General features: G+C 50.1%; 4 protein-coding genes across 12 annotated transcripts; 2 read left to right on the plus strand and 2 right to left on the minus strand.

Annotated features, from left to right (window-relative positions):
* Positions 1-6,633: 6,633 nt before the first annotated feature.
* Positions 6,634-16,904, minus strand: LOC122379059 (protein ERGIC-53-like). The gene is made up of 8 exons (XM_043360940.1): positions 16,654-16,904; positions 13,537-13,691; positions 11,973-12,142; positions 11,276-11,647; positions 10,753-11,082; positions 10,169-10,283; positions 9,600-9,787; positions 6,634-7,377 (listed from the first exon to the last, which is right to left on the minus strand). Exons 1-8 carry the CDS (start codon positions 16,796-16,798, stop codon positions 7,341-7,343), a joined length of 1,512 nt encoding a protein of 503 aa, XP_043216875.1. The 5' UTR covers positions 16,799-16,904; the 3' UTR covers positions 6,634-7,340.
* Positions 16,905-17,531: 627 nt separating this feature from the next.
* LOC122379060 (DDB1- and CUL4-associated factor 1-like) lies at positions 17,532-39,469 on the plus strand. Of its 4 annotated transcripts, none has more exons than XM_043360941.1 (25): positions 17,532-17,553; positions 20,823-20,972; positions 21,234-21,384; positions 21,621-21,758; positions 22,156-22,280; positions 22,501-22,688; positions 23,000-23,053; positions 23,439-23,677; positions 24,157-24,324; positions 24,731-24,864; positions 25,146-25,284; positions 25,669-25,869; positions 29,015-29,183; positions 29,449-29,669; positions 30,005-30,272; positions 30,554-30,783; positions 33,639-33,773; positions 34,175-34,362; positions 34,715-35,371; positions 36,237-36,760; positions 37,224-37,384; positions 37,926-37,995; positions 38,240-38,293; positions 38,777-38,980; positions 39,285-39,469. In XM_043360941.1, the coding sequence occupies exons 2-25, from the start codon at positions 20,851-20,853 to the stop codon at positions 39,299-39,301; spliced, it is 4,557 nt and encodes a 1,518-aa protein (XP_043216876.1). In that variant the 5' UTR covers positions 17,532-17,553; positions 20,823-20,850; the 3' UTR covers positions 39,302-39,469. The 4 variants fall into 4 exon arrangements, with proteins under 4 accessions (XP_043216876.1, XP_043216878.1, XP_043216879.1 ...); XM_043360943.1 differs by having other exon boundaries at positions 23,439-23,653; XM_043360944.1 differs by having other exon boundaries at positions 23,439-23,653; positions 29,015-29,177.
* A 210-nt stretch (positions 39,470-39,679) lies between these two features.
* On the minus strand, positions 39,680-41,868 carry LOC122379062 (NADH dehydrogenase [ubiquinone] 1 alpha subcomplex subunit 5-like). Of its 6 annotated transcripts, none has more exons than XM_043360950.1 (4): positions 41,809-41,868; positions 41,090-41,153; positions 40,591-40,752; positions 39,680-39,950 (listed from the first exon to the last, which is right to left on the minus strand). In XM_043360950.1, the coding sequence occupies exons 2-4, from the start codon at positions 41,120-41,122 to the stop codon at positions 39,783-39,785; spliced, it is 363 nt and encodes a 120-aa protein (XP_043216885.1). In that variant the 5' UTR covers positions 41,123-41,153; positions 41,809-41,868; the 3' UTR covers positions 39,680-39,782. The 6 variants fall into 6 exon arrangements, with proteins under 6 accessions (XP_043216885.1, XP_043216886.1, XP_043216884.1 ...); XM_043360951.1 differs by having other exon boundaries at positions 41,824-41,854; XM_043360949.1 differs by having other exon boundaries at positions 41,791-41,854.
* A 4,896-nt stretch (positions 41,869-46,764) lies between these two features.
* Positions 46,765-48,966, plus strand: LOC122379061 (calphotin-like). Its single transcript, XM_043360945.1, has 2 exons — positions 46,765-47,176; positions 47,544-48,966. Exons 1-2 carry the CDS (start codon positions 47,165-47,167, stop codon positions 48,528-48,530), a joined length of 999 nt encoding a protein of 332 aa, XP_043216880.1. The 5' UTR covers positions 46,765-47,164; the 3' UTR covers positions 48,531-48,966.
* Positions 48,967-70,547: the final 21,581 nt, after the last annotated feature.

The raw sequence follows: 70,547 nt of genomic DNA on the forward strand, positions 1-70,547 counted from the left end.
CAAAAGTTCAACTTTTTCACAAGACGGATGGCTATAAACCTATTCAACGTGTGACAACTCAGCCCGTATATCGTCGCCTACAGCCCAGCTTTCCCTAGTGACCGATAGAGGCGCTGCTATCGATGTCCGCCCGTGCCGCCTAACGCAGCCTCACGCGGAGATTAACCCACGAGCCGCTGGGGGCGGGGGGCATAAAGTTGCCCCCCTTTACGTTCTGTGGAATATCTCCGAAACTTGATGAGCTACGAACGTGAAACTTGGCATAGCTTCAAATGAATACCTAGGCAATATTTGAGGAAAGATTGGTTGTTGTAGCAGTTAGGATGACGTCACAGTGACGTCATAAAGTTTGGTCGTTTTCCGATATGGACCGTTTCTGATGTCGCTGAGCATGAAACTCAACTGTAAATGAACTAGTTAGACAGCACCTGCTGTCATCCTACGAGGGGCGTTCAAAAAGTTCTCGGTCCGACCATGAAGGAGCAGAGATACGACGTAGAGTTATTAGACCAAAAATGTTCATTTAGTCAAATAATCAGCGTTAAGACAAAAATATTTCGCGCAGCGCTTCGCGAGAGGCCACTGGGTCCCCATAGCCAAGTGGGTTTTGGACGCATCTGGCACGTCCAAGACGGCTGCTTTTGTCTCCTTGCTGTCAGCGAAGTTGCCACTGCTAAGCAATTTCCTTATGTTGGGGAAGAGGTTGCAACCTGAGGGTGCAAGGTACGGAGAAAAAAGTGGCTGTGACAACAACTCGAAGCCACAGCTTACTGCTTCGCTGATCGTCACCCTGCTCATGTGTGCTGGTGCGTGGTCCTGGATCAGGCGCACATTTTTAATTAGCTTCCCTAGTCTCTCCTTGATATCTGCTGCTCGCTACTGTTATCAAAGGGAGGTGTAGCATTCATCATTAACCCTATTCCTGGCGGGCTCCGCCGGGACAAGAAACTGGCGGGGGGGGGGGGCCGATTCGGCCCCCCCTGAGATCTCGAGAACGAAGCAAGATAGCGACAAGCGGTAAACGGCATCGGATACGCACGGCCAAGATCTACAATTTTTACTAAGGTCATTTTCAGGTCAGGTCAAAGATGACGTCACAGGGTTCGAAAAAGTCAAAATGGCGGCGCTAGATATGGAGAGAGTTTTTCTCGAATAACTTTCGAATTAGTCAAGATAGGAACAAACTAAGGGCATCATCGTGATCCTCTCGTCAATCCGCATCGAATGATATATATGTTGACCTCGAAAGGTCAAGGTCAAAGGTTGACCTCAGGTCACGTGACCTCGAGGTCATCATGTATATCATTCGATGCGTCTTGACGAGCTGAACACAATGAGACCATCCACGCGTCTGTATCTTGTTCCTGTACGGAGTTATTGGCCAAAAACCTTTGGTGACCTTTGATGACGTCACATGACCTCACTTCATTTCATTTCATTTATTCACAGTATCACCCACGGGAAAAGCCCATTTACGGGTAAAGTCACATAGGCATAGGCACACTGATCATACAAACACGTAATAAAGGTATACAATAAATGATACAAAACAGACCGCAATCTTGCGACACACGGCAACATCATTGGTCTGTGGGAAAGGCGCGGGAGGATAGCTGAGCAGCGTAAGACTTAGCTGTTTTCCTCACTGTGGCTAAGGAGTCCGTAAACAGGTCTAGCTGGTTGTTTTCACGCAGAAATTCATTTGCGAGCCTCGGCACCCTACAATAGAGCCCATTCTTGATGGTTTCGACTCTGGCGAACGGCACGGCGAGCAGATCACGGCGGCGAACTGATCGAGGCGGGACGGCGAGGCCAAAATGAGATCGCAGGGAACTGGAGTCAATTTTGTGCTTGAAAAGACGAGCTACATAAACCAAGTCATGTTGCACCCGTCGTGCTGCCAGAGAAGTGAAAGAATGTGCCGAAAGAAGATTTTCGTAAGAGAGAGAATCCGAGTTGGTGACAGAGTTAACTGTAAGCCAAATAAGGAATTTATGCTGGATTCGTTCTATGCGATCCGTATGTGTTCTCGCCGCTCCGCCCCACACAACACTGCAGTTCTCGAGAACCGAACGTACATTGGCGAAGTATGCTGAGGTGATAGCGCCAGTGTCATACCTAATTCTCGCTCCGGCTTGGAGTGACCGAATCAACAAGCCGAGTGCTCTGCCCAACACAGCTGCCCAACAGCAAAACAGACCTCAAGGTAGTGAAGGTTGATCGTAAGTCATGTATGGTATATGGGGCCATTCCGACCCGTTTTAGTGGTAAAAACAGGGAGTTGATTTTTCCCCCATTGACTTATAATGGGGAGGTCGCGAAATTGACCTGACCTTAGGTCACCGATATCAAAATTCCGAGATATACAAATTGCACATACTGGTACCCTAACTAAACCCTGAAGAGAAGAAACTGATCGGTCAAAAACTCTAGCTCTGGCGTGATTGCAAACTTTTCTGAGGTAGGGTCACCAAACCGCCTCTGGTGACCTGACCTGAGGTCAGATCAACTCAAAATTTTCAGACATGTTGCGTAGAAGCCTTTTAGGAAAAGTCAGAAAATTTGAGCTTCCTAGCTCAACGCGTTTGGGAGAAATAACCAAAAAACCTCAGGCGGGGGGGGCTCCTGAGGCCCCCCCCCCCCCGCCAGGAATAGGGTTAACTGTGCGCCCCTGTTTTAGAAAGTTGACGAGCAGAGCCCCGCCAGCATCCCAAAATGCAACCAATGTCACCTTGCCGTCTGACTTAAACACCTCACACACATTTGGTGGCCTTTACTTAGTGTGCTTCCACTTGTGCAACTCGGTCACGCCCTTAGGGTCAACGTGGGACCCCCACAATCCCTCCACGGTAACAAGTAGTTCAATGAACTCTTTTGGATCTTCGATATAGGGGCCAAAATTTTCGCGTTACGCCTCCTTTCGAGTTTGCCTTTCCTCTGGTCTGGAGTCAGCAAACGGGGGATGCATCTTGCAGAGCTCTTAAACATATTAATACGCTGTTGAAGAATGGCTTTGAGGAACCTGATAGACACCTCTGCTTCTGGTGCGTTGTTCCAGACCAGAACATTTGCCATTTTTCACAAAGAAGTGCTTACAAATGTTACAAAGAAGTGTATTTTTCATATTTTCTTGAGTCAATGCTGTTGATGGCTGGCCACTGCGGGGGTGATCATTAATGATCTGTTGACCAAAATTGAACAGAGATGCCCACTTTTTGACGCTACTGTAAGAAAGACAAACTTCAGCATGTGTTGGCACTAGCTTTTCGTGAATAACGTTTGGTGCATTTTTCTGCAATACATGAACCAAATCACTGTTCTATTCTGGGCGTTTCCCATTCTGACCGGGAATGGCAAACTATGTTACGATTAATTAGCAGCCTGAACCAATCACAGGTCAGATTGGTTAATGGCTACGTAAGTGGACATCCCAATAACACATCATTGAACACACCGCGCTGCAGGTCGAAATTCCAACTCCTCCATGGTTGGGCAGGGAACTTTTTGAACGCCCCTCGTAAACAATCTAAGTACACTTACATCTAGTTCCTGACCAATAATCGGCCCTTTATATTTGGTCCCATGTAGGTATCTGATATATCGTGAGGAAACTGAGAGTTGCAAATCTATAATTTGACTTATGACATCACTGTGACGTCATTTCAAGTGAGATCGACACCAAATTTAGACACAACCTCGGCTAGGTATTCAGGAAGATGTGTGATAAGTTTTGCTTCTCTAGCTCTTCGCGTTGCGACGATATCGTCGCAGAAGTAAAGGGGGGGGGGGCAACTATATGCCCCCCCAGCGGCCGGCGGGTGGCGCGGAGGCCCAGCGTGCACATTGCATACTTAAGTTGACACTTAAACCTACTCGTAGAATGATCAATCAAAGATAAATATGTACTGGATACGCTGTTCTCCAATTGAATGTAGCGTCACACCGTTTTCACTCACACAAAACAAGCTATCACTTTAGAGCTAATGGCCAAGAAGATGCTCTTGTTGTTATTCCTCGACGACAGTCGACATCCTTCTAATAAACCTATCGTTACCCACGCATTGGCGGCCGCAGGAGGGGCTAGGCACGTCTCAGCTTTAGATCGCATTTGACTGAGCATGGCACCTGCGTGAACCACGGAAGCACACCGACAGAAAATAAGTGAACACCCAGCCCTCTATTTTGTTGTTTGCTCTTCCCCTTCATTCCTAGCTGGGTTGAACATGCGGAGGCTACAGTCCAACAAACGTAGGTATTCCTGCTTTATCCGGCATACAAAATTGAAATTTCTGTCCCATGCAGAAGCAGGCCCTCGCAGGTCGAGGGTGATACTCTCGCCACTCTTCCAGCTGGCTTATTATGCCGCGAGTCAAACGACGGAATGCCTCGACTCGATGCCGGCGAGTTAATGAGAGACGGGCACATCACAATTTTATCGAAAGTACACAGTAAGTAGGTACACATGGCACAATAGTAAGGTATAGTTTGACAAATTGACTTCAACAGGACATATAACTTGCCTCTGAAACAATGCGACAACGCAAGTTGTATGAAACCATACGAGCGCGCTCGCTCCACACATGTGTTCTCTCCAGCCATTTGTAACAGTGTCAGCCCGTCTGGCGGCCCCCCCTCTCTCTCTCTCTCTCTCTCTCTCCCGACCCGGCGCCTCCACCACCCGAGGCCCGGGGCCGGCGTGCTCAGAGAAACTCCGGAAAGTCAGCAAGTCGAGCGCCCCCTCCCTTCCATCGAGGGGCTCCCCGGCGCGGCGGCACCCCGGTTCCGCTCCTACTTTCCTGATTGTCCGAGCACCCTCCTCGTCGTACCGTCCTTCCCCGCGCCGCCGCCGCAGATAATTAATTCATATGACGTATTATGATATGAATAAAACATGACTTTGCCGAGATGCGTGCGCGGCCCACGAGTGAGCCAGTCTTCCGGGGGTGTTGGTTGGCAGCCGAGTCGCAGGGACAAGCTTGCTGACTGCGTTAACGACCTCACGGGTCATTTGGCGAGCCACCGAGCTGGCAGCGACGGCGGCGTGAGGCGAGGGACGTGGTCCCACCAACCACGGCGCGGCGGCTCGGCGGTCTATTTAGGACGTGGTGTTGAAGCCCCGGGTCAAGTTATAAAATTCAATGAACCACACGCTTCTCTTTTGAGAAGTAAGTATGTGGGAGTTTGCCATTTGAAATGACAATCAACAGATAAAAGACACAAATGTGAAATGATTGATCGTTTTCAAAATCAAATTGCCACAGCTGATGATCGCATGCCAAATATTGCATCACAAACGACTAGCCAGTTATTGTTGTGCTTGTACGGGGTGATCATTGCCCAGCCAGTAATTTGGTTCGGCTTAAAGGGACCCTCCCACCTTCAAAAAAGTTAATGAATTGGCATGAAAGTGATGTCGCTCGGTTCAGAAAGAGCAAAAACGAATATGTACCAAATTTCATCGAAAAATATTCACCGGTTTTCAAGATATTAGACTTTTACTTTTGTTTACTTTTTGGGATCTCCGCTGTTCCTAGCGACTTTATTTGAAAGTGCGGCATTTGTTGCGCGCAAAGCGGCATATACCACCGCGTGCTACAAAACGTTTTAGTCAAACATTTAACGGACGTTCGAAAGCCTGATGACGTCATCAGATTCCCGTAATGGTTAAGAGATAGGGACCACGCTGGTCCCACCCTGCAAGTAAAGGGAAGAAATTTCTTGAACACCATAAAGCTGCGGGGGTTGCGACCAGGATAAATGGTGGTTTCTGAGCCTGGCCGCAAACTTGGCTATCTCAACTCAAAACTAATGTTAAGGTGGGAGGGTCCCTTTAAGTCCGCTTTGCCTCGGCAACTCCGACATGCCAGACTTTGGCCGGTGTAAACGGAACGCCGTCAGGGACGGGGTTTGGGTCGATGTGGCTCTATTCCGGTAAGCCAGCCTTTGTCGTAGCGTTCCCGAGTTGGTATGGCTTCGGACCGCCAAGTCTGGCTCAAGTCCGGCTCCCTGACATGGCTCAAGTCCGGCTCCCTATAACGGCCAGGTCCGGCTGCCTCGTAGCTGCTCTGGCTTACTGTGTCTGAAGTACGATTGGGGTACGGCACGGCTCATGCGGCGTAAGTCCGGCTGTGGTGCGGGCGAGATCCGGGATCGTGTGTCAGCTCCAGTAGAGGCCCAGACCTTGCCCGTACTTTAGCCGGAGAAAATGCCGGAGCTAGTCAGGGTAAAACCAGTTACGGCCCAGACCAAGTTTGCTAGCTGGTTGTCTGCCTTTAGGATCGACAGAGATGCAATTTGAGACCTTACGTAAGGCTTCTGCGGAACGTTTTCGCGACTCTGCGGTACGTTTTCATCAGCAAGCTGAAACAGTGCCGAATTGTCAATTCAATGATTCGGAATGAACATGCTTCCTAAATGTTAAATGATCTTGAAGTAGGCACCCAGCGATTTATTCGCTACCAATTTTCACAAGCCATTAAGCTCCCGTTCAGTTGAGTCACCATCCAGTTGATAAGCCGTAGCTCACGAACTGTGAAAAGGAAATAGTATGGAATCCTTTACAAGAATATGAATGAATGATTGTACTGTCACGGTAACGATATATTTGCTTTCTATGTTACCCTAAACGAATAATCGATATAGCACATTTATTGTCTGATATTCATTTCCATGCATTGTACAGTCTTGTTCCCAGTATAGTAGCTTGATTCAGTCATTACTCATTGCTGGAATCTAGGAAACCTTTATTAACGATAATAAACACATTTTCCAAAAAAGCAAACCTGAAGCTCAGTGGAAGCATTTGATTTCGTACATCCTCTGTCACCATTCTCCATAACGTTAAAATAAACCTCTGACAGCGGCGTGGCAGTTCACCGGCCGCTTACAACAAACCCCGACCAACACACGGCGACACGCGGACCCACAAGTAAAAAGTACCAAACCAAGCGTGCACAGTAAAACGGCCGGCCGACGGCGCCGACTGCCTCCATCGCCGCGGGGACACAGACCGGACCGGGGAGCGACCCAGACTGGCTGCAGCTGCTCCATCACTGGGCGGACCCGTGACAGTCCGGTCCAGACTGGTCCACACTCCCCGAACAGTCCGCGGTCCGGTCGGTGGTCCGCGGTCCCTCGCGGACCGTCGGCGGTCGACGCACACCCGTCGGATTGCTCAGAGAGGACGCCGGCTGCGGTGGCGCTCCTCAGGCGACCCTCCACTGATTCACACGCATCTCCTGATAGTCGATTGGGCCTCGCCCACGCATGGACACAACAGCAAGGGCGCTCGTACAAAAATAGTCGGTCGAGCCCGGCCAGCCGACGGACCGGCCGGCTCTCTAATAGAACTTCTTTGCGGCGGCTTGCTTGTTGTCTCTGAAAACAGGACGGGGAGTGAGTGACGCTAGACGAGTGCCGTTCGGCGGGCGGCAGGGGCTCGTCGTTTGGCAGATCCCGGCCAACGACGGGCCGGATACGCGACTCCCCAGGAAACGGGCAAATACGTCAGACGCAAATGGCTCCGCCGAGTGCACGTCAATTCGAAAAGATAAATGATAGACATTTGATTTAAACTCAGGATGTCCTATCTTCACAATGGTCGCGGGAATAGGCAAAGGAAAAGGAATTTCTTTATGAATTACGCAATACTTTGATAATGAAGGGCAATTGACAATGGCGCTTGCTTATAAACCGGTAGCACGATCAGCATCCGCCAATGACGTAGTGGAAAAGGAAAAACATTGGGATAATCTCTGAACGTCCAACGGTGCCCATCTGACACCGAAGACAAATGACAAAATGACCACATCGATCTGATATAATCTGGACGGAGAACAATTAAAATCCCATCTCAGTACCACAACTGACAACACCATTTATCTCTCCTTTAGATTGGTGTGGTGCTGCGCTAACTCTTATAAAAATGTCTATCTTATTCTCGTGAAAAAAACATCGCGTTATCTCTACAGGTAAAATGACTAACAAAGGGACGACTACAGTAAGGTGAACACTGAACATAGGAGATACCTCGATGCAAAACTTTTTCAAACGTTTGGCGATCTGCGTAGAACTATGTTACCCAAGTCTCAACGATAAATTCAGCCCAGAAAATCTACTGCTACAAGTTTTTCAAAGACACATTTTTTTCTAGACACCGTTGACCGTGGTTGCTTGGTTTAAACAAACCTCAGCGCACGGTTTATTTATGACGCCAGTAACCGTAACGCACCCCACACCAAACCAAACGCATCCCCTAATGAGTTGGCGGCCGAGTGCGCCCCCCCCCCCCCCGTTTACTCCGGGCGTGCTGTTTCCATTGTATCAGACGAGGGCCGCCCTCCGGTTCCCGGCCCGCTGACGCTTTAATCACAGGCGGCCAACTTTGAAAACTTTGCGAGATCTCGTCGGAACCAGTCGGGCCGAGGGGAGTGTTTTGTTGTTGGCGGCGAGCCGACGGCGCTCGACCGAACCGCAGACGAGCAGCTCACGCATCAGAGGAGCGGGTCCACAGACTGGGGAAACTGGTTGAAACACCGCATGGCACTGCGCATGCTCACAGATAGTCCAACAATTATGCTGCAATGAGGTTGAAGGAGGCTGTTTAATTTTAAAATCGTAACTTTAAAAGCCACATATAAGCTCACCCATATACACGATTAAAAAAAATCGTGAAGCCATTGCATTTGCTCTGATGTCTGTACTTACTTCAACCCCATATTCGCGTTACACCCAATTTGAACATATATTGAGCGTTGTTATTTGATACATTAGTGATCCTAGTGTGTAACTAGCTTGGTAACGCTAAAACTTTATTGTTCCAGTAATTAGCTTCTATTACAATTACTGATTACATTTTCCTTCGCAACATAACCTGTATCATCCCAGCCCACAATAAAATAAGAACCAATTTCCGATTCCATAGTTACCACGTAAGTAAACAGGAAAATGCGATTTTCGCAGAACTGAAGATAATGAAGTAAATTGATCGGTTGAGCTATCACAGAAATGGAGCTCTGACCGGCGAGATATGACGGGTTTTACGACCCTTCGATGTATTTCTGGCATTTTCATTAAATACATAAATCCTTAATCCTGTTTCAGCAGACTAACGACCAGTGATGAATCAATGTCATTTCACAATAACAAACACGATAACAGTACACATCGGTTTTGTAATCGTTTAGTCCTTGCTAACTAGGCTTTTCTGTCATATGACACGACGTTTAGCCCTCCCTGGGGAGCTTCTTTGAAACCAACAGACATATTTCAACGTTAACTGCTGTTTCATAGTTTACATTTGGGCCCAATCGTGCTCGTGGTCGGAATATGGACCGTCTGGACAGTCCGTTACGGAGGAAGCCCAGTATGCCGATCCAGACTCACCTATACGAGCCCAGTATGGATGGTTAGCACTCACTTATACTAGAGGAAGACCAGTACGACACGGGCTCACCTGTACCAGATGAAGCCCAGTATGGAGTGGCTAGAGTGCTCGGAAGGCCTATACGAGAGGAACTGAAGTAAGTAGTGTCTGACTCAAGACTTACCTATACGAGAGGAAGCCCTTAGCCCAGTGTAGTGTCTAACTCTGGACTCACCTATAGGAGAGGAAGCCCAGTATGATGACCATCTGGAGGGCGCACACGCCCAGGAACACGGCCAGTGTGAGACAGCCGCCCGTCTGCGGACACGACGGCACGCCCTGCGGCACGTTCTGCAGCCGCTGAGCAGTGATACTCATGTCGCGCTTCACCATGTTCAGACCGTCACGCAGCTCGTTCAGCAACTGGTGGGGAAGAGACGATGGGTCAGTTACAGCGAGACAGAGACGGCGAGATAGAGACGGCGAGACAGAGACGGCGAGACAGAGACGGCGAGACAGAGAAGGCGAGACAGAGAAGGCGAGACAGAGAAGGCGAGACAGAGAAGGCGAGACAGAGAATGCGAGACACAGCCAGCGAGACAGAGAAGGCGAGACAGAGAAGGCGAGACAGAGAATGCGAGACACAGCCAGCGAGACAGAGTCAGAGACAGACACGGCGGGACAGACATCAGCGATCAGTCACAGCGATACAGATATACAGGGTCAGTTACAGTAAGGCATGAGTAAGGGCGCATTTACCCATCCTAATCTCTTTGCAAGTCTCTGCATAATCGGCTCGCTCACCTTCTGCTGTTCGAACACGCCGCCGGCGCCGCCCGTCTGCTGCACAGAGCCCACCGGCCGCTGCTGGTGCTCCAGAATCGTGTGCGTCCGCTGGTTTATCTCACCGACGAATGACCTGCGGGGGCGCCACAGACGGTCGTTAGAAGGGCAGAGGGAGCCTCCAGTCACACATGAGGCCATCAGGGGAGACACCAGCGACACATAGGGTCGTTAGAAAGGCAGAGGGAGACACCGCCGAGGTTGTCAGATAAGCTGCAGTGGGAGCCTACGGTGGCACACAGAGATCGTCAGGGAACATGGGGCGAAACTGGCATAAGGGCGGCGGCAGCCGTGGCAGTCTGACGGTCACGGCTTCCACTGTAGAAGCCGATATGATGCAATGTCGATAGATGGATTGACTGTTGGCAAGTGACATCTGGACATTGTGTGGGTGTAAGTAAATGTCACACGCACCGAGACACGTCAGATAACTGAATGAATGAGCCCTTAACAGCCAAACCACCTTTCAGCAAACGGCTTCGCCACTGAACTGAGCACTACCATGGTCCCACGGATTCCCGCACCACCGGCCATCCGTCACTCACTTTATCTCTCTGGAGGCCTGCACGATCTCCCTCTGGTTGTTGAGCACGGCATCCACCTCGTGTCGTCGGATGGTGTCGGCCGGCGCCGGCAGGTGCGGCTGGCCCGGCGCGGGCGGCGGCGGCGCCTGACCGCCGGCCGACTGCTGGCTCAGCAGGCTCAGCGTGCGCTCCTGGCGGCCCACGATTTCGTCCATCTTGCGGTGCAGCTCGCGCACCGTCTCGTAGATCTGGCTCTGGCCGTCGAAGATCTGCCGCAGCTCGCGCGTCGCCTCCGAGTCGTATTCCTCATCTTCGTCGTCGTGTTTGGCGTCTGGGTGCTCGCGACGGTAGCTGGGGACAGCGGCGGGCAATGACGACAACGACCAACACACAGCGGAGCATGCAATACTGACCATCAAATATCACACACTGCTTGCTGAATTACTTCGTCACATACACATACATAAAGAACAATAACGTAATAGCAGCTATTACGGCAGTAAGCTATTATAGTAGCTAATATTAACATTGTGTCCCAACGTACTCAGCCTTGGCCTGTTCGGTCTTCTGCTGGTACTCCTCGAACTCCTTCTTGAGCCGCTGTCGCTCCTGCTCGCTGATCCGCTCGTCCTTGATGTCCTGCGGGCTGGTGGCCAGCGACGAGGTGAGGAACTTGATGACGTCGTGGTCATCGGCCAGGCCGCCGGTGGCCGCCGACAGGCCGAAGTAGCCGTTCTCGGGCAGCACGACGTTCTCGGCGCGGAAGCAGAGCTCGAAGTCCTTGTCGCTGTTGGTGATGCCGTTGTGCATCTCCAGCGTCAGCACGTTGTTGAGGTAGGTGACGCGCACACGCACCGGGTGCGGCTTGTTGCGGAAGTCGCGCAGACAGCCGCCCACGATCTGGCCCTGGCCGTCCCTGCGGAGGGGAACCGGTACGAGTTACATTTATGTCAATGTCAGCGGAGAAACGGCACGAAGCCGGGAGGGTCAGTGGATTAGTTAATGCACCGTATCGAGACGCACGTAGTCAGTGCAAGGTGGTTTAGAACTATCAACTATATCGTGTGGCACGCGGCAATGCACCAGACGAAGATCCACTTGTTCGCAGTCGCCAATTCGCAGTGCACTAAATGACTGATCCTTGACACAGAGACAGACGTGTGGTTAAACCCCGTGTTCTAGACACACAGCCGGCTCCAGGATCCCGCCCCCCCCCCCAGTCCCCGCCCGTCGTCACTCACTTCTCGTGGTCGTAGGTGATGGTGCCGTCGTTGACCATAGCCGACACGTACGGGTTGTTGCGCTTGTTGTCGTTGTCGAACGAGTCGAAGAACACGCCCAGACCGTGCCACTTGTCCCGGGAGCCGAACACAGGACCCTCCTCCATCCGTTCAGTGGTGTACCACATCGCCTGGACGCGACAAGGGTCAGGTCAGGTCAGGTCACGGGACCCTACTCCATCCGTCCAGTGGTGTACCACATCACCTGGACGCGGAACGGGTGAGGTCAGGGCAGGCCAGTACAGGAAATTCTCGATCGCCTAGACGCCGCACAGGTCAGGTCAGGTCACAAGACCTTCCTCAACCACACCCCATTGCCTGGTCCTGGACGCCGCACAGGTCCGGTCAGGTTAGCTCAGGATACGGACCATCCTCGATCGTACCACATCGCCTGGACGTCGCGTGGTACACAATCAATGGCCAAACGTCACCTCCTAGTTAATGATCCCGGAAGTTAAAATCACCATCACCGGTTAAAATGTGGGCTGACTCTTAAATAACAGATCACCACCAGTCAGCTCACAGTTACATAGCGTTGAACTCACGGCAAGGAGTCACGATGAACTACTCACGATCAGTGATCAGCGATGATTGATCAGTGAACATGAGTCACCATAGTCTAAAATCACGTTTACCGGCTATTTCGGGCTACTCACGGGTACGAGCACGGATCAGTCACAGGCCCCGGGAATGTATAACATTTTTTTTTCATTTCACTGACAGCAAAGAATGAGAAGGAGCATAACATTCATGATCGCGTGCTGCTTGCAGTTACCCACAGCAGCGTATTAGTCACACAGCCGATAAATCATTATGGTCGACTTGGGTTGACTGCACATGTGGTGACGATGGTTTTAGCGCACGGGGTGGTGACTGAGAGTCTGGGGAGCGAGCGTTCCTAAACGGTACGCGGTACTCGGGACTGGACGCGGGATGCCAGCGGTTTACCGCTAATAAACGCATGTGTAGTGTGTACATATGCACCGGTAAATAACTAGAGGTCTTTGCCTAGATGTATGACCAAGGCAATGCGTATTTAAACGGATTTTGTATCGACCGCGAGCCAGTTACCCGTTACAAACGTAAAATTTCGTTACTCTTGTAACCGTGGAACTTTTTAGGCCTTCCTTTAGCACAGAAGTGGCCAGGAAAACTTAAAACTCCGTTGGCCCAGGTCCGTGAGCTCCACTGTCCCTTGGCCCCTGCATGTGGACTCCCCAATACATTGGCCCCTTCCAGTGAGCTCACCAGTCCGATGGTCAGGGTCCGAGCTCTTACCAGACCGACGGCGCCTGTCCGTGAGCTCTGTCTATCAGCCCCTGCCCGTGACCTCCCCAAACCATCGGCCCTTGTCCGAGAGCTCATCAGTCCGTCGACCCCTGTCATTGACCACACTACTTCACCAGTCCATCAGTCCTTGTCTGTGACCTCATCAGTCCGTCAGCCCTGGTTCATTACCTCACCAGTCCGTCAGCCCTTGCTCGTGATCTCCCCCGAACCATCGGCCCCCTGTCCGTGAACTCACCAGTCCGTCGGCGCCGATGCGGCCCCTGCCGGTGATACGGAACCACATCTCGACCTCCCACCACTTGAAGGTGACCTGGTTCTTGTTCCAGATCATACCCTTCTGACTCTTGAGGGACGGGGTGACACGCACATTGTCCGGGCTGGCGATGGTGTCTGAAATAGGGGAATGGAAAGGTGAGGCCCACGAAACACACAACCTTTTCAGTCTTTACTAATCCAATTATGAGGCTGCCTTTGCAACTCAGCTGGTATTGTTGTGTGCAGCTGATCAGAAAAGGCAGGAACACATGCAGTTTTCACTATGGAAGCTCCTCTATCCTTGGAACAACTGCTAACACCTGATAATGTTAAAAGCAGTGACAACTGAAACTAGTGATCAATTTGACACAGTGGCCAACAACCTCAAAATAATGACCATGAATAATCAGGAAAATATATTACTCATAAATTTGTCTAAAAGCTCTCTTAACAATCAACAAATCTAAAACATGGACAGTAGGTATGGTTCAAAATCATCTGACACAAGCACAGTTCTGAATCACTTCTCAAATAAATCTTAAATGACATTGCTCTTGAAGTCTCAGTGACCACCACTGACAGTGACTGTAACAGGAGACGGCCTCAGGAAGCAGATATATCAGAAGGTGAGTGGTGAAGTATGCATGCTGTGAAATCCCACATCACAAACATTTGCACATAAGTGCTCCCAAGCATTGATATGATAATGATGAGATGAAAAAAATACATATCAGTAGGCGGAACTATGGTCATGAGTACCCAAATATAGGAACGTTCCCATTTTTGGGAACGGAGTTCCCAAATATGGGAACGGGCGTTCCCATTTATGAGAACGGAAGGCAATTTTTCGGCCGTTCTCTCACTAAAACTCAAAAGTGCATCACGTCTCAAAAAAGTGCACGCTGATTTAAGTATCTACTAAATCTCCATAAAGTTATCTTTAATCTGACCGTGGAACAAGGAAATTGACCGTGGAATGATATTTTTAATGATTTTTTGAAAATGACTGAATGGTGGAAATATGGGTTATACGACATTTAGCATGCAATTTTAAGGAAAATGAAGCATTTTTTAGTTTGAGGTAAAGTATAATAATTTTCGCCTGGTTATGAACTTTCATACTATCGACACCAGATGCTGACAAATGCAAGCGAAGACGCGGACGGTCCCGAGGTAATATTGTTGACTTTTGTGTCGGGGCGGACGACCGCGTGGAACGTGAGTGAATTTACCGAGCTACTGTTGTAAACTCAGTTTAAGCGGTTGAAAATTATCCAGCTGTATTTTATCATCCCGGAAAGACATATTTTATTTGGATGCTAGCTGTTTAGAGTTGTTTTATAAGGAGCGTCATGAGCGTGGTTTTTGTCTTCCGTGTTTCTAAGCGTGATCGTTTTGGGGGAATTTCTCTTATATAGCTCGCTCTGTGTGGCTTATTTATAATTTTTATGCTGATTTCGATAATTCCTCGTGCCCATCCTACCAGGCCTTTTGCCACTTACACTCATCAAGAAAGGAAAAAAACTAGATTTTCATTGGGACTAGGTGTTTTGAGGGTGTAACATATTCAGCGTTCCCATTTTTGGATACTTCCTTGTACTCGTCAACTATCGGTGATAAACAGACAGGTGCTTGACATGTCTCCACCCTCAGCGCGGACGGTGGATATAGGTATGGAAGACCTTGTTGAACATCGCTGAGCGTTGTGAATTACGTAATCCTGCAGAGGGGGCGTGCCCGCTGCGAGATCGACGGGAATAAAAGCGCAGAAGACCGGGCGAAACATGCGACGGTCTTGCCGGAAAGGTCATCTGATGATTGTTGCGTTAACAATAATTTGCGGCGTTGGACGTGATGCTTGTTAATGAAAAGAGCCCCTGAAAGGCGTCGGTGAAATCGTTCCCAATTTTGGGTACGCCGTTCCCATAATAAGGAACGCTTGCAGCGCCAGTGTACGAGAGCGTTCCCAAATTTGGGCTCGCGGCCCGGATGATGGACTGCTTTAGAAATAGGGGAACGATTTGAAACTACGATGGGCCTTACAATATCAAACTCTTTCCCAACAATATTGAGACAAATATCAGGCGGTTCACGATCGTTTTATATTTTTTGGACGTCATTTAACGGTTCTTTTTCTTGTTTTAAATAATGCCTACATGGCGTTCCCATATTTGGGTTTATCGTTCCCAAACATGGGAACGGAAATGCGTTCCCGAAAATGGGTACGCTTGACCATAGTTCCGCCTACTGATATGAGGAAAGTTGCTCTTAGGAACTGATCATAGGGTCATATGGTATGGGTCATAGATAAGGTATACACTTTGCACACTTACACAAGTAATCCAGGTATTTTATAAAGGTGGAATGAATCTTGAGCCTACACATAAAAATTCCAAAATAATAGTGATGGCCAGGACGTGTGTCCATACGATTAAATTCAATTCCAGACAGCCATATTTAGAAACTGGATTAACTTTGGGCAGAAATAGGTATGCAATGAATCATGCACAGCACAACAATTTTGATGAGATCATAACATTCTGGAAAACCTAGCTAAACATAAATGAGGCAAGGTAAGATTGCAGAGTAATGGGATAGGAAAATTACTGCATTTATCAGCCCTACAGGTAGCATGTGAAGCAAACATGCAGGAGTCAGGACTTAATGGGATGATGCCATGCAAAATGGAGCAACAGAAGAACGTGCCCCGTGGGGTAAATAGTTAAGGTGTATTTGAAGCATACTCTAATTCATAGATCAAGATGTTGTAAGCTTTTTTGGACATCACCGGACATATTTCCAGCATTGTTGATGCTGCCTGAGTTCATGTGGATTTTTAATAGGAAATGGTCAGGTCTTGGTCCTTGAATCTTTCACTTATTTCTCGCTAATCTCAATTAAAAATGATGTATTAGGTTCGGAAACCAATGACAGCAGTACAACCAAGTAGGGAAAATTGAAGAAATGATGTGTAGTCATAACACAACATGATAATCTGGGAATAGCACAGTCGACAACAAAAAATGATAGATGGTTAAACACAACAGTCAAAATCATCATAATTGTCAACTCATATAATTGACCTACTTCAACTTACTTCCTTTATGTTCCCAAAACGGAACAGTTCCATCTTTTTGAGCAAGATATGGCGGTTTAAATCCATATTTGTATTCAAATCGCTTGTAAACTCCTTGTGCCTGAACGGAAAATACTGTACAAATTACAATTGAAATGAAAAACATATTGAACCGCACAATATTCAGCACGCTGAGAGATCGAGGGCGAAAGAAGAGATCCAATCCGGCCAATCCGGCATGATGTGGAACTGACGCGTTTTCCCATTGGTGGAGAGAGATGCAGTTGTCATAGCTACCAAGACAGCTAAAACGCTGCAAAAATCTCAACAATATTTTTGTTGAAAAATAAATCTGTTATGGAAGAAATAGGAACAAACCGAGATGAAGCTTCTCAAAAAAGGGAAAGTGAGAGTCAATGTAGGCATGTTAGTGCATTGAACAGTCGAAAAAAGCCAAAAAGGCAAGAAAATATCGCACCGGGTCCGGAAAGTGATTGAATGAAAAGTTTTCTGATTTTATTGCATTACCCTAATGATTGATAAAAAACGTTTTTCAAAGCTATTTCAAAAGAAAAAGCAACTAAATGACAGAAGAATGAAGACGATTTGATAGGCCACGAGGCCATATTTAGGTAGGGCTGGATCCTAGCTGGATTGGATCAAGACAGACTACAGAGCTACTGCAATGTAAAAAAAATGGAAGAAGCTTTTGAAAAAAAGTTGGTGATTATTTTATACAAAAACAAACAAAATAGTGTTATTAAGGCCTAAATAAAGCAAGTTTGTGTTTATAAATTCTACTAAGACGTCATCAAAAATCTAGAATATTCAACTCTCCTGGCATCCATGAAAAATGTAAATAATGCATGCTTGAACACGCGTTTTCAATGGGAACGTGGCAAGGCCCTAGGAACGTGGGTGGTGAGTGGGGTGTTGCATTGAGAGATTTATTTCAATTTGTCGATGCCTGATTAAGCTGCAACTTTTTCAATGCGTAAATTGCATAGTTGATTTTATGCTGAAATCATGTTACAACATTGTAACATCTTATGTGTTTTTCTTAATTAGTTTTCTGGAATGGCTCATTTTCGGCGCCTCTCGGAACGCTTGTTTAAATATATGGATCAATTGAGGATGACATGGGATGTTTGAATATACAGATAGCCATTTAACAGATCGAGAAACGTTTCAGAAAGGCCACAAGTGTTATTACAGTCGTCGGTGAGCTTCTTTTTTTTCGTAGTTTGTTTGCGTCTTCAATGAATCAGATGCGCCGTTTTTGGCGGTTTTGAAAGGTTTGCCTACATTACTTGGGGCTCTCAGTATTTTTCAAATAGTTGTACATGTATTTAGGTCTTTAAACGCATTCACAGGGCTTTTAGCTGTGCAGTTGAAGTCACCTTTTTTCATAAAACAACACCATATTGTCTCAAACCATGCATCAATCTTGATCTATTAAATTATTTACATGATCATTTAATGCCAAAAAAAAAAAACAGCTGCACTACTAGCAGAAATAACACCACCTAATCTAACCTGACCTAACCTTACCTAATGTAACATAACTTTGCCTGACTCAACAATGTGGTTGGATGTTTTTTATAAATATTCTGTGTAAAAGTCTTGTATTGTGTGGTCTCACGTTTCAACCTTGAAACGTTGTGTTCTTTCTTTTCATTTTTTTTAGTTTTGTGAATTTATTAAGTTTTTACTCTCAATCTGGTGATGCCCCGGATCATGTTGATGTCAGGTTAATGAGATGCAGGAATAGGCTTTGGAAGCTAACAAGGCACCTCAGAAGTAAATACGAGACCCAGCTGGTAGAGCAACCGAAGTGGAACCCAAAAGCATTCTTAAGATACTCAAACTCTGCGATAAAAATGGGAATCTTATATCTGATAACCAGGAGAAATCAAATTCACTAAGCAGATACATCAGTAGCATTTTTTATGCCTGCTGATCACTCTTGCCCTCATTTTGACTGTTGACAGGTCCCCAGGGACCCATGCTGCAAGACCTTGAAATGTCTGCTGAGGGGGAAGTCAAAACCACTCTTCTTGAGGCCAAATAGTGCTCCGGGTCCAGACGCCATGTACCCCAGGGTACCTACTTTGCGAAGCTGCAGCTCCAGTCATTTGCGCTTCGCTCAGTACCCTGTTCAGAAAATCACTTGACTGTGGTATATTGCGTTCAGATTGGAAGACAGGCGAGATTACTCTCATGTACTTGCCAGAAGCCTGAGAGTTACCAACCAATCAGTGTCTCTCACCTCGGTTTCATCGAAAGTCATGGAATCTATCACTCATGGCCACCTTCTTCAGCACTTTTCCTATGCAGGGCTTATCCATAAAGCACAACATGGGTTTCTCCCAAAGGTAACTTGCTCGATTCAGCTGCTAGAGGCGATAGAAGTCTAGAGTGTGTCTGTAGGGCCCGGGGAACCCATTGCTGTTGCATGCCTGGACTTTTCCAAGGCCTTTGATTCTGTCACTCACCAACGTCTCCTCACAAAATTGTATGGCTACAGTATCAGAGGAAAACTGCTGGACTGGATCGCCGCCTTCCTGCTCGATCGCCGACAGAGGGTGGTCATCAGAGGTGCGAAGTCCGACTGGACTCCGGTGACCAGCAGTATCCCCCAGGCACCAACAATCCTGTCCAACATATTTGTGAACGACATGCCCGGTCAGATCTCTGGCCGCATTAAGCTGTTCGCCGACGATACCAATCTGCACGGCCACGTGACAGAAAGCTCTGCCGAGTTCCAGGCCGACATCGGCGTTCTCGCCTGCTGGTCAAGCAAGTGGCTTCTGCCCCCTGCCCTTCACTGCCTTGAAATGCAAAGTGATGCACATTGGCAGACACAACCATGGGAAGACCTTCTGCCTGAACGACTCCATCATCGAAAGGGGAACTGAGGAGAAAGACCTACTGCCTGAACGACTCCATCATCGAAAGAGGAACCGAGGAAAAGGACCTGGGTACCACTATCGACGGAGACCTGATGCAACCCCCCCCCCCCCCAAGGTTTTTCGCGAATAACTCGCGTAAAAAGCGGCCGATTGCGACGAAACTTCAGTACTCTCGCATTGATGATCAATTTTACACCTACCCTGAAAATTTCATGGCCCTGAGTCCTGACCGAAATGATCTTTGACCTGAGACCCACTTTCCGAGACCATGTTTGGCCGGAATCGCGATTCGGCGTAGGTATGTCGGCTCGCGTTAGCCGCGCGTTTGCAAGCTTTTCGTAGTTTCAAGCGCTCAAACATGTGATTTGATGTTGCTCCCATGAATAAGGGTGGATGTCAAGGTCACCTGAAGGTCTGGTCAGGTCATTGACCTTTGGTGACCTCGGTTCACTTTTTCGAGTTTTACGTGTTTCTAGGCTAGTTTTTTAAAAGCTGAATTCGAATTTAGCAACCATTTGAACACTTACAAAGTAAAGTAGTTTTGGTGCCTTCGTAACATGTTACGAGGCTGTCAGAGGCGGTTGACACGTACTACGAATACACGTCACGACCCCGACTGGTTGACCTGACCTGACCTCACCCGACCTTGTCTAAAAGCCTAAAGACATCATCTGTGATCAAAACTAACACGAAATTCGTGACCAACACCCCGAAAAACTCCACAGCAGTCACACTTTACGACTTTCTAACAGATCCCGATTTTCCCGACCTTTGGGTCATTGACCTGACCTGGAAGGTCAACCGATGACCTAGGACCTTAAGATTGGGTATCACCGGCTTCCTCTCGTGACGGGCAACACGCTCGTTTTTTCCACGAAGCTCTAGCTGGATCAGGTGCCAAACGCGAGGGGGTCGTACCCTTTTGCCGTTGAAGGACGCAAAATGGCCTGTGCCGGCGAGGGTTAAACCTCTGCCTCTAAATTCTGCCATAGACCCGGAATTGCCCGATCGGAGGGTAGAGGGCAGGGACAACACAACAAGCTCCGCTCAGCGAGGGCTCTGTCCTTGGGAATCCTTCAAAAGGTTCGGAGGGCTCCATTCAAAAGGTTCGGACGAAATGTATTTTAAAAATCATGCTACTTAACATTCAAAGGTTTGTTTACTAGCTAAATGTTTGAGGTTGTACCTAATGCTCAACAATTGTGACATGTCAGCTGCCTGACCTGTAAAAAGCTATCACACCTGAGACAATAAGGGATTTCCTACCATCCATTTCAGGTGTCCAGGCGTTCCTAGTTGAACAATCATGATGATGTCCGGAGGCGGAGGGCCAAATAACGAGAGTATTAATGAGCTCAATGAGCTCATCAGGACTTGGGAAGACGGCGTACGCGATGGAAACTGGGATCCGACGCCCACTATCAAAAGGTATGTTTTATAAGAGGTGCCATTTGCCAGTCATGCTCAGTGTATTATGATAAAATATTAATAGATCTAGACCTGCCTGGTTAGCTGCCACCCATTTTTGGTTTCAAGAGCTAACTATTGACAATCACTTGCGTTACTGATGCGTTATGCGTTACGAGTTACTGATGTTTTATGACTGCAAATAATGTAGCTGTGTAGAGACTTGCTTATGTATTATTTTCGTTACTACCCAATGCCATCATATGCTTCATCCACTCACAGGATAGCAGAACTTGTAGAGGAAGAAAATAATAATTATCTGAAAACAGACCCAGACCCCTTCGATGAACGCCATCCCACACGGGTCAACCCAATGTGCACCCTGGGTCAGCTGTTCAAAATCATCTGCAAAAAGGACAACTTTATGGATAAGGTGAGACATTCATCATTATGTATGTAATTGCATGCATCCTGTGGGCTGTTTTGGGAAGCATCGTATCTACAGGCAGTTTACAATAAAGAAATATGTTTATGACTGGAGTCCTTGGGACAGAAACTCATGGTGTCTGCATGCTGAACAGACTGCTGTATGACTGACTGTTTGCAGTATTATATCTGTAATGGTTGGTATACTCCGTAGTTTGTGCTGAAGGGACGCTCCTTTGACAGCTGGTGCTGGAGTACACGCGGGAGAACTTTTGGGTGCGCTCGGCCGGTCTGAATCGCGACCCCACCGAGCTGAACACACACGCCGCTCGGCTCCTGCTGGACATCATGGCCGGCCTGGAGACATCGGTCGTCTTCCAGGTAAGAGGACATTTTGGCTGAATGACCTCGGGTAGGACACACACGATTAACGGTGCCGGCATCATGGACAGTCGCGGAGGGTAGAGTACCGAGGTTACAAGTCAATCGACAGGGGACTAGTCGACTGAGTGCTCTGTGTGGCGAACTTTTCTCTGTCATATCCTGTTGTGTGTTTTACATTACGATTTCGTGTCGTCGGCGTGATACCGTGTCTACTGTCTATGATCCCTACATCCTTGGTATATGACGGCAGGTGTTTGTGACAGGACACCAACAGTCAAATTTGGTATGTGTCTGTGGTACGGCATATGACGATATGCGTTTGTGCCAGGATGCCGACAGTCTGATCCGCCGCCTGTTTGTTCAGTATATGACACTGTAATTTTATTTCTGACAGGACGCCGATAGTCTGATCCGCCGCCTGTTCGGCTGGGCTGAGTCCGCCCAGGAGCCGCTCAGAAGTTACGCCACCGGCCTGCTAGCCGCCGCCATGGAGGTGCAAGATATTGCCGGAAACTTCAGGTTCGTGGCTCGTGCTGGGACAGTGTCATGATTTTAGCCGAGTTGAAAGCTCGAAAATTTGATATTTTTGGTAGATGGATCGGACAGTTACTTACTCATAAAGCGTTGAAATGTGTTTGTTACTCTCTTTCCTTTTGTGTCACAACCTTAAATCTGCTTTCATTTTGTCGTGTGACGTTTTGCCCGTGTAACCGTTATAACCCGCGCTCTACCGCCGCAGGGAGTCCAATGCGCACCTGGTACCGGTGATGATGCAGCGGCTGAGGGACCTCCAGACGGAGATGCTGGGCGCGCCCGGCAGGACCGACTGGCCCCCGGGAGCTCCGGCTGCGGCTCCAGCTCCGGCTCCGGCCCCGGCGGCACACGTTCCAGAGCGGCCGTTCGCACAGATTGGAGCTGGCACACGGGGTAGGTCACACCGCTGAGCGCGCGTCTCCGGGGGTAGGGACTAGGGAGGGTGGGTAGAGGGAGGTGCATGTCTGTTCACTGTCATATCCCTTAGTCCGGCCGGTCCCATTCGCAGCTACCGTCATTTCTGTATGCTATAGAGTGATCCTAGTTGCCACTTTGCTTCTGCTTTTGATATGCTTACACATCAGTCTTTGTTTGTCCCCCTTGCTCTTGGAATACCCTTGCTTTATCATCCTTGTAGTAGTCAAAGGCTGGATAATTGGTCCCGTTTTATTTCGCTGAATGTCGTGCCTCATGTTTGCTTACAGATGGTGAGGCGAAAAAAGAGGACGACCCGCCATTAAGGAATTTGTCGTCTAGTTGTAAGTGTCCGTATATGTACATTGTGTGGCATTCATTTTACTATATAGTATGCCTTTTCGTAGTGTTGTGTTATTGTTCATTTGTTTTGTGAATGCTGCTATATTTTGCTGACATGTGGACAGGAGAATTTTAGGTTATTTTACTTGCTTCGTTTTCCATGCCTTAACGTAATATTTTAAACCACGTTTGTGGCTTTAAAAAGTATTCTGAGTCATCATTGATTATTACGGAAAATGCTTCATTGCACTAAATTTGCTGAGTCGGTGGTAGGTGGGTCACTGAGCCGGGTCGGAGCCTCCATACCTGCCCCCCCCCCCCCTATACCTCCACACAGCCACTCTCCGAGCACCTCTGACCAGACTGTGGCCACCACTCCCATTCCAGCGGGCGGCGGCGGCGCTAACTGCAGCCTGCTGATGTCTCCGCCGCGCGGCGCCACCTGCGCGGGCTCGCACCAGCTGACGGCCGAGAACAGCAACTCGTCGTGGGCGGAGCTGCGTCCGCAGCTGATCGGCACGTTCCAGATGCACCCGGTGACGAGTTCGACACGGCAGATCCTGCTGTTGCGCTACCTGACGCCGCTCGGCGAGTACCAGGAGGTCGGTCAGCGCTGGCAGTACCCGGTCAGTGCGGGTGGAAAATTGCAGAGCCAGCGCAACCCTGGGATCAGAGGGGGAGGACAGTCATTTAGCTGGTCAGTGCTAAGAGTGCCCTGTTAGTGCGCCCCTAGAAATGAGTGGGGCAGCCTAGTCACGTTGTTTTTGTTTTGGGTTAGGGCGCGTAGCAGCTTGGCTCTTGCGTCCAGCTTCTTTTGATGGCAGTCTTTTTCAGAGTGTAATATAGCAGCCTAGTCACGCCTGGAGAGAAGAATAACAGACGGTCGGGGTCGGCGTTATCGGGGTGGGATTAAGTGCAGGGTTGGGACGGCCCAAGGAGGGACGGAATGTAGAAATAGAAGGTCTATTGTGTATTGCGTAAGATAGTCTGTTGGTTCACTGGCTCCGCGGGTTAATCAGCCTTTTTTTCCACTTTGCCGCTATGCAGGACCGGCCGGCCGACCCGGCCCGCCCCGCCCCGCTGTGATACGTCCTCCCTCCGACAGTGGCTGGGTCACGTGTTCGAGAACAACATGATGTCTCTGGTGTTCCGCTACATCAACTTCCGACACAATCACGACGCCCGGCTGGCCTTCGAGGCCCTGAAGTACCTGTCGGCTCTACTCTGCCACAAGAAGTTCACACTCGAGTTCCTGAGCCGCGGCGGCCTGGAGGTGGGTGCGCACTGCGACTGCCTCACTCTGAGTTGTCCTTCCGTTGTGTGATGACGACACGTCAAATATGTACTTAGGCGGAGGTACTGCACGTTTCATAGATTCACTGGTGGTAATTAGTATTTACGGCAACCATCTGTTGAGGATATGTGCCTGCACATACGTTTAATTTATTCTACGAAAATTCTGAGTCTACGAAATTGTCTGGAACCGCGCGAAAGATTCCGTTTCTCTGGCGAAGGATGTAGACTTAAACACCTTTAAGTCGTAAGTCTGCCTAAAACTGCTTGCGGTACGGCCGTACCATCACCCCCCCCCCCCCCCCCCGCCTGCCAGTGGTCGTGTGACACTTGTGCCCTGTATAACCCTCGTCAGCGTGTAACCGTGCATCCCGTCTCCCCGTCAGCTGCTGCTGGAGATCCCGCGGCCGGGTATCGCTGCCACGGGCGCCTCCATGTGCCTCTACTACCTGGCATACAGTGAGGACGCCATGGAGCGTATCTGTCAGCTGCCAGAGCGGGTCATCAGCAAACTCGTCAGGTCAGTGAGTGGGGTCATCAGGAAACTCGTCAGCTCAGTGAGGGGCTATCAGCAAATTGGTCAGGTCAGTGAGGGTGGTCAGCAGTGGGTCCAGTTAGTGCTGATAGGGAGCAATGATTACCTGCTGGCACCTGACAAAACTCGTGGCATCGTATATATTTTCGTCGTTTGTTCGTAGCTTATACGGTATATTATAATGAGAATGTCCTAAAGGATAACCTGAGTTGCTGCTGTGGGTATGTCGTGGTGTTGACCCTCACCCTCTCCCCATTTGTCCTCAGGTACGCGTTATGGCTGCTCGAGTGTTCACACGAGTCGGGACGCTGCCACGCCACCATGTGTTTCGGGCTCAACTTCCAGTTCCGGCCGATATTGGAGCAGTTTGACCGTCAGGACGGCCTCAGGAAGCTGCTCAATGTGGTGAGTACCGTCGTACTGCGCGGCTTAGGAAGCCTGGCTGCGGTGATCTGATCTGGCTAAGCGGCAGACGGTAGATACCTATGTACGCGACACAACTGAATGGGGTGGCTGAACTGCACTTGATTGATTTTAATGGTTTGGAGAATCGTTCTTTGACGTGTATGCCGCTTTATTAGCTGTTAATTTCAGCTTTGGCCTAGACCGCTAAATATTTATTTTTGGCCGTGAACTTAGGTTTCAAGCATACCATCCGTCACTTTCCGGCTAGCCCTTTACGCTGGTGTACGACTCGACCTGCCCTGACCTGACCCTTCCTCCAGGTCGGCACGCTGCATATGACAACCATGGGTAACGTGGACAGGACCTGACCTGCCTTTCCCCCAGGTCGGCACGCTGCGTATGATCACCACGGGAAACGTGGACACGTTCGACGAGAACGATGATGAGTTCACGGCGCGTCAGACGATGCGCCACGTGTGCTTCACGCTCAAATGCTACCTGGAGGCGCACCTGGTACTGAAGGCGGACGAGCTGAAACACGGCTCGGCCGCCGAACGGTCGCCGCCGCTCAGTGCCGGGCACCTGGTGAGCGAGGAGAGGGATGCCCTCTGGGTGGGGAGGCGATGTGGGGACGTAAGGGTAGGGTGGATCGCCATTCGCCAGACACCTGGTGAGGAGGAGAGGACGGTGGGAGGGAGAGGGATAGGGCGGGTCGTAGACTCGTAGCCGTAGGACACCTGGTGAGAAGGAGAGAGAACGGGAGGGTATCGGGCGGGGAGAGCGGTGCGCTTCTCTGGTGATAGGGTGGCAAGTTCCTCTGGTGGCGGGAAGCCCTTTGGTTATAGCACGGACCAAATCCCCTTGGTAATAGGGATTTTGGTCGGAAGCTGGCGGGGCTTCTGATGGGAACGCGTTTTTTTTTTTAAGTACACAACAGCAGTACTATTGTTGTCTGTGTTTGTAACCTTAGCAGTAACGACATCTCAAGACGGTCTGGTCTGTTTGGCTCCGCTGCTGCTGGATATCGTGGCTGTCAGCCGCCCTGACTACCTGCTGCGCGCTGGCGTCACGCGCTGCCACTATGGCACCCCGCACGATTACACCCGAGCTGTGCTGCAGTGCACCGGCAGGACCAGGGTGGCCGGCCCGGTCACACAGCGCCGGCGACTCGGCCGGATCGACGCCGACAGCTTCAACCGGCAGCTGAACAACATCGACTGGAGCCCAGTGTTCCGGACACAGCTGACAGCCAGCAAGTGGGAGTCGTTCTGCGACATCTTCCTCGGGCAGCTGGACACAGTGGCACCCGTTACGAGGGTGCAGCAGCGACCTCCTGGGAGCCTGTTGGTCTCGGCACCTACCAGAGACCTGATGGCGCGACGGAGACAGGCCCTGCGCCCTGGTGGCGACCGAGAGAACTATAAGGAGCTGAACCGTCTGTGCCGCGCGGCTGTCCGGAAAGACCAGCAGGCCCACATCAACCGGGAACTGGCCAAAGCAGGGCCTAGCAAAGTCTGGCGGGTACTACGGCCCATCATCGGCAGCAAGAAAGAGGCTGCGGTTCCCAGCGCCACGCCCGACGCGCTAAACGACTATTATGTGAGCATAGGGCCAATCACAGCTGCCAGCGTCCCCCCGCCCACGGTACCAGTGCCGGTCAGACTGCCGCGTGTCACGACGAGCCGGTTCAGACCGCAACCGATCGACATGGACACGCTCGGCCTGCTCCTGCTACACATGAAGCCGTCAACTTCAACAGGCAACGACGGGATCAGCGTCAGCATGTTCCGCACCTTCTTTTGGGGCATGGGTCACGTCCTGTTGGACATAGTCAACTCCAGCCTGACGACCAGCAACGTGCCCGGCCCCTGGAAACATGCAATGGTAACGCCAATCCCAAAAGGACAAGGACCATCGGAGCCAGCAAACACTCGCCCGATCTCCATCCTGCCGGCGATAATGAAGGTTGTTGAGCGGGTCGTCCAGCGCCAGCTGGTGCAGTACTTGGAGGCCAACCAGCTCCTGTCAACCACCCAACATGGCTACCGCAGCGGCCGCAGCACCGAGACGGCACTCAGCGTCATCACCGACCGTGCGCTGGAGGCGATGGACGCTGGAGAGGTGTCGATCCTGGTGCTGTTGGACCTCTCCAAATGTTTTGACGTTGTGCCGCACGGGAGACTGCTGGATAAGCTCGCACTGTATGGGGTAGATACCGAGTGGTTCGGCAACTACCTAAGCGGACACACTCAGCAGGTGCAGATGGCCAGTGGTGACGGTGGATACGTGCGGTCGAGTGTCAAGTCAAACACAATTGGCGTGTTCCAAGGCGGATCGTTAAGTTGTATGTTGTATTCGGTGTTTGCAAACGAAATGTGTCTGTACCTGCCTGACGGTGTCACAATCGTGCAATTTGCAGACGATACTCAACTTCTTGTGAGCGGTAAAAAGCGTGACTTGGCACAGGTCATCCAACGCATGGAGCAGGCGCTAGAGTGTCTCTTCCAGTGGTTCTACGCAAACACTATGAAGCTAAACACCGCTAAGACGCAGGTCCTTGTACTAGGAACCCCCGCTATGCTGCGAGGACTGCCGCCTGTCACACTGACTGCCATGGGTGCTGTTATTCCGGACTCTAGAGTTGTCAAAAATCTCGGAGTGGTCATGGACAATCATCTCAGCTTCAGGTCGCACATCGATTATGTGACAGCTAAGTGTACTGGTGTCCTAATCGGTCTGATGCACGCCAAGCACGTTATACCGAAGGCCTCTCTGCCTGTGGTAGTAGAAGCGCTCGTGAACTCCGTTATCAGATATTGCTTCTCGCTATACGGTACGTGCACCGCTACTCAGATTCATCGTGTGCAGAAACTGCTGAACTTCGGTGCTCGAGTTATTAGCGGCCGTCGTAAATACGACCACATCAGTGACGTTCTGTGCGACTTGGAGTGGTTGAATGCCCCTAACCTTGCTAAGTACCATCGCATCAGTTTGGTGCACAGGGTCACTACGACTGGAAAGCCGGAAGCGATCGCACAAACCATCGGTGACACCCTGCGTCACTCGTACGAGACGCGCAGAGCTGCCGACCACGCGATGCCGAGAATCCGCACGGAAGCCGGTCGCCGGCGGCTCTGTTATAGCGCAGTGCGTGAGTACGACTCTCTGCCGTTTGACGTCACCGTGCGAAACTTTCGGCGCCAGCTCAAAAAGCATCTATTGAAAGAACAGTGTGAGGCGCATGGTTAGCTCAGGTCGAGTGGTTGAGTGCTGCTTTTTATGCCTGGTCTTTTACTTGTGTTGTAAATGTTTGACGTGTGCCAATGAAAAACCATGCACCATGGATTTGTCATGAATATATTATCTGTATCTGTATCTCCCCTTAAATTCAGTTTCTTCTCATTCTCATATCAGACCGTCGGTCTCTGCTGCCTGCCGTTGTAGAACGTCTGAGCTGACATGGGCGTTATCACCCAACGACTGAGAATGTGTCTGCGTGCCTGTGTGCGCTGAAGTCTGAATGTGACGTCGGTGATTCCACAGAGTCTGAAGGTGACGCCGGAGTCGGTGCAGGACAATATGGAGACGTTGATGACGTCCCTGTCTGTCTGATGTCTCTCCACAGACTACAGAGTCTGAAAATGACACGCTACCTGTGTGATGTGTATCTGTCCCTCCACATAATCTGAAGGTGACGCCTGAGTCGGTGTGTCTATCTGTCCCTCCACAGAGTCTGAAGGTGACGCCCGAGTCGGTGCAGGAGAACATGGAGACGTTGATGACGCTAATGCCGCTGCGCGCTCGATGGCGGCCCGTCAACACGCTCTACAAACTGGGCGGCATCAAGACGCTGCTGCAAATCATAGACATCAGTCAGGATATCAACTACTCTGGTAAAAGTTAGTAAGGCACACCCTATCAGCTCGGGATAGGCCGTGTGCTGCGCTGTGCGGGGACCTCGGGAATGATAAACAAGGCAATGATGAGGAAGGATGGACGGTGGGTAGATGACACGGATTAGGTCTTATGTTGAAGGACGGGTATATATGGGAGTAGGCTGTATGCTGAGGAGGGGCTACTTACAACACGACCCCGGCAACCTTCACACTTTCGGCTGACTCCTACACTCTAACAGCCCACTCTCACCCACCCCGCTCCCGGCAGGCGAGACTATCCGCTCGGCGCTGGACGCCATCAACATCTGCTGCGTGTTGCCGGCCGTACAGCTGCAGCTGCGCGAGCGGCACTCGTTCCCCGGCGGCCGCTCACTGGTCGGTATCGGCCTGATCGTGGCCGTGGCCGAGCTGGAGACGATCGGGGACCCGGAGGTGCAGAAGTCGGCCATTCGGTGTATCATCACCTGCGTCTGCGGACCGATGCACCGGGTGAGTTGGGACGTCGGGGCCGGTGGAACGGACACCGACACTGACATATCGAAAACTGAGACAGACAGCTGGAGGCTGGAGCTATGCTGCGGCAGGAGGATCGTTCATTAGAGCATTCGTTCATTCATCTCTTTATTATTTCACTTTTTGACTCATTCACAATTTTCAACGTGTTCGAGAGATAGTCCGTGCCTAAATATCTGCACAGTTGTTAAGCCGTTCCGCAGCTTTCCTCAATCTCCACCTGTGCATGAGCTCTTTCCTACCCGTTTTTCCAGTCTGGCTCCTCCGTTCTATGCTTGACCGGCACATCTGGCCCTTTACCATTGTTTCAGCCGGGCTCCGCCTCCTCCGGGCTGGCTGCCTCAGCCAAGAAGCGGGCGCTGCGGCCCTACGACGACCTCCTGCCAGTCATGTGGGAGTCGGTGCGCACCAACAACGGCATCATGGTGCTGATGTCGCTGCTGCAGGCCAAGCAGCCCATCACGGACGCCGACTCCGTGCGCGCGCTCGCCTGTCGCGCCCTGGTCGGCCTGGCCAGGAGCGAGGCCGCGCGACAGATCATGTCCAAGCTGCCGCTTTTCACTACCAGCCAGCTGCAGAGTGAGTAGGAGCCCTCGGACACGACTGGCGGTGACGCGCTTTGGTTAGCGACATTTGCTAGCTGTTTTTGGATTATCGATTCTACGTGATCAGTAGGCTTTACTTATGTATGATGTCTTTGAAGTTTGAATGGATACGTCTCTGACTTAATTGTGAATGTCTGTCAGAACCTAATGATTGCCCAACGTGTAACGAAACTGTATTATCTACCAAGCTAGCTGGTTCGTTTAACACGTTGCCGCCACCCCGGGTCTAACGCCCGGCGTCCGATTATCCCACAGTGGTGATCCGAGAGCCGATTCTCCAGGAGAAGCGCGCTGAGCACGTACAGCTGCAGCGCGACGCTCTGGAGCTGGTCGAGCTCGTCTCGGGAAAGTCGAAGCGGCTGCCGGGAGCCGATACCGACATCACTATGGATACCATCCACCGGGCGAACGTGGTGGCGCAGACGCGCATCCACTACAACGAGAAACAGCTGCTACAGCTGATGCACAACCACCTCGTCAGCAAGGTGTGTACGCTAGAGGAGGCTTGGGGGTCAGCGGGAGAAGGTGATGGATGGATGCAGTATCATGCGGTGATGTTTGACTTTTAAACCGTATCTGCACGTTTTTTTTGTGGTTTTGAAATCAAAGGTTGTGAGGTGAAATCCATCAGGTTCCAGCATACTATAATGAACTGCAGTCATGCTGTGCTGATTGTGCTTACCGCGACCTATGTACACCTTTTTGCGTTGTTCGATGGCCAATCAGCAAAACCCATTCGTCCGATCAGCACATAGGTGGCGCCAGTGAGAGGCATTCCGGCAAAACCTTCAGCATATGGGCAAAAGGGAATGCTGATCCCACTCCACAGTTCGTCAGTTGGTATTACCTTCGCTATTCGCCATAACTGATTGAGTTCCGGCAAAACCTTTGACGATTTGGATAAATGCTTTGTCTTTCGTTAATATCCCTTCGTCGTTCACCAAAACATCCCCATGCTAATTTCGGCATTCCTCATAACATTTCGTCAAAACTAAAAACAGATCGCCCCTTTACAGAGAAGTACACCTTTTTGCGTTGTTCGATGGCCAATCGTCATAAACATTTCGGCATCAGTTTGGACAAGCGTCATTCAAAATAACCCATCGGCGATGTGCATCACTGTTTGACGGTCGGCAAAACAGGCTGGACTCCATTTAACCATTCTGCATAACTCTTTGTCATTGAGCACAATGTTCGTCATAGGCAAAACACTTCGTCAGATTGTCATAATGCTTCGACATTTCACAAAATGGTTAGTCGATGTGCAAAATTCATCGGTACTGTGCGTAAACAATGACTGTTTATTTAAAACTTTCGTCAATGATCAAAATGTCAATGATGTACTGCTTATCTAGGCATATTCAATGTTTAACGTTAATCAGGCATTCAGGGATAAGGCTTATGACAGTTCCAGCGCAATTTGCAACCAATTAACCATTGAATTCCGAAAAAGGCAGTTATACCATAGCTACGAGGTCGAGGAGACTGTCGGCGCCATACCGAGTAGGCATGTAGATTCTTGAGCGTCGACGAGAGCGACTCCTAAACGCTTCGATACAATCCACGAAGTCGGCCGTCATTATCGCGTCACTGCCCGTGCGATGTCATGGGACAACGCCTCGGGCGGCCGCGCCGGTCGGACTCGCGAGGGAATGGCTGACAGATGGCAAGCCGGGCCCTGCCGGCCGGACACCTTGGTTTTGGGGCGGGGCTGACTTATCCAGCCTGTTGCCTGTTCCTTGGTGTTTGAGGCGGGGTTAACTTATCCAGCCTGTTGCTCTGTTGCCTGTCCATTTTTCAATCAGCCGATAACATGTCAGCTACGTCCATCTACATTGTATGTATGTACATACCTACCTATGGCGCTCATGAACGCTACCGATTTTTATGTGGATCAATGGTCTACGAGTTTCGCCACCTATGCCTCGCACTGCACTGTATAAACGCGGTCATATTTATACTTCTCTGTAAAGGGGCGATCTGTTTTTAGTTTTGACGAAATGTTATGAGGAATGTCGAAATTAGCATGGGGATGTTTTGGTGAACGAAGAAGGGATATTAACGAATGACGAAGCATTTATCCAAATCGTCAAAGGTTTTGCCGGAACTCAATCAGTTATGGCGAATAGCGAAGGTAATACCAACTGACGAACTGTGGAGTGGGATCAGCATTCCGTTTTGCCCATATGCTGAAGGTTTTTCCGGAATGCCTCTCACTGGCGCCACCTATGTGCTGATCGGACGAATGGGTTTTGCTGATTGGCCATCGAACAACGCAAAAAGGTGTATAAATATGACCGGGTTTATACAGTGCAGTGCGAGGCATAGGTGGCGAAACTCGTAGACCATTGATCTACATAAAAATCGGTAGCGTTCATGAGCGCCATAGGTACAATGTAGATGGACGTAGCTGACATGTTATCGGCTGATTGAAAAATGGACAGGCAACAGAGCAACAGGCTGGATAAGTTAACCCCGCCTCAAACACCAAGGAACAGGCAATGCAGGCTGGATAAGTCAGCCCCGCCCCAAAAACCAAGGTGTCCGGCCGGCATGGGCCCGGCTTGCCATCTGTCAGCCATTCCCTCGCGAGTCCGACCGGCGCGGCCGCCCGAGGCGTTGTTGACCCATGACATCGCACAGGCAGTGACGCGATAATGACGGCCGACTTCGTGGTTTGTATCGAAGCGTTTAGGAGTCCGACGCTCAAGAATCTACATGCCTACTCGGTATGGCGCCGGCAGTCTCCTCGTAGCTATGGTATAACTGCCTTTTTCGGAATTCAACGGTTAATTGGTTGCAAATTGCGCTGGAACTGTCATAAGCCTCATCCCTGAATGCGTGATTAACGTTAAACATTGAATTTGGCTAGATAAGCACTACATCATTGACATTTTGATCATTGACGAAAGTTTTAAATAAACAGTCATTGTTTACGCACTGTACCGGTGAATTTTGCACATCGACTAACCATTTTGTGAAATGTCGAAGCATTATGACAATCTGACAAAGTGTTTTGCCTATGACGAACATTGTGCTCAATGACAAAGAGTTATGCAGAATGGTTAAATGGAGTCCAGCCTGTTTTGCCGACTGTCTAACAGTGATGCACATCGCCGATGGGTTATTCTGAATGACGCTTGTCCAAACTGATGCCGAAATGGTTATGACGATTGGCCATCGAACAACGCAAAAAGGTGTATTAGATACCACTCCGTGCAGTCCAGTGTCGTCCTGACCGGCTACGCCACAACATGGCCTGCCACTATGGCACGGCATTGCTCAGAAGTCAGAGCACACGACTCCTCGATTCTCTCACATCCCGCGTCACCGCTGGCAGGGTATGCTGGAGACGGCGTCCACCCTGCAGCAGGAGGCCGGCCTGCCGCTGCCGGCCTGTAAGGCGGCCTCCCACTCGCTACACCCGGCGGCGCTGCGCATGGTCGGCACCGTGCCCACCACGCCACGGTCTCTGGTGAGTGGCGGAGAGCGGGAGAGGTTGTGATAGTACTGGCGGTGCGTAGATGGTGCAGAAGGATGGAGGGAAGGGGAGGTGGGTAGTTAGTAGATAGGGTTTAGCGATAGGACTGGGAGAAGTGGTAGAACAGGGTGAAGATGGATGACCTAGTGGCAGTGAGTGGTGAATTTTTGTCCGCTTGTGGCCCTCTGACGCTACGCAGCCCCGTTGAACCTGTCCGTAACCTTCTGACACTGTGTAGCCCCGTTGACATCGTGTGTGACCCCGTTGACTGTGTGTGTGCTCCCTGACGACGTGCGTGACCCTCCTGACTCAGTGTAGTGTAGCCCCGTTGGTACTGTGTGTACCCTCTGACACTGTGTGCCCCCCCCCCCCTGACGCTGCTTTGCCGTTCCCAGGGCCGCACGCCGGGCGGCTCTCGCGTCTCAGCCTCCGGGGACGGTCTGCCCGGCCTGCAGATGTCCAGTCTCCGACAGACGGCCCCGGCCACCCCGGCGGCGGCGGCGCGGGGCGGGCCGCCACCCGGCGGCGGAGGGGGCTCCACGCCGCACGGCCAGCCGCTGCACATCCGGGTCAACCACGCCAGGTACTGAGCGAGGCGGAGAGACGGCTGGGCTGGAAATCGGCGGGTGGTTCTGGACGGGGTCCAGCTGCTGCACTGCTCCGGGAGTTTGTGCTCCGGAGTGCCCCGTTTGCACTGATATTATCATACCTATTATTTGGGGTAACCCTCAACAGTGCAAATTTCAACTGTCTTGTCTATGAACCTTGCTTGCCGAATGATAGCATTTCTCTCATGGCGGTAGACTGGCTTGACCTGTGAATGTATCTGATACTGTCACTCCACCATGTGCGCCCTCTTGGTTCTAGTGTGTTTCTGATGCCTGGTGTCATGCCGTGCCTCCGTGTGACAGCGTCCCTCCCCGCTCGGCCGACAGGACGCCGCGACCGGACGCCACCCTCTCGCCCGTCTCCACTCCGGCGTCACGGCCGATGCGGCAAAAGTCAGCCGTCGACCCGGCCGGCGTGTTCAAGCTGGAACGTCCGTGCGCACCGGCAGCCTCCGACCCCATCACACTGGACCGGGTGGTCACCGAGTACCTCATGAACCAGCACGCTCTCTGCCGAAACCCCATGGTCACCTGTCCCCAGTTCGACCTGTTCGAGCCGCACCGCTGCCCGGAGCCCAAGTCGAAACACTCGGCTCCGGCGAACCTGGCGGCGCGCCTGGCTCGGCGGCCGCTGTTCGCTCCGTACGGCGGTCCGGACGGCCGGAGGCTGGATACCCGGCTCATCTACAGCCGCTACTGCCCAGTGCGGACGTTCAGAGAGTTCGCCGATGACGACACGACCATGTTCACCTGCGCCACCTTCACCCCCGAGGACATGAAGTATATGATGATCGGCACTCACGACGGCACGGTGAAGGCGTTCAACCTTGAGACGGGCGAGGTGGAGGAGACGTACGCCTCCCTCCACGCGTCCAGCATCACGAACCTGGAGGTGAACCGCGCCGGGAACCGCATGCTGACCTCGTCCCGACGGCGGCGGCCCCTCTCGGCACTCTGGAGCATCGAGAACGTCTTCGAGAGCAAGTGAGTCGTACAGTGGGGAGTCATATCGGAGGGAGATGTGTGGAAAGGAACACTGGGTACCGACGGGATTCTGGTGGTTTGGTGCTGGCAGCATCAGCATTAAAGGGACCCTCCCACCTTAACATTAGATTTGAGTTGAGATAGCCAAAATGGGGTCCCTGGCTCACAATTACCGGTTTCGGCACTCACAACATCGAGAAATGCCTTAAATCGGAAATATTGAATTTTAAAATTGCAGCATTTTGATTCAGAGGGGCTAATGCATAGGAATACCCCTCTGAATGTGTGACGTCAGCGCAGATATCTAACGATTTTTAAATGTTTGACTAAAACGTTCTGTAGCACGCGGTGGTATATGCTGCTTTGCGCGCAACAAGTGCCGCACTTTCAAATAAAGTCGCTAGGAACAGCGGAGATTCCAAAAAGTAAAAAGTAAAAGTCTAATATCTTCAAACCGGTGGATATTTTTCGATGAAATTTGGTAGATATTCGTTTTCACTCTTTCTGAACCGAGCGACATCACTTTCATGCCAATTCATTAACTTTTTGAAGGTGGGAGGGTCCCTTTAAGTTCTTTGGGCTGGGTCATGAAAGGTGCAGATTGCCAATATGACCTTTTATTATTGTGGTTGAGTCACTTGCTCAATTGTCATTGAATCGTACAGTTGCAGTGATAGGAAAGCTGTTATATGCGTACAAAACACGCTAATGTCGCCTTGAGGAATGGCTGCATTGCGTTGGTTAATGTTTTAACCAAACTGAAGCTTACTAATTTACTGCTTGCGATTTGTTCACTGCCCGATGTCTCAAATGTCGAAGTCGTTCTCCCTGTCCACTCACGGCTTGCCGTGACTCTCGTTCACAGGATGAGTTTCGGCGAGGACGAGTATGTCGAGTTCGGCAAGCTCTCTCAGGGCCACGTGCTGGGCACACAGCGCACCACGGGCACCCACAACTTCTCTGCCAACCTGTACGACCTGACCACCGGTCAGCGGGTCACCCAGCTGAGCCCGCGCGACGGGAACGGCTACCAGGCCAATCGGGCCACCTTCGACCCCACCGACGAACTGGTGCTCAACAACGGTGTGCTGTTTGACGTGCGGACTCCGCGCGAGGTGCACAAGTTCGATAAGTTCAACAACACCATCAACGGCGTGTTCCACCCGAACGGGCTGGAGATTGTGGCTAACACTGAGGTGTGGGATATGCGCACGTTCCACCTGCTCCGAACGGTGCCGGCGCTACAGCAGTGCCGGGTGAAGTTCGCCAATGGTGGCCAGGTACTGTTTGGTGTGCGGCTCTCGGGCAGTGACCGCGACCAGGACCAGACCACCTTCGAGGAGGTGACTGCCTTCAAGGTGATCGACGCCACCGACTACACGAGTATAGGTGAGTTCTGACTTATGAGGCTAGGCAGGGTTAGTGGGGATTGGAGACAATTGTTGGCCCCGATCGCTCGTGATTAGGGTGTGCGTGGTAGGGATGTCGGTGGTTGCCGTGGAAATCGGAAACCAAGATAAGTCTTATGAAGTATCGATCCTTGTAATGGAGATTCGAGGAGTTGTGAACCTTTTGAAATTTGATGCTTTCTTTCGATGGTAATTTGTCAAGTGAAAGTGGATGCTGCTGCTCCACTATCCTAGGTGAAAACATGATCGTCCTGAATCATTGTGCCATGCACTGTTTGTCATGTACTTAATTTTCGCCGTCACCCTAGACTGGAAAAGCTTCCATTGCAACCATTTTCCCGCGGCGACACGCTGCGTCCAAGTCGAACGATCGCCGGCCAGTAAGCGCTGTGTAGATGAGGACTCTTAGACCCTCCCTCTCACTCCCCCTCTGCGGCCGACAGCGACGGTGGACGTGAAGCGGCACGTGTACGATCTGTGTATCAACTACGACGACCGGCGGCTGGCGCTCGTCGAGTCCCAGCTCGAAATGGGAGACGTCGAGCTGGACCAGTCGTGTGTGCGCCTCTACGACATCGGGCGGGTCCGCGGAGACGAGGATCTGGTGAGTGGCACCGCCGCACTGCGGGGATGAGGGGTGGATACATTGAGCCGCACACGGGGCACGGACACGGGCTGAGAGACAAGATAGGATATAAAGGCCACGCCCACGACAGGGTTCCGTATTCCTAGTCGATAATTCCAATTGCTGTGTTTAGTTTTTTTAACGACCGTGTTTTCATTTATCCAGTACTTTCGCACAGCCTTCAAAAAATTTACCGTGAAATTAATTAGCCCATTGCTTATCTCATTTTGATCAGGTCACGACCTATTTACAACGAATATTTACGTATGGTTGCATTGGCTCGCGGACCTGTTTTGATGCTGGTCACTTCACTTATATGTTTGGTGCTGTGTTGCTGTCTCTGCTTATGCCTTGTACCGACTCTTTGGCCTCTATCCTCTCCGGATTCTGACCGCTTTCTGTGTCTTGTACTGAATTACTGGCTTACGCACTCCGTGTGTACTGTCCTTTACTGACTCGGTTCCTCCGTTTCTCCTCGTGTTTCCCGTACTGACTCTGTTCCTCCGTTTTCCCTTCACAGGATGACCAAGAGGATGAGGACAACGTGGACGAGACGGACGGCTCCGACATGTCTGACAACGGTGCCAGCGGTACGTACCGAACCATGCCTATTGGCCTATTGGACCGGGCGGTACAGCCAGTCTCAGTCAAGCGCCGTAGGTTGTGGTTTTAGTAAACTGCGCACGGGTTCAGTCAACGCTGCTTGTAAAGCCAGCTGGTTCAAGTTTCCTTGGATGCTGAGTACGAGAGCTAGTATCGCAGAGCTTACGTATGTCGCTGTGCTTTGTCAATGTTTCTTCAGTACTTTGGTCAAACTTCAATGTCCTGTTGCAGATATCGCCAGTTTCTTCAGTATGAACCGGCGCAGGAACGCCAACACTAACGGAGGTAAGACTCTCTCGGACCGCTCCTGGTTGTTTATATGGGCTTTATGGCGCCCAGACTGCCAAGGTCATTTCGCGCTCGTGTATCCCTTGCCAGACCTTTCTGACTCAGCAGTTCCCTTCTAACAAACCTGCTCACTGCTCACTTTCCGGCTTGTTTGCCGACCAGTCCCACCCATTATTCTGCCCGGTACCGTAGCCTGGCTCACTGCTTACGTACCGCCCACCAAAGCGATAAATATGTTCTCGTCCTCCCCAGCACCAGCTGATGTCAGAAACAAGAGCACTTTCCGTTCCGGCAGAAATAATTCACTTCCCTGTCGACCTGATAACTGCTCATCCCCCCCCCCCCCCCCTTAACAGCTCAGCTAGGCTTTTGCACCAATCCTATTTGTATGTTTTGTGTGTCTTTACTTTGTCTGGTCTGTTAAAATAAATGAGTTGAGTTGAGTTGAGTTGAGCTACTGACCCCTCGCCATGCCGACAGATCTCTCCGACTCGGACATGTCGTTTGTGGCGAGCGGCAGTGACCTGTCGTCACCGAGCCCCTCGCCGTCGGACACCTCGGAGCCACTGCTGGACATCGGCTCACCGGCCAGAGGGCCCGTGCCAATGGACGACGGATCGAACGGCTCGTGGGTGACTGAGGAGGAACAGGTGGAGGACGGCGCCGGGGACGGCCCGGAGGATGGTGAGAGGGGGTAGCGAGAGGGTAGCGGTTAGCACGGAAGGCGGGAGAGAGGCAGGGAAGAGGGAGCGTGGCGGGACAGGGCGCAGTTGTTTGCTTCAGGGGTTATCCAGGGGCCGGCAGTATGGAGATGAATGCTTGATGGTTTGATGGTGAGTAACATTATTCTCTTCAATTGTCTCCTGCTGCTTCCTTCTAAAATATGTAACTGATGGTCCAGGCGTCTCGTACGGCAGCTCCCCCGACCGCTTCTCCCCTTTAACGTTCCCGTGACTGCCGTCTGACGCCCGCCTGTCCTCTCCTCCAGGTGCGTGGGGCTGGTGATTCCGGAACGCCGTGCGTTTCGGCCGCGCTCCGCTGCCAGGGGATCTGTCCAATGACTTTCTGCGCCGCCGCCGGCGATCATGAGCCAACGTGAGGTCAATTTTTGTGACGGGGCTGCTCTGTCGTTTATACATGGCCAGGTGATGAAATAAACACTTGTTATTGTAAGCTCCGTGGTGTTTTGTGCGGAGGTCGTAATTGTGAGAGCTAGTCGTGTTGTTGTTTATTGGGGCTTTAGGGCGCGCCGACTGCAAAGGTCATTTTGCGCCCATAGAGCTAGTCGTGTGTGATTCTCCACAGTCCAGGCACCGCCGGCTCGCACCTCACAGTCCTTCCCCGTTCCACCAGAGGCGGCTCCGGATCCCTCACACTCACGGCCACACTCCAGATCTCACTATATATTCACTGCGGCGGTACACGGCTCACTGTACACTCCCGGCGGGCAGGACGGGACGTGGGGACGGGGACAGGGACTCGGCGCTCAGATGGGCCACTTCCACTGGCTGCCGGGCGCCTGCTGCACCAGCGGCTCCCAGGGCTTCCACTGCAGCATCTTCTTGGCCAGCACCAGCTCGTTCTCGGCCTGCACGATCAGCTCCTCGCACTGGCCGCAGCCGAGCCGGGCCTCCAGGGCGACCGGGTCCTTCTCCTGGGGGATGGGAGGGACATGGGTCACTAGCTGCAGCCCTGTCGGGAGGTGGTCTACCGGGTCCTGGGAGAGGAGGGATAGGTCATCGCATGCAGCCCAATCGGGAGCTACCGGGTCCTGGGGAGGGACGGGGGCCACTGGCCGCAGTCCAACCGGACCTCCAGTCGCTAGGTCCTAGCGGAAGGAAGGGAGTCACTTATCACAACTACAGACAGAATATACATATAGGACTTTAGGTGCATGTGTTACTACAGACTGGTATCGGTTACAAGTTTCTCACAGATGATCTAGGAACAGCCGTTTATCGACCTAAAGGGCACCAAACAACCAAAACACTCATTAGGCGAGGTCACGTCCAGCATTTTGTTTGTATGGGTTTTGGCACGCGTCGATAACGGGGTTCTTATGCGCTCTCAGTATTTTCTCGTAAATGTAGCTCCCACCCTGTTCACGTAAGCTATGAAGTATGAAGTGAACTATACGATTAACCCTCTTTTAGTGTCAGCTTCACACCACAATAAATAAGAAGCAGCTAGGGGGACGAAAACATTCTGTTCCGCTGGCTGAGCGCGGGAAAGGGTCGGACGTCCGATACACCGATGGTCCTCACCATCCAAAGCCAGCGTTTCTCGTCACTTACCGCCTGGACGGCCGCCTGCCGCTCGGACACGATGGTCTCGGTGCTGGTCCGGTACGAGGCGTCAGCGGGCATTTTGGCCAGCACGCGCTGGATCTTCTCATAGAGAACGGTGAGCCGGTGGTGGGGGTTGTTGACCACCGCCAGGCCGGTCAGTCCCGTGGTCTGGTGGCAGCATGGGGTCAGGTCTGAAGCAGTGCATGGCAGTGAGCAGGAGAGGGGCAGTGCACTGACACACAGGCACAGTTTGATACATCTGGAACAGTTGCTTTGCTTGTTAGTTTGGGAAAGGCATAAATAATACAATTCACCTTTGACCTTAGCATCAGCACAATGAAAAATGTCCATTATTGAGTGAGCCACCAATGATGAAATGTCATTGGAAATTGGAAGGAAAATAAAACAAAATTAGCAATGCCAAAAGCTCCTTTGTTAAAATTTTCTAGATCTGGTAACTACTCGAGACTGTCTCACACCATCTGGTCCATATTACAAAACATACCCTTTTCAAAGCTCCTGCAGCTGCAGATGCCATACTTGTGAGTGAAGATGGCCAAATAAATTAACTGAAAAAAATGTTATGGCATGGTCAAATATTTATCATATATCTGTTGACAGTCATAATACAAAAATTTAATGCTAAAATTTCCTTCTGGATGCCCTGGAAATTGCAGTAGGTAATTCACAAAATAATGGTAAGGACATTCCTCCATCAAATAACTTGTTAGTGTGTGATGTTGCGGCAGACAATTGTTGTTTTGCCTAATGCCGTTTTTGACTTCCCAAAAATTTCCTCAATCCTACTGAAAATTGACAGATAATAGCCATCCTGTTGTAGAGGGTCCATGCTGACATGAATACCTACAAAATAAAAGCATTCAAGGAAAAAACACAATAAAGGAAAAAATGGGTGGTGATAGATGCAGTTGATTAATTAATGAAACTCAGTGAAACTTGAAAGTTTTGAGTCAATGCGTATCAGCTCAAATATCTTATTGGCTTATTTCCACTATGACTAGCTTTTAGAGGGTCTTCATCTCGGTTTGAGCGGTTTATCGTTTGAGCCCAAGCTGATGAATGATCACTGATTGTCCAATGTCCAATGCAGACTAGGAGCCCCTGCATCAGCATAAATTAACCAGAATTAGAACGAAATTTAATTGGTTTAAATTGCCTAATTGCCCGTTTTCACCATTTACCTACAAAATCTACCAAACTAACCTAACTATTCTTTACTATTCCAATATCGATATACACGCAACACTGCAAACAATTTTGAGGGAAAAAAGAAGAATTTGAAAGTACCATCTGCGCCATCATTGTAAAAACATCAAACAGCACTAATTTACTGCTAAAAAGAACAGTAAAGATTGTGCCTACCCCTAGTCGTCTTCCCCTGACCTCCGTCTTACGACATCTACGTGACTTTCGTGATTCGTCCGACCTCTGTCTTGTGATCTGTGTCTGCTGATCTCTGTCTTGTGACCTCCGGCTTGACCTCAATCTCATGACCTCCGTCTCACCTCAGCTCTGTCTCAAACCTCCGTTTACAACCTCCGTCTGATCTCCGTCTCATGATCTCTGATTTGATTGATGACCTCCCGTATTATGATCTCCATCTGCCGTCTCCGTTTAACCTCCGTCTAGCCTCCGTCGGACCTTCTGACCTCCGTCTCTTAGCATCCGTATTGTGAGCTCCGTCTTATGATGAAATCGGCAGTTGTTTATTGTGATCTGAGATCTCTGCGGGTCGTCTCCGTCTTACTGTTTCCATCTTTCGACCTCCGTCTTTATGGCCTCCGTCCATCGTCTCTGTCTGATCTCCGTCTTACAACATCCGTCTGACTCTGACCCCCGGCCCCATCTAACCTCCGTCTCACAGCATCCACATGACCTCAGTCCAAAAATATCTGTCTGACCTCTGTATGACCCCCGTCTTATTACCTCCGTATGTCGTCTCTATCTGAGTTCCGTCCTCGGACAACCGTATGACCTCCGTCTAAGCTCTGTCTGAGACTCTGTCTTAGTCGTCTATCGGTCGTCTCCGTCTTATGACATCCGATGACATCCGTCTTATGACCACCGTCTTATTACCTCCGTCTTACGAACTTTTTGGGTCGCCTCCGTCTAATAGCCTCCGTCTTGTTACTTTCGGATGATGATCTACCTACGATGACCTCCGTCTGACCTGAGACCTCCGACTGACCTCCGTCTTATGATCTCTGATTCTCTGTGTCGGGTCACCTACGTCATCTTACTACTTTTTAGCCGAATCGAATCAGGGACATGAGGTGGAGCAGCCCCTGACGAAGTAATCCAGGTCTGAAGGAGGGTGCGACCTCGCTGCTGGCGACGGGCCGCCGCTGGGGGGGGGGGGCAGGGTGTGTGCTGGCCGCTGGGGAGGGGCGCTTCCCGCAGATGGCAGGCGGGATGCTCGCCGTGACCCTGGAAGGACCCACCCGGCCCCGCCCGACCCGGCCCACTGCGGAAGTGAGGGGCCGTCTGCGTCGACCCTGCTGAGCCAATAATGGACGCCGGGTGGACGGACGGGCGCGGCGGTCTGTGAAGAACGCGCCCTCCTAATACAGGGAGCTCCAGCAATAGACACGAGACTAATACGAGAGCATTAGAGACTCGAGTTGGTAGCTCGAGTATTATAGTAATGTTCACGGTGGTGTGCACTGTGCTTCCGGTGGCAGTAGCCGTTCGCCTGACCGGTCTTGGATAGCGACCAAGATATACGAGCAGTGTTTCAAGGGCGTGCAGCGTGCGTAAATGAGCAAGTTTTATAATTAGCGTCCTGTTGGAGCCCCCGTCATAGCGTATAGCGTGATTATTGGTTATAAAAAAAAAAAAAAATTAGCTGCGCGGCAACCCACTGATGTCCTTGTCTTCCACGTCCCGCTGGGATGTTTGCAGTTTTAATATATCTGATGTCTTCGTTCCTAGGCATTTACATACCCATGAACACATGAATCACAAATGTGGCGTTACGAGTTTTAGTTATTTTTATCGTTTAGAAATTAGAGCAAAGTAACAGCTGAGAAATGATGTGATACAGAGACCATTATTAAAGGTTTGTAGAGCAATTAATTTCCCTTCAACGAAACTGAACAATTCGTACATACATTTACGTACATATCTGTTATCAAAGAACTATACATGGGAGAGGCGAGAACGTGCGTGGGTGGATGAGCTGGAAGAAAATTACGTGAGCGACTGTGAACGAGAAGGGGAAGGAGAAAAGGGAAGAATCGAGACAGCTGCGGCCGAGGTGATCACACCACTGCGAACGTTCTAGACCACTCGTTGCATCCCATCAGCTAAGCCTCTTTTTCGCTCCTTTTTACGGTCTCCCTCGCTTACATGTTCACGTCCTTTTGGCTTTTACATGGTTGTGTACCCTAATTGTGAAAAGGCTGGCAAAAGAAGAAAGGCGGAAGGTTGAAAGACAACATACAACAGTGAGTGAATGGAGCAGACGGTGCACACAGTGTTACAGTAGTTAACTTCAGATGACGATATATCATGCTATCATGCTGCTGAGCAGTTCCGTATAGAGCGTAGGTTATGGTGCATTGCCTTGTAGGGCGTAACATAATTCCACGTAACACATTATGCGGTTCCGAGTCGCTCACAGTGTGGTTCTGTGTAGGCCGTGCTGTGGTTCCGTATGTGGTGTATTCACAGGGTGGGGCGGGGCGGGGCGGGGCAGCCACAGCCCGGGCGGAGCGCCGATCGGCCGGCTCTCAAGGTAATTGGGCCAAGGTGGCGGACCGGAGCGTCCGGCCTCCTCTGCTGGCGTCTGGACGCCTCTCCGCGCCTCTCCTCGGCCGCCGCCTGACACCGGCGCGGCGTGTATGGACGGCGGAGGTCATCCTCTGAGCGGGCCGGAACAGCGCCGGGCCGGAGCTGCACCGGCGTCCAGCACCGGCGTCCAGCACCAGCCACCAGCACCAGCGTCCAGCACCAGCGTCCAGCACCAGCGACAGAGAACGGCCCATAGTCCCTATCAGCCATCGGGGGATAATCTTACGACCCCACCGGTTACCGGTAACGCCCCCGAGATAGCCGTAACCCCATCGGCAGCCGGGAACGTTCGCTGAACGACGGAAAATGACGTGGCTGGAACGACGTCATCGGGACGGGCGCAGCGCTGCGTGACAGATAATTCCTATTTGTTGTGGCCTTTGGGTGCATGTTCTCTATGATGTGAGATGTATGTGTGTGGGAGTCGTTATGGAGTCCTTGGAGGTGGACCACAAGACACATTCGTTTTTGATAATGGGTGCGAAACTTAAATGAAATCAAGGACTGTGCTGACTTGTTTCCGGCGTTTATTTAAAGTCCGATGAGTGGGCGTGGCGAAAAATCGCGGATACGAATGATAGCTACCTACTCTCATGCACCGTCATGTCATATGTCGTGAAAAATACAGCCCTCACCCGCAGTAACATCTGATATCTGCCATCATGACATCTGTGTTAGACTCGGTAACACCTTAGCCGTCTGGCTCCACTGTTTATTCGCAGCCCTATCGAGAGATGTGATGTGATTTGCTTCCGGATTACGGTCATTCCAGGTCAACCGAGGGACTCTTTGATCATGCTAACCTCAGATTGACCTTGTTTGTGCTGAATGTTGATTGATGGGTAAAATGAAATGTTTTTTTTTTCTTTTCTGGCAGAGATTTAAGTATCACAGTCTAATATTTAACATCATCACAATTCAACATCTATCTCATGTTTGACTCCACAATTCTACATAGTCCTGATTCGATTGGCTATCCCTGCCTTATACGTAAATTAAGTCATCCGTTGACATGGGGCCCGATATATCAAAAGTGGCGTAAAATCACCCTTATACGTACCTATTTCACGAGGACCAGCATCTAACCAGCAGTTATCTTTTTAAATAAGGAGCAAACTCAAGAATTCGTAGAAACGGATTGAAGATTCGTAGAACGGATCTCACGGATTTTCGGCACGGTAATATATGCAGAAGACTTCGGTCCACAACACATACGAGTATTGCGTTTTCGGTGACTGGACTCGTCTGGGGTGAACTGGAGCGCCCAGATTCGGTCATCTCAGGTCAACAAAATGCAGTCTAGAGCGAGTCACCGCTGAGACTGCATTTAAGCATCACAGTTCCCTTGGCTGCCTGAGCCATGGGTATTGCCGATGCAGCCAAAGGGAGTATAGCAACATTCGTCGATAGTTAATTTTATATCAAAAGCAGCCTTTGCTATGGTGCCGATTGTCTGTTTATAAGAGCATCCGATTGTAACTTGTTAACTGCAATGCGATTTTCGTCCTTATCAATTTCCTAAATATCTACTTACCATTGCATTTTTAAGCAGCTTGGAGGACAGAAGCCGTTTCTGGTTTTTACAGGTTTTCACGACGGTTATCTGGCACACATTTGGTCACATTAGGCGCGATTTGGTTAAATTGGGTTCGTAGCCGATTCTTAGTTGTTTTCAGCTTGGGTTGCACTTATTCCTTATAGAGTTTATTTATCAAATTATCAGATACAATCGATTAAAACATTGAAATATACCCATAATATGAAGATGTTTGCTGTAAAAGAGAATTGGCTAGATTTGGTCAAGTTTGGTACAGGGTGTCCAGAAAAAAAGATACTACGAAAATTAAGTCGCATTCATTAACGCACGTGCCGATTTTGTTCCAACTTCGTGTGCTCATAGTGCAAGATTTGGCAAAACTCATGAGCACTGTAATGCGTCGTTGGAAAGTTGTCTGTCTGCCCTCCGAGATGGTCAACATGACCATCAGTCACCTGCAGACTGTGCTAGTGCTGGAGCTGATCCGCCGGAAGGCCGCTCACATTGAGTATCTACTTTGAGGAGCTGCCGCGACTAACCAAAGAGTTAATATGCCATGTGGTGCCTGCTGTCTGTTTTGCCATATTTTTGCGAATACAAGCATGTGCCATTTTAAAATGTAAGGTGTTTATTTTCGGAATTACAGCAAAAAACAATAGTATCCGTTTTTTCTGGACACCCTGTACGTTCGCCAGATAACCCGTCGTGGAAACGGCTAGAGCTTACAGACGTCGTATATGCTAAGGTTCATGTTAAATATCGCTACCGTAGATATATCTAACCAGGATGTCATTACCGGTATACGACCCCGTATTACTCACTCACAGACAAACCCACGGCCAGGTGCCTATTTTACGGTGGCTGAGCACGAAAACGACGCCGTCAATAGCTCCTGAGCGGGCGGCTGGGCGCGGGCCGGGGGCGGCCCATGGACAATGTTCAGTCGAGAGCGTTGGGGCCGCGCCGCGCGGTTCCGGACGGCGGAACAAGCCGGCGTGGCGGTGCCGTGGGCAAGGCCAGGGTCGCCGAGCGCGGCCCGCGGTCGTCAGCAGCCGGATGGCCGGTCCTGTGTCGACGGGAGGACGCCCCTCCCCTGCCTGGAGCGCCCCGGTGACCCTGGCGGCGGCGCCGGGGACGACCCAGCGACCCTGACGGCGCCGGCGCCCTATAAAACGCCGACGCGCCGCCAGACCGGCAGCACTTCCCCAGGTTCAGGACTGCTGTGCAAACATGAGAGTTCTGGTAAGTGGACGCCGAGCTTCGGTGGAGACGATGGCTTGTTTCAGTTGCCAGTCGTCTCACTCAACCTGCCGATGAATAATATTTATATGCATTACTTATCGCACAACTGAAAGTGTTTCACAATCGAGAAACTATGAGTAATACTTCTTTGAAAAGTTGAAGATAAAAGTGTGAAAGATCCTTAATAATCGTCACGCTAAGACACCCTTCAACGCTTTACTGTAAGGAAACTAATGCAGCCTGTTATTTGAACGGATGTTTAACAATTACTTGAACATAAACAAGAGTGCTTCCCCTTACCTTCAGTCCGTCCGTCCGTCCGCCGGCCTCCCCCGGTGTCTGAGTGCGCCCCGTTCTCCGTTCGCAGGTTCTCCTGTCGGCTCTGCTGGCGGCCGTCTCGGCCGGCCATCCGTCGGCGCAAAGGGCGTATAGCTCCGGCAGCCATGCTAATGGCTATGGCTACGCACTGCCCTCAGGTCACGCCCGCTTTTCTTCCTCTCCCTCTTCCCATGCTAAGAAGGTGCACCACGTGGCACACACCAAGGTGCACCACTACACCCCTCAGGTCACCAAGTACGTGCACAAGCCGGTCGTCAAGGTGGTCGAGGTGCCCAAGACCGTCATCAAGGAGGTCCCCAAGGTGGTGTACAAGGAGGTGCCGAAGGTGATCGTCAAGGAGGTGCCCCGCTACGTCATCAAGGAGGTGCCCAAGGTGATTGTCAAGGAGGTCGAGGTGCCCCAGGTGGTGGTCAAGCACGTGCCGGTGGCTCATGAGGTGCGCGTGGCTGCCCCTGTGCCGGTGGCTGCGCCCGCTCCGGCCGTGTACAGCCAGGCCGTGGCCCACCCGGCCCCGGCCCCTGCCGTCTACAGCCAGGCTGTGGCCCACCCCGCCCCTGCTCCTGCCGTGTACGCGCAGGCCGCCCCGGCTCCTGCCGTGTACGCCCAGGCCGCTCCTGTGCCTGCCGTCTACAACACCGTGGGTGCCGCCTTCCCGTACGCCGCCTCTGTCTCGTCCCAGTTCCACGCCCAGGACGAGCTGGGCCAGTACGACTACGGCTACTCCAACCCGACCTCCAGCAAGCAGGAGATCAAGACGGCCGACGGCATCGTCCGTGGCGGCTTCAGCTACGTGGACGCTAACGGACAGACCCAGGTGGCCTCATACTACTCTGACGCGCTCGGCTTCCACGTGGCGCGCACCGACCTGCCCGTGGCTCCCGTCGACACCAACGTGGCGCCCGTGTTCGACGCTGCCGCGCCGCTGCCGGTGGCTGATACTCCCGAGGTGGCCGCCGCCAAGGCTGCGCACGCCCAGGCGCACGCCGAGGCTCTGAAGGCCGCTGACGCCGAGTAAGTGCACGTGCTCCCGTGTCCCGTCCCGTCCCTCCGTCCATGGCCTGGCTGCCGGAGCTCGCTACGTCACGGCCCGACTGCGGCCGCCGACGCCGCGCCCTAGCCGCAGCAGCGCCAGCGCCGCCGGGCCGCCGCTCTCCGAGTCGCGCCCGGCGGCGACCTGTTTCTCTCACCCATCATCGGTCTCACCAGTCTGACCTGTGTGGAAGTGCAATCCCGGTCGCGTGAGACGACTGGAGGGCCGGCCGACAGTCCGCCGACAGCGGCGGAAGTGCGGCCGGTCCGACCCATCACCTCATCATCTTCACATTGTGTTTTTATATGTGTGTGTGGATGGGTCCGCCTAGGGCCCGTCTCACCTTATGTTTGTCGTTATTTGTCGTGATGCTCGATCAAATAATATATGTGTGACACAAATATAAATACGACATTTCTAATACTCTCCGAATCGAAAGGCGATCGAAAAAGCGCAGAAGTTATGGAGCGAATGGGTCTGGAAACCGAGAGTCATGGCGTTAGACAGCAAAGGCTCCGAAAAATAAACAAAGGCAATGGACTAATATCTCAAAAACCGGTTTATATTTTTCAATGAAATTTGTTGATATGCATTGTTGCTCAATCTGAACCATGCGACACCATTTTTATGCCATTTCATTAACTTTTTTGAAGGTGGGAGGGTCCCTTCAAGCATAAACATACCTTATGATAATACATGTAGTTATATGTAGCTGAGTATCGATACTGATAGACGATAAAGCGATATCATACGTAGGTAGGGCCGGTAGGACATCATCCATTCATCACTCTCACATATTTTATTAACGCAACTATTAGGAACATCACAATTAGTTCTTGAACGAGCAGCACGACAACAGAAAGCAACGGAACTCCAAATGTTTAGAGATGCCTTCACGAAACCCACAGAATCAGTCTAACATACATTTAGTGCACTGTGCAGTGTGCAATGTGCATGAGCATGTGCACTGTCATATTTAATGTTACTTTGTGATTCCAAAGCAGGCGTAAACAGCACGATTAATTTTTTAGACCACAGCAAAAAGGTTCTTTAATATTCTCTCGACATTCCATCGAGTATCGATAGCAAACTAAATAATGAGAAAATAAATCAAGTGAGGTGGCAGGTAAAAGTAAATAAACAGCTTTTGAGTTCTAACTATTATAAGACTAAATCGGGTGAGTGCTCTTAGTTCTTACCATTGGTATAATTAGATATTCGCGGGTTTGAGAGGTAGGTTTTGCCGCCGTTAGATTTATGATATTTCCGACTATATCTCACACATTATAAATCGGTATACGATGAAGCCATTTTAGAGGATCATGGCAGGCATGTGTACGAATAAATCGATCGCATCCTTAAACCCGAAAAGCTAAAGACGAAAATGATATAGCCGAAAATTTAATAAATTTAACGAAGACAAAATCTATCGCTAAAACCCGCAAGAGCTGTACCTACCTATTTAACGACATTCAAGGCATTCTGATACGGCTGTGTCCTGATGCAAGCCATGTGGCCGTGTAATATCCCAGCAGATGAGAGTTAGCTATGGGCGTCTCCCCTGGCGCAGCTGAAATGCAACGTTAGTTCTGTTTGTTTCTAGTTGCACGGCCGGAAAGCTACATTCCATTCACATCGACCTTATTAGTACACGGCTGGAATGTTGCCACTACATCTCTTTGGCCGTTCCTATAACCTCTGCGTACACTTATGCTGATTTCGGCCGACAGATTTAGAGCGCGCTCTAATAAGATTATATTAGAGCGCCAGAATCTCCCGCGGGAGATTCTCTCGCACCCAGTAGAGGCGCGGTCCCGAGCTGACCTCTGCATTGCCCCGAATCCAGGGCGAGACGCCGTGCGACTCGCCGACCGACGCGGTGACCAGGGTGCCGTACCACTGTGTGCCGTTTTCCGCACACGTGGTGAGCAGTGGACTGCCGTTGAACGCGCCGATCCGGTTCACCCAGGGCACGATGTTGAGCGGCGTGTAGTCGAGCCGCGGTTCCCAGTCGTCAAACGTGGTCATCAGTTCCACGCCGTCGGTCTGGTTTGAGTGGCTCCCGGTGAGGGTGTAGCGCCGCGGAGCGGACCAAATGCCACCCCAGCGCTGTCGGCCGCTCACCTCAATCCTGTGGGGGTGAGGAGAAGTGAACGGACACTGCCGGACTCTGATGGAGCCATCAGTGCAGCGAGAACTGAACGAACACTACTGGACTCTGATGGAGCCATCAGGGGAGCGAGGGCTGAACGGACACTGCTGGACTCTGATGGAGCCATCAGGGGAGCGAGGGGTAAACTGACACTGCTCTGATGGAAGACATGAGTGCAGCGAGAGCTGAACTGACACTGCTCTGATGGAGCCATCAGTGCAGCGAGAACTGAACGGACACTGCTGGACTCTGATGGAGCCATCAGGGGAGCGAGGGCTGAACTGACACTGCTCTGATCACTGATGGGAGACATCAGTGCAGCGAGGGGTGAACTGACACTGCTCTGATGGAGCCATCAGTGCAGCGAGGGCTGAACTGACACTGCTCTGATCACTGATGGGAGACATCAGTGCAGCGAGGGGTGAACTGACACTGCTCTGATGGAGCCATCAGTGCAGCGAGAGCTGAACTGACACTGCTCTGATGGAAGACATGACTGAGTGCACCGAGGGGTGAAATGACACTGCTCTGATGGAAGACATGAGTGCACCGTGCAGTGTGCACCGACGCCACCGTAACTTATACTTGTAGCTGCTGGGACTGGTTACGTCATCCCGCACGCACCTGTATTTGTACCTGCCCATGTCGCTGACGCCGAGAATCTGCTCGCCCAGGCCCAGGATGGAGTAGTTGATGTCGACACCGGGCGTCTCTCGGCTCCTCTCGATAACGTAGTCCAGTGTCCAGCCCTCGTTAGAGACGGAGCATGTCAGCAGCGTCCAGCCTCCGCCGTTCAGCGTCATGTCACAGTAGAGGGGCGCCGGTAGGCCGCGGTGGCGGTACACGCCGTCAGCGCGATAGTGGACGTCTCTCAGACCCCGGCAGCTGCCCGGGAGGCGCAGGGCCACCGCGCCAGCCTCGGCCGCCTCGGTGGAGCCGTCGCCGCCCTCCAGCAGGTCACAGTCGCCGCCCGGAGAGTCAGCGGCCGTCGGACGGAAGTTGGCGGCCGTGCACTGCTCCAGGCCCAGGCAGTGGATCGAGTACTGGATGGACGAGCCGGCCGGCACGGTCAGCAGCACGGCGGAGTTGATCAGACGGACCCCCGACTGGCGGCTGAACCGGCCGCCCAGCGGGTCTCCAGGCAGCACGTCCTGAGCCGCGCAGGGACGGAGACAGAGCAGGACAGCCATCCAGAGGGGTAGCACCGTCCTCCGCGGCGCCATCGCGGCCCGACCGCGGTGACCGCGACTCTGACACACCCTCGGGGCACACGCCCGGAGCTGATCGGACTGCCCCCGAGGCGCTCCTATATATATATCACGGACCGAGCATTCCTGGCGCTCTGACAGTCAGCGCTGATTAGCTTAGGGGCTGGAACCAAAAGGTCAATCGCAAAGGTTCGCGGGTGGGATCGACCCCCGCCTGACCCCGCCTTATGGAGGGTCGGCTGGGTGACCAGCGTCACAATACAAGGGCAACAATAGAATACGGTATCCGGGTGCCCGGTGCCGGGTGACAAAGACAAGCCTGGCGTGTTCCACTCATAATAATACTCCTAAATTCGCCTTTGAAGATCGTTGTCCATGACCGTTAGGGTTATTACCCCACGAATGGCAGATTATGAATATGAGCACCAAAGTCAAAGGAATGTGACATTGATAACGGAATGACGGCCGTATGATCGAATGGCCAGCAGTAAAATAACCATTAGTAATGAGCCGAACATTTAAACGAGGCCATAGAATGTTAAGGATACAGTCAGGTGTGCAAGCAGTGCACTAAAACTGCGTCAAACAGTGGCAGCTGACGTGATTCGCCCATGGAATCTACGACTGCAGCGCAATGCAAGGTTTCGATTGGCGCACTTACGTGATGTGTCTAAAGGCGTGTTCATGTGTGAGCGTGTGTGAATCGTGTGTGTGTGTGTGTGTGTGTGTGTGTGTGTGTGTGTGTGTGTGTGTGTGTGTGTGTGTGTGTGTGTGTGTGTGTGTGTGTAGGCCTGCAAAATTCGTAAATCAAAAGAGCTGCAGAGTCGTGGAAAAGCGATTTCGATATCTTTTTTATAGCTTTGTTTGCTAAAATTTCCTCGGATTTGATCTCATGTAGGTAGTTCGATCCACATATGGTAAAAACATTAAAACTATACCTACGAGACGGATTGTGCCCCGAAACAATTTGCATGCAGTAATCTAGCCAGCGCCTGGCCTGGAGGACTGGTGTTTGAACATCCCTCGTCTATCTGGGGTCTCACGGGCCACGTAGCGACACGCGGTGAGTGGCGTTCGAAAGAGCGTCAAAAAGCACGAAGAAAGATTTCAACCAATTGTTAGGTCAGATTAAGGGTCAGGTCACCAGAGGCTATCAAAGGTCACATTTCGCCTATTTCGACACTTTTTTTAAACAAATCAGCGCACAACTCTGAACGAATTGAGCTGCAGTGCCACGGGCGAAGCTCATCCGATGCCTCTTTTTCTTAATAGTTCTCAGATAGGACAAGGTTAAAGTTCGCCTATGTCATCACTCACCACTTTTTGATAATTCTTAACTCGGGAACGTACGAGAATACAGCTGCAGTGCTGCAGGAAAACGCATTCGATAGCTCTTTAAAAGCACTTCTGAGATTTTTTAGGTCTGAAATAAGACCTACAGTTTTGTATCCAGAGGGCAAAAAAATCACTTTTGCAGATTTTTTTTCTGCTTTTTACACAAAGCCTGTATTGTGTTCATTTTACTGGCATCGCGTTTATCTCGTCGAGATGCGTTGAATAAGCTAATATAACCTTATTATGTCAATCTAAAAGCTAACCTAGGGTCAAGGTCATGAGCAGACCGGATGAGATTATATTGTATACCTACTATAGTAGGCATGAACTACTATAGTAGGTTTGTACAAATGTAGATCCGTATCGCCAAGCGGAACACTTTTAATGTGCTTTTTATGGCTTCAAATGTTTCTATCAAAAGAAATGGTCGGAAAGCTGTCATTCACCTTTCATAACCTAAGAGACCTTAGTGGTCTAACAAGGGATCATGGTTGCGGGTTTCAGGATCAAAATTCAATATCAACCTGTCACACGATGTTTTAGAGTGTTGAGAATATACGTGTAGCTTTCGTCCAAAATATTCTCAGTGGTATTTTTCACCCATGAACGTATAAAGGAGAGGTCATAAAACTGATCTGCAAATCAGTTTCTGTATCTGTGACCTAAAGGCCCTGTCCTTAGGTCACATGTAGGTATAGGTACCTATAGAAAATCCGGGATAAACGTTTTGTGCTTCCTGTCACTCTTATCATGCGCCGAAAACCCCAAAGATGTCCCATTCCTGGCCAAAGGAATGGGAAGCTCAAGCATCAAGCACCCATAAAGAAATATAAAGTTACACCTCTGCACGATGTGTTAAATAGGAAGCATACAGCTACAAGCATGCCGCTTCGTACCTAAATGACGCATGGCCAGTGCTGTGAACGGCTGTATAGAGCCTAACCACTTTCACGTTGTGGTATTGAAGCGACATCTGTGGGGCGCAGCCTACAACGGCATCAGTCCCAACCGACCACAATCGGCAGCTACCGACATCTAGCGACAGTATACTTTGCATTTTGTTGGGCTAGGCCCTTTCGGTAGTTACCATACCATTTACCAATAACCCAACTGAAAGTCTAAAGCTGCGCCTCATAGGGCGTTCTCTTGTATGTCGGTTTAGGTTCTGTTTTTCGTGACCGGGGTTGCAAGAAACTTTGAAGTAAATAGGCAAGCAAAAGAAACATTTACGTCTACACTGCTGTGCGTTAAAGCAAACTTTTCCAATAATTTTGTTCTATAAAAAGAGGAAAATTTTAATAGATTTCGGACGCGGCGATAAGAAGGGGAAAGGCCATTTGTCACAAATGTCACCCCCCTCCCTCTAGATCCGTCGGTGCGTCCGGGCATTTCTCTAGTAACCTGTCCCCAGCAATGTAGGCATACAATGCATAGTACATACCTGTAACCTGTACATACATGTACTTACCAGCTTTGAGCGCAAACGGCTCAGTGGGTTGGTTGAGCCTTTTCATGGCTACTTCAGCTGAGATGAGATACTCATAGTATGTCGGCTCCGATTACGTCCAATTACCTGAGCATTGAACTTAGCAACAATAACGTGGTAATATAACGATATTATCGTTGAAAGCTATTTGCGTCAGCTGTTACATCTCATAAGGAACTCGAAAACCGAATGGGTATACGGGCGAGGGAACTTAAAGCGTGCAGGTTTCGGAATCATCCAAAGCAAACGCAATACTCGGGGAATTTGACGAATGGTTAACAACCAAAGAACGAACGTTCATGATAAATGAAAGCTTAAAGGACGTGCTAACAATTAGCGCCAGCGTCTTATTTGATTGTTCCGCCATCGCGTGCCTGCCATGACAAACAGTTCGGCGATGCCCGCCGGAAGTCTATCTGCCAATCGTGTGACACTGACTGGCTCGACGTGAGGCCCGTAACACAAATGAGGCATGCAATGGCCGCATCCGTCTGGACAGAGCCAGGCTGCTCCAGGGACAGGGTTTCTGACTTACGTAATACTTATGTCAATGTTATTACATGCACCGTGTCGTACCTTTTGCGCAGGGCGGTGTTAGCTTCCCAATTGAGCATGGGTTCTGAGCGCTAATAACTTGGCATACCCATACTGAAAATCGTCCCGCATCTTCCGCTGCTGCATAAATTAGAGGTGAATTCATATTTTACACACAACACATAGTGGAACCCCTCCGTTCATCTATAAAAGGCTAGTACTCATTCTTTGTTGACGAAAACTTTCACAGGTATTTCTATTTCCGACCGCAAGTTGCTGATGTTGCGTGAAAAAAATAAAACAGCCCACAAGATGTCAGCTTTTGGCGTCAGGCTGCCTTTCCAAGTTGAGGCAGCTTGGAATATATAGCCTATATAGCCCCCCCCCCCCAGGTCCCTTGACATTGATCAATGCCGATTCCTGTGGACTGGAGAGAACCCTCCCCTTTCAAGTTTCTAAATTCTACTTATCCGTTAAGTATATTGACCCAGGTTTAAGAACATAAGCAGTGACGTTCACCTGAAGTCAGACTGATGAAATGGGCGCGCTCCAGCTTTGCAGCATCTGTTGCCAGTCCACAGCTGTGCATTCCGATACTCAACCACAGACGGATATTCAATTAAGAAATATCGATGCCGATATGGAAATTCATGACTTGAGGCTTGGGCATTTAGTTTGCAAGCAAATGGTCCAGATAATCTAGAATGTAGCTAGTCAAATCCTGTTTCCAGCTTATGGAGGCATGGTGATTGAATTCCTTCTGCACGTAATATTAAATATATTATAATTTGTTTTAATGGATGGCCAGCTAGATCACAATAGGTTTCCACAACCAGTAACGAAAAGAAGATACTAAATCAATTCACACATATGCAAAAATAAAACTCCCTGGGCAAAAGCAAAATATTTTGAGTAAATGTAATCGGAAGAAAATGTCCCCGTTGTAACTATGCTCCGTTTGTGGGATTTACAAACTCAAACTGATGTAAATTAACGGCAAAGAGTTTGCAGTCTAACACATTGAAAAGTTATTTGCGAGGTTATTTGCAGGACGCGTCATGTTGTTCATGGAACAATGGTCTGAACAACGATATCAGTGTCAACGATGCTGTTTCAGTTCCGGCAGTCTTCGCGGTTGACATGTTGGTGAGTGAGATGAGAGAGAGAGAGAGAGAGAGAGAGAGAGAGAGAGAGAGAGAGAGAGAGAGAGAGAGAGAGAGAGAGAGAGAGAGAGAGAGAGAGAGAGAGAGAGAGAGAGAGAGAGAGAGAGAGAGAGAGAGAGAGAGAGAGAGAGAGAGAGAGAGAGAGAGAGAGAGAGAGAGAGAGAGAGAGAGAGAGAGAGAGAGAGAGAGAGAGAGAGAGAGAGAGAGAGAGAGAGAGAGAGAGAGAGAGAGAGAGAGAGAGAGAGAGAGAGAGAGAGAGAGAGAGAGAGAGAGAGAGAGAGAGAGAGAGAGAGAGAGAGAGAGAGAGAGAGAGAGAGAGAGAGAGAGAGAGAGAGAGAGAGAGAGAGAGAGAGAGAGAGAGAGAGAGAGAGAGAGAGAGAGAGAGAGAGAGAGAGAGAGAGAGAGAGAGAGAGAGAGAGAGAGAGAGAGAGAGAGAGAGTACTGCAAGGCTGGTGTTGATATCTCAATTGCTTTAAAACGCACATGCTTGAAGAAAACACATATTGTTCAAAAAAGCCCCGAGGTAGTCGCGAGTTGATTGCGCTCTGATGGGGAATCGACACCGGCAATTATTTACTGCAAGTGTTTCGCATTTTTTCTGGCCCTTGATTTCAGAATTCACGCGGCCAATATGAAACCCAACTGGTGTTCCGTTCCATGGCAATCGTGCACGAGCCACCGGGTCTAAGCACCCAGTATAAGCCACGATTTGGCGGTCTTTTACCGGCGTATCGGGGCTTCGTCAGCCACTGGAGCACACAATGGTTTTCTGATAGGCCGCTGCTGGGGCGTCTGCCCATTCCTGAGCCGCACAACATGTGCTGAGTGCTCGGTATAATACCGGGGAGGGAGGATCATCTATGTAGCCACAGCCATATCAACTAGCAACAAATCTACCATAGAGCACGTGCCAGCGGCTTCTGAGTGGCTATAGGCAAGCATTTCACATTTCAGCGCTTCCAAATGCGCCTGATACATGGTAATCGGAATGTATTCACTGGCGGATCCAGGCTTGCGTTTGGGGGGGGGGGGGGCAACTCATGCAGGAGCCAAACCTAGGGTACCCCCAAATCCTGTTTTCTCATCGGATTTAGGCCACTTATTTTTCGTCACAGCCCTGACACTATTAATTTTTTTAACTAAAAAGAAAAATATATAAATGGTAGCCCACCCGACCCATGCCTTTATATTACTTTGTAAACACTTACCATTGTTTTTATCCAGGGGCGTCGCCGACGGGGGGGTCGGGGGGGGGGGGTCGTGACCCCCCCACTCTTGAAAACTGGGGGTGTCGACCCCCCCACTTTCTGCGATGCTGAGTATGCTTTTTTTAGCTTTTATGTCAGTGAAGCAGGCGTCAGCAACACCAACAAATACATCAGATTCAGAATCGCTTCAAGAGCTCCCTAAAGCCAATTAGCCAATTACCTGAAGTTCAATTAGCTATGGGCGGGGAACACCAGCACAACAATATTTTTAAGATAGCCACCATTCTAGTACCTTTTTATCCCTCAAAATATCGGACGCGCCAAAACTGCCCCGAGCGTTCGTCTGATCGTTAAAAAAAATGGTCGCAGTCGATTCGTCGGATCAGTACGTAACTAAAAAACTACAAACTAGCCTCAGCCCCATGGCTACCGTCACAACTAGCTGTACAGTGCACATGTAGGGGAAAGGGAGTCAGATGAAACCGTCTCGGGCTTTCGCAAAGAAGTCGCGCAAAAAGGAGCCGATTGCAACGAAACTTCCGGTGCGCTCGAGTTAATCACCTACTAAAAAATAAATCGATATCCCTGATTCAAATAAAGATGACCTTGGTTCACTTTTTCATAACATGCTTTTAATTTAGGTATAGGAAAGTTTTTGGAGCTGATTTTGAACTTAGCGCCCATCTGAACATTTAAGAAGTAGTTGTGCTGCTTATACATATGTATAACATGTTAGGAAGCAATCGGTGGTGGTCATCCACTATTAGGTACTGGTCGATCTGACCTGACCTGATCTACCCCAAATGCATAAAGTCATCGTCTTCGTTCAAAATTAAGATAACATTCGTAATCAGAACCTCGAAAAACCATCACAACTGACATTCGCAAAGTTCTAGCAGGTCCCGAGTTTCCCTACTTATTGGCGATGACCTGAGTCCTAGGAGATGACCCGAAACCTTGTAAATGGGTACCTATCATTGGCTTTCTCTCGTCACGGGCAGCATGCTCTTTTTTCCGCAAACCTCTAGATCGATCAGGGGTCGAAAGCATACCTCAGCGGTACTTTAGTATACGTTATACGTTAGCGACTGGGAACCCACCAAAAGAAGGGCTACAGTGAAGCAGAAAACATATTCGATAGCTCTTTCAACGCTCTTTCGCTAGCTTCGCGTCAGATTTCATCTCAGGTCTATGTTTTGCCCATAGAAGGCAAACAGCTAACTGGACAGATTCTGCCGAAACATTTGCTTTGCAATAACTTTAGATTCCGTGAATTTGTTTGGTATTTACATATGTTGTCTTGTCACCACCGTGTTTATCTCTTTGAGACGCGTCACATGGGTTAAAATTTGACCATTCAGAATTAACGTTAAAACGACCTCAGGTCAACGTTGTCATGATCGAAAAAGGACCTCCTGCTGCATATGAATGGATCCGTGTTGTTGAGCTGAACAGTGAACACCTTCCAGGTGCTGTCATCGCTCTACCGCGTCTTTGTCAAAAGTTGTAGAAAAAATGCTGGTGGCCATCGATGGACATTTCCACTAATGACCTTTCGAGACATCACTCGCCATAAGTTGCACCCTGTCCCTGGCAATGATGAGCTGATTTGTCATGGCTCCAATGATATTTTGCGTGTCTGACGAACTTTGTCAAAGCAGGAGGCATTCGTGCTTTTTCTAATTTCTCATTATTTTCTAATGATGAGGTCACGTATTTGACCTGCCTCCAGATCATAGATGCAAATCCTCAGAATAATGAATTGCTGATACGTATAATACCCCATACATTAGGTATACAGTGTACCAAATTTCGAAGTTATGGGAGAAAAGCTACAAGAATGGCGAGAGGGGAAAGTTTGATAGAGGTATACCGTATAACTGAACTTGACATGGCGACCTGACCTTAAGTGACCAGTGATAATTTTTACGCAAGTGATGTAGGTAGGTATACCTATATTATACCTAATAGGTTATACTAAATTTCGCGGCGCTGCGCGCCGATTTGTTACACGCGCACACACACACATACGCAGGCACAAAACTAGGAAGTGTGGCAAAAAAAAAAACACCCCTACCCATCGGGTGAAGACTAGAAACCCGACCCCCCCCCCACTCAAAAATCCGTGGCGACGCCCCTGTTTTTATCGACCAGTTAAAGGGACCCTCCCACCTTAACATTAGATTTGAGCTGAGATAGCCAAAATGGGGTCCCTGGCTCACAATTACCGGTTTCGGCACGCACTCACAACATCGAGAAATGCCTTAAATCGGAAATATTGAATTTCAAAATTGCAGCATTTTGATTCAGAGGGGCTAATGCTTTTGGATACCCCTCTGAATGTGTGACGTCAGCGGAGATCTAATGATTTTTTAATATTTTACTAAAACGTTTGGTAGCATGCGGTGGTATAGGCTGCTTTGCGCGCAACAAATGCCGCACTTTCAAATAAAGTCGCTAGGAACAGCAGCGGATATCCCAAAAAGTAAACAAAAATAAAAGTCTAATCTCTTGAAAACCGGTGAATATTTTTCGATAAAATTTGGTAGATATTCGTTTTCGCCCTTTCTGAACCTAGCGACATCACTTTCATGCCAATTCATTACCTTTTTGAAGGTGGGAGGGTCTAACCCGCTTCGAGTCAGTGCTTCACACAGAAAAATATTGACACCGTTAGCGGTGTAATTGCACAGTACATATCTGAGCACTTGAGGAAAGTTAATTTAGTCCCTTCCCCGCTTAAATTACTCGCGCTTCTAAATGAACACCAGGAAGAAGGTAATAGAACACTGTTAGGAGGGTTGGGTGTTTTACTACATGTAGCAAAACACCCAACCCTCCTAGCAGTGTTCTATTACCTTCTTCCTGGTGTTCATTTAGAAGCGCGAGTAATTTAAGCGGGGAAGGGACTAAATTAACTTTCCTCAAGTGCTCAGATACGTACTGTGCAATTACACCGCTAACGGTGTCAATATTTTTCTGTGTGTTGGGTCCCTTTGCGGGCCGGAGGTGGTAAAACAGCCCTGTCTAACTCGGCTCCTGGGCCACGCCCTGATTGAACTATGTTTCATTATCGTTTGGGGGAGGGGGAAAACGGGCCACTTTAGGCCTCTGGGAAGGGGCATGGCCCTAAATGCCCCCTCCCTGGATCCGCCAGTGTAAGAAGAGACCATTGGAGCTGCAGTTGGGTACCTCAGACATCAGGGTACGCCCTCAGATGTATGTATAGGACTCGCATGGAGACCTCTTATGCTATAGTGTACTGAAAGGACCCAAAGGAGCCTGTCTATATGGGCTCCCGGAGATAGAAGTGGGCCCTCAGGAGCCCGCCAGAGCCCCAATGAGGGATAAGTGAGGGATACCAAGTGCCTGCAATTGCATATTGCATAAGCCATAACGCCTTTACAAATCAATATATTATGCATCAGTGGCAGATCCAAGGGGGGCCACATGGGTCATGACTCCCTTGGTGCCCGGGGGCACCACAGGCCTGTCAGGGGCACCACCGGCCTAGTAGGGGCACCACCAGCCCGCCAGGGGCACCACAGGCCTAGCAAGGGCACCACGGGCCTGACAGGGGCACCTCAGGCTCCCGTGCCCCCCCCCCCTCCCCCCAGATCCGCCAGTGATGCCACACCACGCGAAACACCGCCAACTACCAGCTGCCGCGCCATAAACAGGTGCCAACAACAGTCTTTTTTTTTTTAAGGTCGACTCCGCTCGCGCAACTTTTGACTGACCCTCACTGCTACTATATTGCTTCCATATTATGCTGTGGAAAGCTTTACTTCACCAAGTGGCTAAAAACCTCAATCAAGGTATATTTTCTTAGCAATTTTTCTTGCGTTTTGGGGGGGGGCCAAACAGGCCACTTTAGGCCTTTGGGGGGGGGGGCCATGGCCCCCGTGGCCCCCCCTGGATCCGCCAGTGAATGTATTAGAATACATGATCTGACGCTTGTTGAACAATATTAGCTATGTGTAAAAAGCTGCATCTGGGAAGCATTCCAGCAGTCCTGGCTTTTGCACGCAAACCACCGATATGAGCTGGTCAGTGGTTACTGGTATCAATGAATTAATTCGCATGGCTTTCAGCCAAAGCAGTGCACTTCAACTTGGCGTAGGCAGGGTGCCAATGATGTCAGATATATTGCCTAATTTAGTTGAGACTGAGAGTGCCTATACCTCTTTTCCAGACGTCGGAGGTACGGCCCTGTGTCAGACGTGTAGATCTTAGCGGAATATCTGTCATCAGCTGATCTTTCCTGGCAACATTAGGAACATTTGGCCACTTGGGCAACAAACCACATTTGGTAGCTTCTGCACATAGAAAGCTTCCTTTGTGCTTAACTCAGTTATCACTGAAATTATTTATCTCACGGGGACTTTATAGGCAAAGGCTGTGAACTACGAACATGTATATTTCCAAGATGGATTAAACCGATAGGTGTGGGTACATGCATGCCTAAAAAAACATAAGGCTCGGCATATTTGATCTTAGATCTGCGTTTCCGGCGGAAAAATGCGGGTTTTCCTCTTGTTTGGCATCTTGTGAGAGAAAGCATGCCTTTTTTATTGTCCGAGGTGCTGTCTGTTTGAACACCTTTAATTTTATTCACAGTGACAGGTTAGAATCATATTGTCAGATAGGTTATCATAGCTAAACTTCCGCTATCTAGGGCTAAAATTACGCTTGTTTTTGATAATTTCATATAAGTACTAAAAAGTGATGTAAGTACTTGTTAACCGTCGTTTTCAGCGGTCCGCGCTTGAGTGACTGAGGTGAGATATTGGCGGCAAGGTACCGATGTGAGTAAAATTGTTTCAATTTACATTTTAATTTCTTGTTTTCTTTCAGAAAATGACCCTAACTAAGATTTTATTAAAAGGTCATACCTTTAATTATCGGATGCATTATTTCTGTCTCGAAAAGCTATCTTTCTTAACCATGCCCGCAGCGCACATTGCGGCGCACAATGAGCAAACGGGTAATGTGTAGGCACCATCGCCTGAAAGAACACTCAAACCACTCCAACTCGAACGGCTGTGCTATCATTTTGTCATGATACTGACACAGACAAAATTTATTTGGTCACATCTACAGATGCGCCACATTGTCGCTGCAACATTTTGATCATGCTTTGAAGCCCAAACCTATTGCCCACCACATAAAAAAGTCCAGATGCAAGACAACTGTGGTGGAGGAATGTCATGTTGGAACCCACAAGCGTCTTACTCGCCTTTTCTATTCACTAGAACAATTAATTTGCTTCATAGCAGCGCTGCACAATGCAATAATGTATTTGAATCAAACAAGGCATGCTCAATCCGTTGGAACAGGCTGGGAAATCCAAATGCTCGAGCACTTTTAGAAAGAAAGCCACATCAAGGATGTCGTTTCAGAATCTTTGCCAATTTTCTCAACTACGTATCTTCTTTTAAAAATGATAAAACGCCCCAAAGCTCCTCCAAGCTTCGTCCGATTGCTAAAATAATGTTGCGATCGAACAATCGATCAAGGATGAAAAAAGTTCGGGGGTCATTCTTCCAAGAAACGAAGGTTTTTTGCTGTTTTTTTTTTACCCTAATTGATCCAATCAAACTTCTGACGCCATTTGGTAGCGGAGACCTGGGAGGTATGGCATGGGCCCCGGGAGGTATGGGCCGTCGCAGTTATAAAAGTTTTTAATGCGCCGCGATGGCGCATAAATGACCATTTATTTTCATTTTTTATTAAACTTTATTTTATCTTTTGCCTTCAAGGGCGGCATGGCCCCCGTGGCCCGTGCCCCCCTCCTTGGCTACGTCCCTGACGGGATTTAGTTATATGCGTAATTGCGTACCGTCCCTTCATCAGTCGCTAAACATTGTATGACAATCGCTCATCCGTGGAACTTCGTGACGTGACGTTTAGTGACAGGGTTCACGTTTTTAAAAACATATTCGATGTACGATATGTACGATGTACGATCTAGGACAGAAATGGTTAAGAAACACCGGCCGCGACTTTTGAGATATTCTTGAAAACGAAACACGAGGGGAGGGGACGTTCAAAAGCGCTGCTTCCTAGGTAGCGACACTGGGCCCAACAGGAAAGATCCGCAAAGGCACCGCTTGTTCACTCAAACCACGAACCAAAGAACCCCTAAAACGCCCCCATGGACACTTGTTCCCCTGATCCTTACAGGCCACCGATCCGCCTCATAGACATCATGTCCGCCTTCTAAACCGCTTATCCGCCCCCTAGACACTTGTCTTCTCCATAAACCACTTGTCTTCCCCCCGCGGACCATCATCCCGCCGCCACCACCCACCAGTCCGCCCTCGACTGCCCATCTTCGTGTAAATCCCCCCTCGACGACCGTCGGCAGCCCAGTCGCCCGTCACCCGCCTGAATCATATTTAGTGGCGGGCTGCTCTGGGGACTGCTCCGTGCTGACTGCGCTCCCTGCTCTGTGCCCGGATTATGCACGGTGCGGGGGAGTGGGGAGTGGGGAGTGGGGGAGCGGGGAGTGGACGGATATGGTGCGCGTCACCAGGGCCGAGGACCGGGCGGCGGCCTTGGTGGCTGACGCGGCCACCTCAGAGGCCACGCCGCCCACCGGCTGGAGGGGGGGAGGGGCACAGACACAACAGAGACACAGACACAACATAGGCCACGCCGCCCACCGGCTAGAGGGGGGGGGGGGGGTACAGACACAACAGAGACACAGACACAACATAGGCCACGCCGCCCACCGCTGCCGCCGGGGGGGGGGAGGGGCACAGACACAACAGAGACACAGACACAACAGAGGTACAGACACAACAGAGGTACAGACTACAGACACAACAGAGACACAGACACACAGGGGCGGGCCGCCCACTGCGGCAGGTGGAGGAGGGTAGGGAGGGGGGCGCAGACACAACATAGGCAAAGACACAACAGAGATAAAGATACAACAGAGGCACAGACTCACTAGGCATACAGGCACAAAACAGATACAGGGACACAACAGAGATACAAGAGACAAAACAGAAACACAGACACAACAGAGATACAGAGACAAGACAAAAACACAAACACAACACAGATGCACATACAAAAAAGAAACACAGACACAACAGAGATACACAGACAAAACAGAAACACAGACACAACACAGATACACGGACACAAAGAGATACAGAGACAAATCAGAATCAGAGACACCACATGGATACACCGACACCTCTGAGACAGGCACATCGGGGTCGCCCGCTCATCCCGGTCGGCGACTGACCTGGGAGAAGGGAGGAGGGACACAAATTGGAAGGGGAAGGCAAACACCCAGAAATTATGCTCATGATCAGGCCTGTTTGGGAGGAACGGCTGTTGGTAAGATGAGAAGACGAGTTAGGTCGGCGTTTACGTCATTATTCATATAACTAACTACGTCTGTAAAAGAGAGATATCGGGTTATCCTAATCGACCTCACATAAAAATAAAAAAACTAGAAATTGGAAAGCTTTTGAAAAATGACGTGTATAGTCAGTAAAGCATATAAAGCATGTGCGCATGTAGTACCCACACAGTATGACAGTGACGGTGACGGTCAGTGTGACAGTGACAGCCGTCTGCCGCCGCCGCGCCACCGTCCGTCACCGCCGCGGCGCGGCCGTCCGGCGGACCGGTTGGTACGGCCGGGTGCGGCACACCAGACAGTAGGCGGTCGTCGCGCGGCCCTCAGCCGACAGCTCGTGACGCCGGCACGTGCGGGCAGTCGATGTGGGCCGATGCGCCGCCGCCGCCGCCGCCGGTGGGTGGACACTGACAGCGGGCACGCGCCACTGACTCCGGCCACCGACATGCGATGGCGTGTGCCGTCGCACCGAGCTATGTGGCGCCGCCGAGCCGTACCGCGAACGCTGGAATTTCGGCCCGGCAATTCGGGCTGAGGAACTGATGCCCGGATAGCGCAGATGGGCCCAAACATGCAGGCAGTGGTGCCGCCTTCATGGCTGGCATTTTTACCCAGCTCAGTATGGAAATGACGTCGAGGTTTTCACCAGAAATACGGACAAGTGGTCTCGGTTATTAGCGGTAATTGTTTGCGACAGTTTGTAGTTAGCGATTCATATTACGTTGTCACAAATAAATCGTGAATTAGTGCAAAAGAACCTGAGCCTCGTCGTTTACCGGTTAGTGGTTGGATATTGGATAAAGGGTTTCTTAAAGGGGGGTGTTTTCATCCACCCCTTAGGTTTTTCGAGAATATCTTCAAAACTGCTAAAGCTAGGATGCTGAAATTTTTTGACTTTTCTTAGAACTAAACTAGGCACATCCTCTGAAATTTTCAAGTTGATACTCTTATCAGGGGCGGTTCCAGGGCATCAGGAATTGGGAGGTACTATTCATGAAGTAAGTCATTTGGGTGAAGATTACTATGCTGGTGCATTATAACTGTAGGTTTTCATTTTGTAGATGAATCAACATTATTTGCATGTATTACAGGTTTACAAGTGAGCAAGAGCTGGATCATAAACGGTTCCAGGAAAGCAGAAAGGGAGGTCGATTTCACCTCCCAACTTCGGTGCCCTGACGCCGCCTATAAATTGCCAATCTACTTTCAGTCATTCTATCACACATTTGGTAACATCAAAAGACCATTGCAAATCCGTTTTGGTATAAATGCCACAACGGAAAAACCCAATTTTTATGTATTTTAAGTACCTCCCAAATACATTTACCTCTGTCCACCTATGATTTTTCGAAATGACCATTTTAATGATGCATGCTAATTTTCGGTTCATTCTGCATCGATTGACAGTCGTTGCGTCAAAATTAGTTGAAAAACATGGCCGTGGTGAGCAGTTGAAAAAGCCTCTGAAATTTGCAGTTTTTATTCCCCTTCTGCCCCTATTTGCTTTTTTGAGACTTTTCTTTTCTCAAAATGTAGCTCACGTTGAGGGAAATCGAATGCTGGTTGGATTCTGAAAATCAGCCGGTTAGATCTCGAGATACCAAGGGGGTCCTAAACAGCCCCCTCTGCCAATGGGGTGGCCAGGACTCAGGAGCCTGCTACTAATGCTGAGGCTGGCTGTCATGCAGGATACCGTCTCTGCCAATCCCAGCACACAAATTCCTTCACTTGTGAGTTGTGAGAGTGACGCAATCTGAAGGTGTGCAAAAGCTAAAAAAATCGGTTTTCTATCAAACTAACTTTTATCGAACTAACTCGAACTTTTCTGGGGTGCTGATCACGAATATCGTGTTAGTTTTGATCACAGATGATAGCTTTAAGCACATCTGACTGTAACAACAATATCTGACTGTAACTTAGCTGTAACAATATCGCGAGAAGTTTTTTCAGCAACCATTATCATTTGTCAAATGATCAAGCATGCTGCTGTCGAAATCGTTTAAATACTTAGGTACCACTGTTTTGAGACGCGACATTTTTTATTTTCTGGCCGCACCTGCCATTATGGTAATGCTCGGTGGTGATTTGGCGGACTGAATGAAATAAAAATGAATAGAATTCTGAATGGAATAGAATCCCGCCTCATTTTTGGTCTCCTTACTTTTAAGGCCGCCCCACACTGGAACTCGCATGCGGGTTGCGAGTTTTCGGGTTTTCGGGTTTCTTTAATATCAAATAATACAATCTAAGCTGAGTGATCCACACTACCATCTAACAAGCGAGTCTGCATGTTTTTAGCTTGCGAGCGACCTTGCATCGCATTCCAAAAGTTGATTTTGAGTCAACTTTCGATTTTCCTCGCTGCGAGGTCTGCGAGTTCTGCGAGTTTTGTGGGTTTTTCGTTGGAGTCGAATTTTGGTTCGTTGCGCTGGTATTGCGACTATATGTAATTTTCTGAAGGCTTCACTGCATTCATGAAGTTACCATAAGGGAACGGTCTAAACACTCTATGAATTAGTATTATGCCCGCAAACTCAAAACCCGCAAACTCGCAACCCGCATGCGAGGTCCAGTGTGGGGCGGCCTTTAACCCGCGCCCTGCTGGGGGGGGGGGGGTGTTTGAACACCCCCCCTTGTGGTTTTTCGCGAATATCTCAAAAACGGCGGCGCGTAGCGCCGCCGTTTTTGTTACACCTTATCATACATCAATTCTACACATGTTGTAAAAATTTCAGACCAAGGTCATTCAAGGTCAGGTCACCAGGTCACTTGAAGTGACCTCACCTCATAAAAAGTTTCAATGTCTGTCATAGCTACACCGAGTGACCGATTGCTTTGAAACTTTCAGCGATTGCTAAGAGCAATAGCATGTACAAAATGTATATCTCAGAATTTTGATATCGATGACCTAAGGTCAGGTCAATTTTGCGACCTCCCCATTATAAGTCAATGGGAGAAAATTGAAATGCGCCTCTTTTGGACGAAAGACATTATAAACACTCCCAAACACTGAATTACAAGTGGTTTAGACACAGTGAACATGAAAATGGTGTCCGTGACCCCTGTTCATGCCCTGAGGTCATCTTAGGTCACGAATGGTATCTAACAGTTTTTCGCAAATAACTTTTGATAGAGGCATGCTAGAGCGATGAAAACGCCTTAGATGTGTTCAGCTCGACGATACGGATCGACTGATATGCAACATGACCCTTTCCGGTCAGGTCATGACCTTGACCTGAGGTCAAATTTTCAAGTTGACCTTTCAAGGTCAAGTTATAGTTCATTCGATGCGTCTTGACGAGAAGAACACGATGCCGGTAAAAGTAAGCTCGTACAATGCTTGGGTCAAAAGTTATTGCAGAAAAACTGTTTCCGAAAAAATCGGCTATTTTTGCAGTTTTTGCCCCCTGCAGGCAAAACCGTTGACGTTAGGTCAAATCTGAGAAAATTACTCAGAAAGGGCGTTAATAGGGCTATCGAATGCGCTTTTCCGCGGCGCTGTAGCTCTATTGGTTCCCGAGTTATGCGTTGGCTTCTTGGAAATTGTCGACATTCGACCTAGAAATCGGCGAAATTTTGCCTTCAATGACCTCTGGTGACCTGACCTTTGACCTGACAAAAAAATTGACCGAAGTGATTTCCTCATTATTTTTTACGCTCTTTCGAACGCCGCCTTCCGCGTATCGCTACGTGGCCCAGGAGCCGAGTTAGAAGGGGGGGGGTGTTCAAACACCCCCCCCCCCCAGCAGGGCGTGGAAATCCAGGACCCCCAGCAGGGCGCGGGTTAATTAGAAGTTTGGATAATTTCAATGATAATATTCATGTTTTATTGTTTGCCATGCTAGCTCGCAAAACGGTCGCAAAGAACACATGTTAACTGTTGTTCTGTGTAATTGAATGATAAAAATATATTAGATTATTATTATTGACATTGATGCCAAACTAATCCCAGCACATTATACCATAAAATTAGCGGGGTGGGCCTGATTTCATAGCCCTATCCCGCAGTTCCATCCAGTCTCTATGCAAAATAACGCAGCTTTTCCGAGACGCAGTCATTAAAGCAAACCCGATCATGATTTAAACCATTTAACATTCAATATTTACATATAAAACAACTTCTTGGAGCTTCATTCAAATGAGTTCCTGGATCATTTGCGGGTGTCCGGCTTCGAATTTACACTCTATCCGAACGCAACCCTTAATTTAACTCGGTATAATTTACAATGAGACTAAGGTCTTGATTGGCCACTAATTTGTTCGCCATGTACTCTTATCACCACTTAGGCTCACAGTTTAAACATTTATCTTTCGTAAAAAGCAAATTATACTCGTCGTGAACCATTAACGAGAAAATTATAGTAGTGGCGAATCATTAAAGACGGCGGTCTCTGTCCGGGCTCAATCAGCACCTCGGTCCACTCACGGGAACAAACAAACCAATTATACTGTCCCCGTGCACCTGGCGGCGGCCCCAGCGTGCACCGGCGGCAGCCGGTCCCAGCCGCACCGCGTCTGCCCGCTCCGTGTCCGTGTCCGGTCCTTGTGTCCGGTCTGTGTGTCCGGTCCCTGTGTCTTGTTCCTGTGCCCGTGTCCGGTCCCCCTGTCCGTGTCCGATTCCCGTGTCCGCTCCGTGTCCGTGTCCGGTCCCCGTGTCTGATCCCCGTGTCCGGTCACCGTGTCTGGTCCCCGTGTCCGGTTCCCGTGTCCGGTCCCTGTGTCCGGTCCCCGTGCCCGGTTCCCGGGTCCGGTCCCTGTGTCTGTGTCCGGTCCCCGTGTCCGGTTCCCGTGTCCGGTCCCTGTGTCCGTGTCCGGTGTCCGTGTCCGGTCCCCGTGTCCGGTCACCGTGTCCGATCTCCGTGTCCGGTCCCCGTGTCCGGTCCCCGTGTCCGTGTCCGGTCCCCGTGTCCGTGTCCGGTCTCCGTGTCTGGTCCGTGTTCGGTACCTGTGTCTGGTCCATGTGTCCGGTCCCCGTGTCTGGTCCGTGCCGGGTTGGTGTCTTGTGCTCAGTCTAGCACGCTTCTCGTTTGTTTGTTTGTTTGTTTGTTTTGTTGGGTTAGGCCCTTTCGGTCCATTAAGACCATTTCAGAGCCGGGAGGATGATAGGATATAGGGGGAGACATTGGTCTGGGCAGGCACCCTAGTGAGTCGCCGGGACTGAGCCCGTCCAGAGGACAGGCCACCCAGCCCCAAAGCACTCACTGCACCCGGCTACGGGGTGCGCTCCCTCGGGAGCAGCGGTGCCGCTCCAAGGGAGCAGCCCGCATGAGATAAAGTTGCCTGTCTAGCCCGGAGGGGGGTTGCGGCGTGGAGGAGAAGGATTTCAGTGTCCTGAGGATAGAAGCACGGATAGGTGAGCACGCTTCTCGGCCGGACAGGAACCGTGTTGTCTGCCGCTGTCCCACTACAAGTCCCGCCGAGTATCGTGCCCTGTTTCCTGGTGCTGCTCTGGCCCGTCTTGGTCTCTGTTGTTTTTCGTCGGAACCAGTGCTACCTTCCCTGTCATCTCTATCGCCCATCCTAACTAAACACCTC

Source organism: Amphibalanus amphitrite, unplaced genomic scaffold, assembly GCF_019059575.1.
Source record: "Amphibalanus amphitrite isolate SeventyFive unplaced genomic scaffold, NRLGWU_Aamphi_draft 000070F_arrow, whole genome shotgun sequence".
NCBI lineage: Eukaryota > Metazoa > Arthropoda > Thecostraca > Balanomorpha > Balanidae > Amphibalanus > Amphibalanus amphitrite.

Coding starts and splice junctions, on each gene's coding strand:
- LOC122379062 (XM_043360950.1), bottom strand. CDS start 41,122: ATGGCATCTGCAGCTGCAGGAGCTTTGAAAAGG. Junction 40,753..41,089: donor CTGCAGGAGCTTTGAAAAGG/GTATGTTTTGTA, acceptor TGCTGCCACCAG/ACCACGGGACTGACCGGCCT. Junction 39,951..40,590: donor GGCAGGCGGCCGTCCAGGCG/GTAAGTGACGAG, acceptor CCCATCCCCCAG/GAGAAGGACCCGGTCGCCCT.
- LOC122379060 (XM_043360941.1), top strand. CDS start 20,851: ATGATGATGTCCGGAGGCGGAGGGCCAAATAACGAGAGTATTAATGAG. Junction 29,670..30,004: donor TCTGCGGACCGATGCACCGG/GTGAGTTGGGAC, acceptor CCATTGTTTCAG/CCGGGCTCCGCCTCCTCCGG. Junction 38,294..38,776: donor GAACGCCAACACTAACGGAG/GTAAGACTCTCT, acceptor CCATGCCGACAG/ATCTCTCCGACTCGGACATG.
- LOC122379059 (XM_043360940.1), bottom strand. CDS start 16,798: ATGTTTTTCATTTCAATTGTAATTTGTACAGTATTTTCCGTTCAGGCA. Junction 13,692..16,653: donor GTTTTGGGAACATAAAGGAA/GTAAGTTGAAGT, acceptor CCCCTATTTCAG/ACACCATCGCCAGCCCGGAC. Junction 7,378..9,599: donor CTGGGCTTCCTCTCCTATAG/GTGAGTCCAGAG, acceptor TCCTGTTTTCAG/AGACAACAAGCAAGCCGCCG.